Raw genomic sequence first — 72,089 nt, 5'->3', positions numbered from 1 at the left:
TAATGAAGATTTATAATAAAGGGAATCTTGTTCAGCTGACGAATGTTGCACCAGAATAAGCGCAGCTGTGCCGTGCAGTGTATTACACTGCAGATCAGCTCTCTGACCCAAACAGCTGATCTGCGGCATAATACAGTGTGCACAATATGTAGGAATAGGGAAGTTCTATGGTTAAGAAAATGTAGCACCAAAGGAAAGGGCTGTCTGATGGCAAGGTAAAGCAGTGAAAATATTCTAAATATAGCATACACTTAAAATGACATTGTTTTTTTTTTAGGTGGGCCTTTTTTAGGTTATGTTTTGCTGTTGCCCTCGTCCACAGCAGTACATTTCTTAGCTTCCGTGCCAGTACACTTGCCTGCTTTTCCAAACTGGGACTATGGATAAGTACCTCATACAACACCACTTCACAAAATCCGAACTAACCCTTTAACTTCCAAACGTGTTATGCTTCGTTCACGGTTGCGTATGTTGCTCAGTTATTTATGTGCCAACTTTGCAAGCTAGGTACAATATATGGTGTTTGGACAAATCCATATAGGCCAGTAAGACAGGCTTTTCTGGTCAGTTCACTGTGTGAACATTTGAACTCATCAACATTGGGCTTCAGTTTCTGGCCGAGGTTCTGTAGATGTGAGCAGTTCTTTCTGTCTCACTAAAAGGTGGTCTTTTGGCAGGATGCTCATGTGTGAATAGTGAGTGTAATTAACAGAGCAGAAAAAAACAGAGTGATGAAAATGGTGATGGAAGCGGTTTGGTGCGAGTGTTTGAGAGAGAGAGAGAGAGAGACCTATGACCTCCTGTGTGTGGGAAGGGGAGTATGTTACAGTCCTGCAGCAGTTAAGTAACATTCTGTGTTGCAGATGAGGCGTGACAGGACTGACAGCAGTGGGAGTCTTCGTTATTAACAGCAACCAATAAAATTTGAAAGTTTATTTTTTTCTGTTCTTACTCCTGCAGGCTTCACGTTCACACTGTTACATGCTCGAATATATCATACTCAATTACTTTTTGTCCATCAGTTCAAAAAATGTGTTACTATAATATATGTAAAGATGAGTGACAAATAAAAGTGGAAAATGATGTGAATCATATGCTATGGCCTTCACAGTCACACGATGTATAACACCTGTGGGAAATTTTGGATCCACATGTTAAGAGCGCTCTAAATACTATCAACAAAACATCAAATGAGATGATCTCTTTTGGATGAATATTCATCTAATAGAAATAAGTGGCCAGTATACTCCATTAAACGTGCTTGTCGGACAGCTGGGTAGCTCTGGAAACCCCCTCCCCAAACACCTTTATGACATTGCATTGGGGGGGCGGTGTAGGGCCATTTCTGTAACTTTCTAAAACCAATGATCTGACTTTCACTCTTTTTTCCATTCTTGACAAAACTGTTTCTGTCTGTGCTTTACAGAGCAAATTCCATCCTCTGATGAAGACCATGAGATGCTGGTGAAAGCTCCAAAAAAAAGGTAGAAAGAGCATCTTGAGGTAAGATTTTTTGTCGAACTGGAATAGGTTTGATAAGGCTTTGTGCAGAGGGAACCTTGCTCTTGAGTGCTGTGTTATTGATTTCAAATATGATGTTCATACAAGGTTTCAGTGCTGTTGTCACCAACCACAGTATCTGTATATATATGGCAGCACACGCACACGTCCACACACTCACACGAATGATATGTGTTATATTCAGTACATGTTGACTCCTACGGGAAAGGTGGTGATGGGGGGAAATGTGGGTGGGTGCTTTGAAGTGGGTGGCCCAGTGCTGGAGTCTTGTCAGAAATTTTGGGGGTGAGGGGGAGGCTGTCTGTCACACCGCCTGTCTGATTCAGGTTGTCAGGGTCATGTGACGTCTTGACCTGGCTGTTTGCCTTCACAGGGTTGACTGGGACTGGCGTCCGTCTCGCAGATTGAAATCGATCCACACCTCTGTAATCAGTGCCTGGCAAACAAGCAATGAACATCTCTTTTACACACACACACGATCGTGTTTCCATCACTTCAGAGGACATTACATCCACTTACATTCATTTCCTGGAGACTTACCCTAATCTCAACCATGACCACCACATGCCTAACCCTAACCTTTACCCTAACATTAACATAACCCTAAACTAACCTTAACTTTAAACCAAGTCCTCACCCTGAAAATATTGACTTTACATTGAGGGGACCTGCTTTTTGTCCCCATAAGGGAGGTGAGTCCTCACAACATGACTGTGTAAACAGATTTACGTCCCCACAATGTGAGGAATACTTGGACCACACACACACACACACACACACATATATTAGCACATTTGGCTCTAGTTCTCTCTCCTTCTTAATCTTCCCCCTTGCCACTCTTGATTTTAATTGTCTTTTCTCTTTTTCATCTTTTATCAGTTTTTTTTTTCAGATCTGGAAATTGATACACATTAAAATTGTTTCATCATTCATTTGAAATATCTTAGTTTACTGGTACAGTGATCAAATGCTAAGTTTTGTATCATATGTTAGATGCAAATACCGTTTAAGGAGGAAGTAAAATCTGACTGAAATTCAACTGATACTGTTTCGAGTTGCAAAGTTGAATGGGTTATTTTGGTCTCCGGCATGTTTTCCTAAGTGAAATGGGTCAAAATGAGTGGGTGAGGAAGCTTTGTGAAAGTAACTTTGCCTTATTGTCTTCAGCTCTTTTCTCATATTTGTTCCTGTGACTTCCCTCCCCTCTCTCTCTCTCTCTCAGTTTAAATCACAGACAGATGATGTCTCTCCCCTGTAGAGAGCTGTTTATGTTTACATATAGAGTAACAGCAGACACGCACATGTACACATGGACTCATATTCAGAGCCCATGGCTGAAAATTTGTCATCTTTTTTACCCCTCCTCTTCTTTAAAGCTTCCTTTTGAATACACAAAACATGAATTACAGGGAGCCCTCCTATCTTGAATGGTTGCCATAGTGTTTAGGAGGGGAAAAAAATCCATCAGGGAAAAACGCCCAGCCCTAAGAAGCCATAAAAAGACTTATGGATATGAACTTGAAGGAAATAGAAATATGAGTTTTAGATTATGGGGTATAAATTTAACAGGAATAGACTACAGACCCAGGAATTGTTTCGTCATCTTTGAATAAAACCTTCATTCAGATGAACAAATTATGACAAGAGCCAGGGATCACTGGGCAGGGCTGCTGTAAATCCCTCAGCGTTTACACCTTAGATTTACAGCAGGAACAGTCAGTGGAAAACTGCTTCAGTCCATCGATAAGACTGTTCAGCATGATCCCTCTTTTTCTTTTATTAATCCCAGAAGGTTTCCTGAACGTCTTATGTTTTAACCGCTTCCTTCACTTTTGCATGGCTCTCACACATGTTTGTTCTTCAATGATTTGTCCAAACCCCTAACTAAATAAAGAATAATAACACACACATACTGTGACACAGGAACTCTGGCTCCCAGTAAGTTCCACATGCATCATTTTAAGCCAATCATGGGTCTTCATCAGTCCTGCTGGCGTCCAGAAAAGCTTACTAGGAGTAAAATTTAATTTGTGGGTGTCCTCATTTCTCTGTTCAATACTGGACATATCCAGCACCGATTTTGGACAGGACTGTCTACATATCTGTGGTCTTTTCTGTTAGATAGTCCAGTTTTCCTATGTTCCATTTTGTCTGATTGTCTTCAGACGGCGACGCTGTGAGTTTAAAGTAAAGAGTTCAACATTTTGGAAAATACATTTATTTGCTTTCCTCCCAAGAGTTAGAGGAGAAGGTCAACGCCACTCTCGTGTCTGTGTTAACCGCACAGCTGAAGCCAGCAGAGGATCAGCTTAGCTTAGCATAAAGACTGGAAGCAGGGGAAAACAGCTAGCTTAAAGCTCCTTTCACCAAATTTGCAACATACAAGCTGCTACTCGCAACATGAGATACTGTAATTGTGTTAATTTTGACACCTTTAACTAATCAAAAGAAACACCATAATCGCAACCCACACATGAGCATGTGAGAGGACTCTCGGACTCGCAAATGTATCTGCAATTTGCGAGTAAGAAAATTATTTGTGAAACAGGACACTGACACCATTTGCGATCTGCTGTGTAAGCAAAAAAAAGCAAAAAAGTTGAAAATAGGCCTACAAGCACCTGTAAAGCTCACTACTTGACATGTTATATCTTTTTTGTTAAAATCACACAAACAAAAAATTCAAAAAAACAACAATTTGTGATTTTAGGGGGTTAAGTGCTGTAATCATCCTTAGTGAATAAATGCTAAGAGCAGTGACTTGCTGGAGTATTGAGTTATGTGCTAGCTATGCTTGGTTCGTCCAAATAAAAAATTCATAGTGTATTACTCCATTTTCTTTTTGTGTACAGACTAATCAAACTAGGTATGTGTTAATTAGTGGGCCTTAGATGTTTGGGTAGAAACTAGCTGCTTAAATCAGCAGTTTAAATCGTAGAGAGGCTACACTTCAGTGTGTAAAGGATTGGTAATCGGCAGCTATCTTCTGTGCTTAACTGTACTCAAAGTCTTCCAGTTGCTTAGGAGCTGATCCTGACCTTTGACCTCCCAGGATGAAGGAAAGAAAGTTGTGAATTGAAGCTTAATATTGTATATAATATATTTCCATGTGATTTTAGCTCCGTCAAAACGAAACCTGCTCTCAGATAGATTTTCTTTTATTCATTTTCAGGGCAAATTCCACTCACTTCAAATTTTACTGAGAGGAAATCAGTGGTTTTACTGTGATTCATGCGAGGTCACACAAACACAGCAACATACTAAAAACAAAAACAGCACATAGTCATTTTATTGGTCAGTTTCATGCAAAAGCAGTGACTACTTTTAATTTACAAGAAAAAGAAAGACATATGGTTCAAAGACAAAATGGTACAACTGAACTCTCCATTTAATATTTGTTTTAATCAGTTTTTGTCCCTGAAAATGGATGTACAAACTCTTCAACTGTAGTCTCTGATCACTTTTGGTCTTATGGCCTGGAGCAGAGGGGTGCTAGAGACTTTGGGTGAGCTTCATGCATCATATGTTAAGAATGCACCTTCCATCCATCTAAAACATATCTTACCTGTTCCAGCTTCCTGTATTTTCTCTTGGCAGAGCCTTCATTGCTGCAGCCTTCCCCCTGTGAACCCCCCCCCCCCCCCCCCCCCCCCTTTCATTAATTAAGACCTGCATCGACGTCTGACGCCCACAGAATGATGACTGATCCTCTCCTGGAGTGGGAAAGCTGGACTGATCTGACGAGCTCAGAGGAAAGACAGAGAGAGAGAGAGAGAGAGAGAGAGAGAGAGAGAGAGACGTATAATGTAATTTTCAAAAGGGAGTTTGATTTCATCCTGCAGGTATTTGGAAAGGAGAGGGAAAGGCAGGCTCCAGGGATAAGGCTCTCCTTTGTGTAAACTTTCCACTGTATGAAAAAAGATCAACAAGGAAAAAAGGGACTACTTTAATTTCTGTTTGAGAATACTGGAGGAGCTGCAGTGGAAAGTCGGGGGCAAGTGCTGGGCATGGTTTTGATTAAACTTTATGAGGTACTGCAGGGAGCATTGCCAGAGTGTTTGCACATTCTTAATTCCGGCCATCAGTCAGCACTCAATCTGCTCGTACTTTAGAAAGGGAAGGACGGAGACACTGAACGAGAAAAACAGATCAGCTACAGGAACACTACTCACATGGAGTATTAATCTCATTGGTGAATTTAAAGCAAGCTAATTGATGAGTTTGAATGGCAAAAAAGGGACTCTGGTGGAAATCTAAATACAAAAAAGTAGAGCTTTTGATTATATCACAAAATCTTCCTCCGCAGAGGAAGTTTGCCCATTTTCAGTGGAATTGTAGATGTTCAAATTTCCATTTTTGGAGCACTTTTAGCACTAACTTTAATCTGTCTGGTTGTTCAGAAACTGTAGATCCTGAAGGCTTCACTCTCATCGGCTCTCTGCAATGTCAATAACAAGTGAACCTCAGTACTTCAAAGTGGTATATGCATTGGTTTTAATCAGTTCAATCTGCTTTTTTTCTCTCCTGATAAAGGAAATACTATATTTTTTAAGGTTTTTGGGAGGATTTTGATCTCAGCTTTGTCACTTTGCACTAGTTTATACCTGGTATTTTCAGTGATCCGTATTGGGATATCTGTATGAGGAAAAACACATGCCAGTGCTTGCAGCTGTAAATTCACACAGACAGCAATTAAAATGCGAATTGGCCCAACCACATTTGTAGGTGGTCTGACACACATTATGATTGGAACTAACTCTGCCTCTTTCTGATATCTCTTGCGAGCCTGGCAAAAGGCTCCTTCCTCAGCAAAGTAAAAAACAAGTTAGAGGTCATACAGCTGCACTGCCTCCTTTGACTTTTGGTCCGGCTATGTTTATTGACCACCAGCTCTGCATAACAACAGAATGAAGATAACGAGAACACTTACAGCAAATTCACACTTTGCATTAACACATGACCTGTATTTGGTTAAGGAAGATACTCAGGTATAAATGCTTGCAGCCAGACCACATCTGGAGGTGATCTGGCTCGTATTGTGATCGGATCTTGGCTGGGTGTAAATAGAAGAATAGCATGCTAATACCAGATGTAAATGGGGTATATAGTTGAATCATTGTTCCACTGTTTAATGTGCTGTACAGTAGCCGTCAAAAGTTTAGACACGCCTTCTTGTTCACTTGAATGAGAAAATGTGTCCACATTTTCCAATGGTACAGCATGTGTGTGTGTTTCTGCTACCTAGTTTCAGAATAACACCACACCAAATCTACTGTCTGTGGTTAGTTGTTTTGAATTCCATACAAAGCCCTTTGCTGGTGAAAATCAACAGCTCTTACATGATAAGAACACCGTGAAGCACACTTGCTGATATGCTGATAGGGTGTGGATCAGTCTGTCAGCACCTTATTGGCTTGTGCTTCTTTCTTTACTGAGTTGCTGAGTCAGACATTCAATATAACAGTAAGCAGATATTACTACAAGTCATAGAAAAAAAGGGGGGAATAGAAGAGAGAGCAGTAAAACAAGAAAACATGCGAGTCAGTTCAGTTTTTATTTATTATATTCACTAAGATCTAACAGTCCTCTCCACCTAGGGAGATTGCATCATGGGAATCGCAGTTGCAGCAGTGGTTTTGATTAGCTTGACTTGTGTAACACTAGCTCATGTTCCTTTGTTTAAGCGCTAATCCATTTATTCAGAATGTAATTTCTAAACCTAATTAAAACATTTCATAACACACCTTCTAACCATTATACAACAGTACATGATTTGGAAATCTCGGCCAGCTGGCAACATTTGTTTTGTTTTGTTTTTTATCCCTGGAGAAAAATGGCAAAGTGAAACAAGAAACAACAATATTATATGACTTTTATAGAGTTCAGTACTATTAAGTTTTAAGATTCATAGCCAACAGGGCGTTGAGTCTTCAGAACAGATTGGTTGAGATTATTATGTCCATCATCATCTTTTGAAGAGCTCCAACATGACTCACCAGAACTTACTGTTATGAACAGGTTTTTGCATTATTCACTGTTTTACGCCTCACTTTAAGTTTTACCAGATTTAAAATTTCCTGTCAAACTCACAGTATTTTGACTGCTTTCTATGCATGAAATTCATCTAAGAACTACACTGAAAACTGTGCTACATTTGACAAACACCAGATTCATATTCTTCATATTATTCACATTATGAAACACAGGTTTGAAGATTTGAAAACAACATAATACTGAACAAATTTATTTTAACTTTAAACTTTAACAAAGCCTGGAGACTCTGTGGCACCAACATCATGGAAGGAGCTGTTTTCACTGATGCTATTTTGTATTGAAAGACGTGCGTTGCGTGTCTTCATGCTCACCGGATTGCTGGTGTTGAAATCACTGCCAAAAAGTTTGAATACCAAAGAAGAAGAGTCAGATTTCAACAAAGCTTTGCCATAGGCCTTAAGATTAGGTTGTCAACAAAGTTCTGGTTTTAACGTCTGTTTGTTGGAACACACTACTGTCTTTCCTGTTTGACTGCTTCGTTTTCTTTCATTGCCAGAGCTGAGTCACGCAACTTTGGCTAACTGAAAATGACACACTGGAGATCAGTAAAGGTTTTACTTTAAGACATTAAACTGTATTCATATGAGGCTGGCAGGATGCTGTAGTTTGAGCGAGGAAATGAAAGGTCATACAAACAGAAACATGTGACCTTAGAGTGTTTTCACCCAAATTTAACGAGGAAAATGTCTCATACAACAAATAACAGCATAAAAGGATACACTTTTCTAAGTAAATTCTACTTTTATGCATGCGTGCATCAATATCCACCCACAAACCCCCCTCTCCTCTTCTTTCAAACACACATCTGTTTCGTTGCTCCGTGCCCGGTTCAAACATTTTCTCACCGTTTTCTCCAGGACAACCTATCACCACACACACACAGATCTCACCATCACTTCACGGTGTCTGGTTGTTTCTCAGTACGACACCCTCTCATATCTCCAATCAGCGGGCTCCACACATCCACACAGCCTGCCGCTGAGTTTTAATACTCAATCTCCCACCTGCGAACTTTTCAGTATTCATACAGCCCACTGCTGATCCCACACAATCCTAATCTCCCTGTGTGTTAGAGGGAGGGAGTGTTGCAATGTGATTAGTTTGTCCAGGGAGGGCATATGTGTGTGTTTGTGTGTGTATGTGTGTGAGTGTGTTGTCTTTGGCACAGGGCACTCAGAGAGAAATTCAGGGGAGTTTGTTTGGAGTTTGTATCCATGACTATTTTATAACATTTTAAGCATCTTTGTGCTTGTTTTCACTCAATACAAAATATGTAATAAAAAGTGTCATAAAAGATATTTGTCATATAAATAATTATGTACTTGGTAGTATCGGCCCAGTGGATTGTCCATATTCCGGGATACTTTTTCTAGTTCTGCTCAAATACTTAACAGGATACCTTAAACTTCACATCAGTTGAAGCGTCCAGTAGCCAAGTGGTTATAAACATAACAAATAACCAGGCTTGGGACCTTTGTTGCATGTCATCCCTCTCTCTTTCTCTCCCACTCCCTGTCTGTGTTTCTACTGCCTATCAAACAAAGGCAAAAATGCCACAAAAAGAAATATTTTAAAAACTTAACAGCAACAATATGTCTCACATAACTCATCAGGTTTTGAGAGGCTCCATTTTTCTTGTGTGTGTGTGTGTGTGTGGACACTCAGTAGGCCTACATTCTAAACATGTTGGTGTTTATTTGCAGTTTATTACAACTTGGGTCTTATTTTCAAAGTTTTGGCAATCATTTCTATCTGTAATCATTTTTACAACTTGTAAAGTGTGTAAATACTGCTCGTGTTTCTTGCCTCGTCAGACTTCATTGTAGCGATGTTGCCATATTTCCATTTCCCAGATCTCAGGAATTAACGTAGTGATTATAATAGAAATGTTGCCAAAACTGCAAAAATAAGACTCGAGTTGTAATAAACTTATGTAATAAACTAGTTTCTATGAGCCCCGCAAATGGCTGTGTTTTTTCAGTGCTTCAATAGATTGCATGAATCCTGCTTGATGGTTATATATGTGAACATATAGTAACAGAGAAAGTAAAGTAGAGGATGAACATGTGTGTGTATGTGCTTTCATTCTGTATTTTCCGTGTGTGTTTCTCTCCCAATGGGTGCATAGCTGACCTTGTCTGTCTCGTCTCCGAGGTGAAATCACTGTGCCCTCGCCTGCACCTGCTAACCAAGTCTGTTCCTCACTGAGTCTCACAAAATTAAACATTTCATCACACTCAGTGAGTTCAATAGAGAGAGACACAATGTCTTTTGTTTGAGGAGGAAAAACTCATAACTAACAGTGGAGGTCACTTATTTATTTAGAGGCTCTTGGGGATTTATCTATGTGAAAGGAAATGAACTGGTGTTTGTCCTTCAACAAGCTCAAAGTAGCCAAACATGACAGAAGCGCAGATGTAAACTCTAAAAAAAAAAACATATATTAAAAGTGGATGGTATTATCATTATTGTGCAGCTCTCTTATTATCATTATGGTGCAGCTCTCTTAATGTTTTCACATTGCTCTTTGGATAGTTTAAACATCCTGAATTTATTTGGCTGCTTTTCAACATACAATGTAACATGAGAGGATTTAATGCAGGAGGGGTCATTTTTGCACAGGAGAGAAATTAAAAACTATTTTAAATTTAATGAGGAAGAGTAAAAGAAAATGCTTATAAATGTGCAGGGAACAATATGGGTTACATGAAATATTGCAGACAGGAGACATACTCCACCCAATATGAAATCTTACATTTCCTGCTCTTGCTAAAAGTTAAGTTAAAAAACGTCTGCTCACTGCCCTTTGAGGAATGATTCATAAACTAATTTTGTATTCCACTGGATTTTGCAAATTGTCATTCATTCAGTTTCCCTCTTCCTCCTCACCTCCACTAAACACCACTCACCAGGGCCATGAAAAAGCAGCCCAAACCATCTCCAGTAGGAAATGGTGACTCTGGAGAAGACAGACCCAGACTTTGGTTGCAGAAACCACATTGAAAATACATAGCTAATCCTCCCTGAGTTAAAAACAAATAAGGATTATGATGGCTGCCCCATCTCAGAAGCCCCTGGGAAGTCCAAAGCTTGTAAAACAGCCTGACAAGAGTTCATTGGAGTGAACAGAGTCTCTCCTCTTCTCTTCTCTTGGATAAACAAGAAGCCCAATCATTCAACCTGCCAATTGAATAAAAAAAAAAACTGCTACCAGCATATGTAAAGTTCACTTAATGACACGTTATACTTCAACAAGTCCTCCAAATGAAATGACAGAATAGGTCATTTGACCATGTGCGCTCCAGAATGACACATACTGTGGGAGCGTTAGGTGCCGCTATCAGCACCAGATGTCTGTGTTTTCTACAACTGTTACAAATCACTGTTAAAGAATAAGTTGTAAAAGTAAAAAAAATAAAAGTAAAAATGTTTTATGATGTGATAATGAATATGGTTAAGGTCTCATTAGGTTTAGGCACAAAAGCCACTTAGTTAGGTTTAGGGAAAGTTTTGAGTTGAGTTTTGGTTAAAATGATCACTTTGTTAAGGTTAAAGGAACGTGATGTGGGATAAAGTTACTTCCTTAAAGTCAGGTGACCTTCCATGTCATGGCTACAATAATAACCAGGGGGTTAAGTTTAGGGGACGATCGTAGTTACGTGTTTTTCTTTCTAAAAAAACTGTTCCAACTCACAGTTGGAAATGTGACACTTGTGGTTAGAAATGGGATCATCCCAACTGCAGCACTGCTCAGGGTCATAATTACTAAGGCCACTGGATGGTATCTGTCACTCAAGTGAAACTATATGTCACTGTCGGGTGACTGACATTATGACCTATTGTGTCATTTCTTATATTTCGTCTCTTATATTTCAATACAAAAACCGAAGTGTAAAAACAAGTTGTGGTTTTACATGTGATTGTCTATTTCTTGGCCAGGTACAGTGACTTCCTCTTACCTGAACAGAGCCAGACTAGCTGTTTCCCCCTACTCCCAGTCTTTGTGCCAAGCTAAGCTAACAGTCTCCTGACTGTTTCATACTTTTGATAGACAGATATTAGAGAAGTATCAACCTTCCCATCTGACTCCTGGCAAGAAAACGAAGTGTATTTTCTAAAATACCAAACTATTCATGTAAGTCATGTCAAAAATGCAAGTTCTTTGAAATGTACATATGTTTGAATTTTAAGGGGATATGTGGTCATGCTGAAATTTGGGAATTTAATGCAAATCCTCTACAAGTTGTTTACATTATGGTTGAATTAAGTTGAATGCAACAATTACAATAATAAGATTTTATTAAAATGTGGTAACCAAAACCAACATTAAAAGCTACTGTAATAGATTCTTACCAGATGCGAGATGATTTAACCATTAATTGAAATAATTCACATGAAAACCAATAGTGTTAGCAAGGAAATAAAAAATAGTGCCAGTCCTTTGATCCATAACTGAAAATGTGGACACTAATCTGACATAAGATTTGCCAGCAGCTGTTGTGAATCCCTGATTCATCTTCCTCTGTCACTTAATGACTTTTTTGGTTCAGTTTTGATTGACAGGAAAGCAAATGCCAAGAGGAAGATAAAAGGGTTGTATGTGGCTTCAACTGGCAGAAGATTTGAATGGATCAGCAGGAATGAAGGAGAAGAAATTGGAATCCAGACTCAAAGCCAAGAGGAGGCGTATGAAAATTAAAACATTCTTGAAAAATCAGCAGGGTTGTGTTTGTAATTTGTTTTTCCTCATCTCCCAACATTACTCCTTAAAAGCGCCTTATCTAAGTTTAGGAACAACAAATTGGAAAGGAATGATCTATTCCACTATAAACTTCATTCTTGTACGTGCACCCGATATTTTAAGTCCCAAAAAATGCAGCAAGAAGCTTAAATATATGGTCCTGAACTGGAATCTAAAAATCCTTTCGGTGGCAAGTTTGTAACAGAGTCAGTTCATTTTGACTAGCTGGTTTCCTTAGCTACGGTAAACCGCTTAAACCCAACAAACACAATGTCAAACCAGAAATCAACATGTCTGATGCTGTCAAAATACATGTACTCCTCCTCTTCCTCCTCCTCATCCTCCTGCCCCCTCCCCACCCCTTCTTTCCTGCCAGGTCATGTCAAAACCTGCTTCACATCTGGTCTGACAAACATCAATAAAGCAGGGCCCTTTGTTACGGGGGTGGCAGTTCAATAACTCAGTTGGTATCAATTTGATGAGGGGAGGGGAAAAGCCCAGAGGCTTACCAGACATTTCCTGAGAGCAGGGAGGAACAAACAGAAGGAGGGAGGGAGAAAATAAGAAGGAAGGAGAAATTAGGGAAGAATTAAAAACAAAAAAACTGGAAGGTAAAATAAAGACGCTAGAAATAAATTTTCATGTATAAGTGCGTCACAAGGTAGTTGAATGTAGAAGCCCAAGAATGAGCAAGATTTAAATAATGTCTCAAAGCCAAAACTTGCTGGCTGGATTGAGGAGTAGGAGGGAAAATTAAAAACAGCAGAGAGGGAGAAACAAGAAAAAAGAATGATCGAGAACAAAGTAATTAAAGCTGACAAGAGGATAGGATGAGTTATTGAAAATAGCAAAACACTCCAAACACACCCTTTTATTGTTGCTATAAGTGAGCATAAAAAAGGCAGGCGATGGCCAATTCCTGCCAAGGGTCAAAGGTCACTTGCTGAGTGGTGAAAGGTCAAGGGGAACAAGCCCCGCAGCAAGTGTTTAGAGAGGAGCTTTGTTAAATAAAGCTGAGAAGGACGGACTAAGAGAGCTCAAGGAACATCAAGAGAAATTTAAGCAGAACAGTTAGTCACTGAGTCACAAATAAATACTTACTGTAAATGAATAAGTAAATTCAAGAACAGTGTTGATTCTGTGGGTGCACCCTTGGGTAAATCTGGCAACATTGAGAGATATGACATAGCAGAGAATCAGCAAAGCAGAGTTTCAAATAAAGCTGAGTTCATTCTCATATTAAATTTTCTTGGTGTCGAGTGCTGTTGGTAACAACTCAGTTCTTTCTCACAGTGCATTGATATAAAAATTTGTCAGTTTGCATCACCTTGTGAAGCACTGACTTCATTGGCTCTAACACGCACACAATAACTTTCAAGCTTTCAAGGTCATTGCAGCCAATATAACACATCCAGTCCATTAACATTTTAGAAAACAAACATTTATTGTACTTATAAACTTATAGCGTTTATGAAGTAGAGTTCTCCTGTGGCACCAAAAACCTCCAGCACCATGACTGAGCATCTGCCTCCACAGTTGGCTGGAGATACCCCATCGGTCTTTGTCCCAGTAACCCTCAATATAGTTTTACTTAAATGTAATTATCACGGTCAGCGCAAGGTTTACAAATTATTTTGTATGTTACAGTGTCCCATGGAGCTTTATCTTGGCTTATATTGATCTGTAGTGCAAGGATTTTTTAATTCAGATAGACAAAATATCGGACTTTAAGATGTGAGAGAGAGTAGTCAACGTTAGATTATTGGGTGTCAGATTAGAGAACGGTTCTGTTCATGTGTCATTCAAACAACATATTCTGTCATTTAATTTGGAGAACTTGTTGCTTGTGAGTGTCAAATACTCACTTCCTTCAGGCTTGAATAGTGGCTCTTAAAAGTGATGTGTTTAAAAGTTGTTTTTTAGCCATGCTAGTGACGTGGGAATGGCAATGCTGCTTTGGTGGTCTGTCGGTCCACCACTTTGGTCCAGACTGATATATCTCTACAAGTGAAGGATGGGTTGCTTTAAAATTTGATATGGGCATTCATGTACCCTTTAGGATGAATTGTGATCACTTTGGTGACCCTATAACTTTCCATTTAGCGCCATGATCAGGTTGAAATTCTGTCCAATACTCAGGTTCATGAAAAATTTGTGACATTCCTATTAGCCTCAGCTGGACTTTTTGTTTAGTGTTAATTACTAAATGTACATGTTAAACTAAGATGCTGAACGTGGTAAACATTACACCTGCTTAGCATCAGCATGTTAGTGTTGTCATTGTGAGCATGCTAGCATGGCTGAAGTGTCTTAATCCTGTTATGACAAAGAGTTTGAGTTTGAATTTTCCAAATCCACTGAAGTCTTCTACATCAAAATCAAACAAAACTGGAATTGTGATTTTCACATGACAGAATAGATATGTTCATGGGTCAGAAATTTAATATGCTATATATTTACAAGCAATTTTCATGTTCAGATACGTTTGCACGCTTTAACGCACTTTCCCATGCTCATGCATGATTTATGCTCCTTGCACATTGAATGCATGTTTTTGAGCATATGGTTTACTGGCATGTATGCCTATCGCTGTGTAGTATTAGACTTGTCAGTTATGCTTTGCAGTGAGGGCCTGAAAAAGGTGCAGGTCTCGGGTAATCCCTGCTCTGTGCAGTCATGTCATCTCTTATCACAACATGACCCTGCCTGGCCCTGAGGGCCTATTGTTGTGCCACAAAAATACTGGAGTCTAATAAGCCCTCAGCTGCTGCTCTAAGAGCCAGCGTTCACTGCAGTGATACAACTCTTTCCATCATCTACCTGCAGGTTTCTTCTGATGACTTCCTTTTACTTCAGTTCTTCTTGTTCCTGCTCTCCACATCTACTTCTTTTTGTCTTCTGGTTCAAACTTTTCAAGACAGTCTGCCTGCAGGTCTCCTCTGTGGAGACACTTCCGGTGCAGGCTCCACTCTCAAGGCAGCTCCACTGTCAGGACAGGAAATGCCACCAAATTAAAATAAAATGCACAAGATGATACTTCCTCTGTCAGGAAAAAGACCACAGAGCTATCAGCTATCATGGAAAATACATGTTGCTGTTTAAAGTGATTTTGTCAATGATATACATTAAATAGTTCTGCAAACACAGTAACTTAAGTGATATGTATCTGTTAACATACCGTGTTCAAAGATTGACTCTACCGATATAACAAATAACAATACACATTGATTCAATATTATAGGCTATGCCGTAGCAGTATTAGCCAATGTAAATATTTAATGTATTGATTTATTCTGTCAATGTAGCACATAGTGATTAACTCTGTCAATTTAGTGATATTTATTGATTGATTCATAAACAAATACAGTCTATAGCTGTTGAACCCTCTCTTCCTTTCTCATAGAAACAAACACATGCACTGTTCTCCTTTTCTTCGCAATGTCTGCGTCATAATTTCTCTTTGCAGACAGACAACTTAATTGTGATCAGGTGAATTTACTCTAGCCTATATATATATCTATTGATATATGAGAAATCTACCAAAATGAACGTTATATTAATACAGCATATATGGAAAAGTTTGCTTGTGTGTATGAAATTGACTTAATTAGCAAACACTAGCCACTGCTGGCGTAATAACTGACTAGGTAACATTCAGTAATTACAGTGATTTAGTTTTATACAAACTGATAACATAAGGTAAGCTATTTTAACAGCACAACTTAGCAAAATATTCAACCTATTTTACATTTTGGATAATGTAAATTTCCCAGTCACTGTTGTGTAGAGGAAGCTTCAAATAATGACCAGAATGGGTGTTGTTCAAACTGAACATTTTACTCATCAATATGCTGCAGTTTTACAGAAAAGAAAGTAAACAGACTTTACACACAAATATCATAATTAAAGCTGGCAGCAAAGCCAAGGCAGGTTACTTCCTTGAACCTTAAAATAAAAGAATCTCTGTGTAACTCAAAACAATGTATTTTCAGTACCTTTTCCATAGTAATACTGAATAACTTAAACGTATACTAAATGCTAAGTCACGATGCTTTATTGGCACTACAGCCTACAGCTAACTCTGCTAACAATGATGCAGTTCAGTAACTCTGGGGGAATATGAGGACAAGGAAAACCTACACAAGCCGCAGAGTGCAACTCACATCAACACATTACACTAAGTTTTTTTTTTTTTTTTTTTTACATTTCTTTGATATAGCTACTATTAAAACAACTAAACATTAATTGCCATACTTTATTTAGTAACTATAAACCATAGAATGTAAAAAAAAAAAATGGACATAGTCAAGTGACGATACCCATTGGTTTGTGTACTGCCATTTTTAAGCATGGATGTATTATAAGAGCTGGATACAAGACCAAATATGGCGCCCATTCAGTCCATTTTTAAATCGCTTTTCTCAGCTTGAGGAAAGTCTTACAAACATATAACATCCATGGATCAAAAATTCATAATAGAAAGAGTCATACTTGATCTTGTTTGCAGTTTGAAGTGTCCTGTCAACAGTTTTACAGACATTTCTTTTACAATTGTGTTTTATGGGGAATATGCTTTCTGGGTTGCAGAGGTATTTTACGCTGCAATTACGTGAGTGGCCACTGGGAAAAACAGGCTGCATGGCCATGTTTTGAAGCCTTGAGTTTGGTGATTTGATTGGAATTTTGGGGCCAGAAGTGACCATATTTGGACAAGAAGGTGAAGTTTACCCTAGTGCTAGGTACTGACTGGGTTAGCATGGTTCATTTACAGTCTATGGTTAACTCTGATAATGCCAATGCTAATGTTAATTATCTCTAGTGAAAAACAGGCTTAAAACCATTAAAACAAAATGTACTTACCAGAAAAACTGACCAGCTGAATCCTTAGCAGGTCTTTTAGTACAACCAAACGCTGAACAAGACTCTTTTAGGCAACCAAAATGTTACAATTAACTTTCATGAACTGAAAACACACTGTGAAATAGCGATGGCTAAGGCTATGCTTATACTCTGTGAATCTGGGGTTACACCATGGTTACGTTATGTAATTAACATTGTCGCTGTGGGAGCGGCTTGTCAATCACAAGATAGCCACAGCCTAAAGCATACCCTGCTTTATCGTCTATTTTACTCTAAATGGGGCCATCATTTACAAAATTATTGCTGCTGTTTTGAAGAAGACTTGAAACTAGTGATTGAGACCATCAACTCATTAGGAAACTGTTTACTGAGGTAAGAAGTTGGGTCATTTTCTCATAGATTTACATACAATCAGACTTCTTTTTGGAGCCAGTGGAGTTGCCCCCTGCTGGCCATTAGAAAGAATGCAGGTGTAAGGCACCACCGCATTCACCTCACTTGTCAGATCGGGAGCTACCCATCACAGTCACATTGTCACAACTATGCACGACTCTTGAAAACAACTGTGGGCATGTCTTGCGTCTTCTGCTATGGTTTTTAATACATGGCAAAAAACCAACAACATGTTATTTCCTGTCCTGTCAGTGGAGCTGCCCTGAGAGCAGAGCCTGCACCGGAGCCATCCCCACAGAGGAAACCTGCAGGCAGACCCCTTTCAAACTTTTGGAAAATGATTTGCTGTAAAACAAACAACATCTAATAGTTTCATTTGACAAGAAAAGTAAACCACAGAATTATTCAAATTCCTTTCTCTGCCGTTCTCATTTCTGCTGTCTTCATTATTTCTATTTGTTAGAGAGCTCCAGTCCACATACTTTCGGAAATTGTTTTTAACAGTTCCAACAATCTGTGAAATCTCGGGTGGTCCTGTGTTGTGCAGTGTTAAAGACTTTTAACACTGCACAACACAGGACAGCACAGCACTTTCATTGAACTTAAAATTCTGCCTCAGAGAACATGGAAGTCATTAAGGGCCCTGGGTAAGAGGAGACCTTTGGGTTCCACCGGGCAAATGAATGGCAATTAAAGTTAATTCAATTAAACCTTGTATTGCATTTCAGAGAGGAAAAGAGCGGTCGACAGCTTTATCCACTGTGTTTTTCTCATGAGAATAAGGAACATGAGCTCTCAACTCAGTCAGTGTGGTAAGCCATTTTGGAGAGAACTACAAAGGGAGCCTGCGCTGTCTTGACTCGGAGCAGCTCTTTAAGTGATTAATATTGTTGAAAAGCAGCTATCTAAACAGTTACGTGACCATCAATGTTCAGTTTGTTCCGCTTTGCCGTGCTACCACCATATTTATATGGACACAGCAATCAGAATGTTTGGATTACATATTGCCAAAATTAACTGGGTTGTCTTAATTAATGAGCTCAATCAAATGAGGATATCTTTTGAAAATGGAATGGCAATAAATATGAATGAATGTTTGCTGTGGTAAACTTGGCCAGAATTACTGTCTAAGTATAGCTGATGGAGTGAAAGGATTGGGTCATTGGCTTCATTTCCCCACTTTGCCATCAGCATTGCCAATTCCCACTGTCTCCAAAATTTTTGTACACCTGAGTCAGAATTTCCATACAGGTGACCACATTCTTCAAAACCAAGAACTTTTCAGTGGGAAGTGGCGTATGTATCTTTCAAGCCCTGTTTTATATGTATGTAATGAGGCCTCTGGTCTCAAGAACAAGGACATCAAATTTTAGTGCCTGAAATTTACAGGTGTCACATTTGTGTTAACCACATGATTAATGCAGTTCAGGATTAAAGAAAGTTAATTCAATTGACTCATTTTGCTGCCTGAGATGACTGAATAGATTTTTTTAAATCATGAAAAAATGAATTAACTCTTCATCCTGGTTTTCAGATCCTATTAAACACAGGTTTAGTGATTCATTGCCATAACATGGATTGTGAAGACAGTTTAGTCAATGATAAACCAGCAAGAGAAAATGTAAAAAGTTGGTTAGGTACAGGAGGTATGTTTGCAGGTAGCTGCTAAATCAGGAAAACTGTGGCTGTCAGTAAACAGACATTTACTGGGTGTTGCCATAATCAGTAGATATATGGTCAACCATCCACTCAGATGACTTGTGTCTGAATTTCTTGCTATGAGGGAATTAGGTTGCTGTGAATCCATGCGTAACTCCAGTGTAAGTGGGTGTGATTAAGAATCACTGGGACTGGATCCAAGCTGGAACAAAAAACTTCAGTTTAGAATTCCTCTTTAGAGATTAGAAATGCATTCCAGAAAAGGACCGTAGATCTGTGTTATGAATTAGTGCCAAAAGGTTTAGTACATTCATAAATGATTTTAAACACTATGAAGTATGTGAATCCCTTTTAACTGAGACATCCAAGCTCTTTAGTGCCAGAACTTTCTCTTCAAAATGCATCAGTGTCCAAAAGACATAAACCATGCTTTTAGTGTGCTAGCAGCTGTAGTAAACATTGTTTCTCTGTCTCTCATTGGCCTTTACATATCACACAGGTATGCCAGCATTGCATTGATAGATATATTGCAGCACAAATGGGTTGCATATGGAATGCATGGTTGTAATATGGTAAGTTAGGTATATACACTGAAGTATGCACACACACACACTGAGCCAGAGGGTTAAGAGGCTTGTAGGGCCCGTTTAAACCATTATCAAGTCCAACAATCTGTCTGCAGTTGGATTTCGCCTCATTCACTCTTTCCTCCGAACTCTTTTCTCCGCTCACTTCATCCATCCACCCCCAGCAAGTCATGACTGTTTTCATTACAACCAGATTGTTCAAATGAAAATAAATCAAGCCTCTCCCTTCGCCTGCCTTCTTTTTCTCCCTCTCAGTCTCTTTCTTTTCTCTCAGCACCCTGCAGCAGCCCATGTAGAGGAAGGTCTCTAAACGAGAAGCACATTGTGGGGTTAACGAGGGTGATGGGCTGTGAAGTTGGGGTTTGCTTTAATTTAGGGGCTCATTGTGGTGTATGTAGTTTATGTATTGACTGCCTATATCGACAAGGTCTGTTGGTTCAATCCAGTCAAATCATACATATCAAGTAGGTGAAAGAGACCTTTGATCACATGTAGGAGCAGGCATGCTTTTAAATGGGTCTTGGGTTGTGAATATGTTGCATGTGTTTTTGTAATTAGGGAACCATGGCCTATACACTGCTGCACCTCTGTCTGAAACACCATTGTTAGTCTTTCAAAACTCCTGTTGCACAGAAAAAACAACTTAGTGAAAATAGTTGAAAAAAATGACATGTGTGGCCTAAATTGCACTAAACATACTGGTGCTTTTGTTAAATATACTGTAGTGCTTACGTAGTGAAATGTGAGGAAAATTTTGCAATTTGCACTTACTATTACCAATCAAAGATGGTGCAGGATTTCTTCTTCGTTCACTGACCAGAGAGGTGTGTGCTCAGAGGCACCACTGCTGTCTGGCAGCTTTAAAGCAACAATACTGATATAGGAGCATTATGCTGTAACATACAGTAGCTTCCAGCCACAAGCGGCAGTATTGAGCTCACTGCTGCTCTGCAACACTCCAGTCAGTGAGCAAAAAATCTGGTTTCATCTTCAATTAACATTGTACTGATTTAAATTGAAATCACTCCTTTGTATTTGACTGACATTAACTTAACGCTTACCTGACTTTGATTGATAACTCACTACTAAGATTACTGTCCCTGAGTTGCAAACTTCTTTCAGTTACGCATTTTATGAATACCTGGGTGACTAATGTTCAGGTTACCTTTGATAGGTCATCCAGGATTGTGATAAATTTCTGGATCAGGGCTACATAATCCTCCTGCTTACCTCTTTGTACAAGTGATGGGTCTTACCTTTAATGCCAGACATCATTTTTCACATCTATGTCTGCAGTGCAGTGCTAAAAAAAACTGTTGAAGCATAGACTTGCTAACTGCTGCTTAGCTACCACCTGATCTCATCTGTTAGATCTGTTACTGTAATCTAAACAGAGAGGACGTCTTATAAAAATGCTTTCCAAGACACATCCCTTGTGTTCTTTGACAGGTTCAGACAGCACAACACCGAATGCCATTCAGGAATTGCAACAATGTCTGTTATGTTTCTGGGGTAACACATTGTCACAAACACTCATCTGTCATGTACATGAGTTAATTTTTCCAGAGGTCCACCTCAAAATAAAAAATTGAAATTTTACAAACTTTCGGCTGACCTGTCTTTCATGCCTGGGCTACATTGTCTGGGAATTTACAGTATTAATCTGAGTGTTTAAATATATTATTCAAAGTTTTTGGTGTTTTTCTCAAGGTTGCTTAGGCAGTAATTCTCACTCATTTCTTTTACCTACGAAGCTGATCTGAAGAGTCAACCAAGAATGTTCTAGGCCGTCACAAATAGACTCAGTTTCAGTTACCTCTTACAGCACCCTGTACTATTATGACATTTTATTAGGTTTATATTGTCTTTTGTCTACACTGCCGATTGTTTTGCTGAATCCTAAAAAAGAAGCCTCTCCTTCCTTACTGCCACAGTTATAGTACGCCATCCGAGGCCACACCCTTCAAAAGTGGTTCTTGTTTTAGCAAACACACAAAACAACGAAACAAAAATGCTTACCTCCCAGTAATTTTCTGTGGAATCCAGAATGATAATCTTAAAAACCCGCCCTTGTGGCTTCTGTCAGTTTTCCATCTTTTTAAAGGAATCTCCTTCATTTTAATCTCATTTTCATTAGAAACTGAAAGGGTATAATCTCATCCATGAATGTATAATTAAGTATTTGTGTTTCTGTATTGACTTTCTTCTGGGGGTTTTTTTCTGGGTATTAAACATGTTCAACTGGCAAACTGTGACTAACCATAACTCTATGCAGATCTCAGCATAGAGTTATGGTTCATTTATGCCCTCTGTATGCATGTACTCTGTGTCTATCTTAATGCAGCCAGCTCCTCAGCTCATTAGTTAAAACTGGTTGTATCTGATTAGGATTTATAAAATGTGTCCAAATACCAAATACTTTATACACAGATGTTGACAGACAATATTTTTTCAGTTGGTGTACAAATAATTACTCTTACAATTTCATACAAATTATATAAATTGTGATCAAACTACAACTTTTGGAAAGCTACTAAAACACTTCACAAAGAGCAAGAAATAATGTTTGTTTTTTGTCAAGGATTTGACTTTTTTTTCTGAGCTGAGAGACAATAGTGTACTTCATTTTGTAATTTATCCAATGTGAACATACAACATTCTTAAAACATGGAAATTTGTAATTAGGACACAGGGATTGATTATACGGAATAGGAAACATTCCACCCACTGAGATTTGAACTTTGACATACTGTAGCAGGAAAAGCACAGGTGTAATTAACAACATAATGACAGCATTTCATTCAGGTGTGCCAATTCCAGGGCTTTGGCATTTTTACATACTGGCTCACAGTCATGGCTTACCAGGAAACTTAAGTGACATGCATAATTAAGATGACTAGTTACACCTGTGCTTTGACACATCACAATGTCAGCCATAAAAATGGCCCCATTAGATCAATTCTTTTTAAAGGCAGGTTTGTCTATCAGAAAGGTTGGTATAAAGACAGCTGAGGTCCATTACATGTGCAATTTGAATGGCAGGTCCAGTGTTTTTGTATTAAAGCAGACATACCTGAATAATGAGGTCACAGTCTCTGTTTGGTTGTCATGGATACTGAACCGTGACACAACTCTGAAGTCTTTATTTGCTTAAATCTGTCTATGAAGAATGGTAGTGAATTAATCGTGTAAACATTCACTTGGTGGAAAAAATTACATAATACTCACAAGAGAAATGCCTATTTTCTACTCTTAGAGGCTGCAACTTGCACTCTTCACTATATGTTTGGGTGTTTGGGTTTTTTTTTCTTATTGCACTGTTTTCATTCCAATTTACTGTGAGTAAGATGTAAAACATGTAAATACTGAGTTAACAAGAAAACAACCAATGGCAAACTGTAGCAGAGTAATGTAATCTACGTATGTGATTTGGAAACTATGTTATTTTGTAATATTTTCCACTGGCATCTGTTCTTGGCTATTAGAGGAAAATACAGAAAATGACCTCCATCCACAAACCAACATAACGTCATAAAGTAATCATGTTGTGGTTGAGGTTAGTGAATGTGTGTATATGAGTGTAATGAGGTATTGAGAGATACAGGCAGTGTGTAATCAGCTTCTGTTGTTACTGGAAATCCTTTCTCAGTTGTTGTGTTTAACATTGCTCTATGACAACACTGCTTTCCATTTGAAACTGACTTATAACCTCACATCCACAAGGAGGAGGAAAGCTGCTAAAGCCATCACTGTTGAGCACATTCCTGCGCCATTAAACAAGACCTAGGGTGTTTTCAAATGTACAGTTTGCTCTGGTCTGAATCAGTGGATGAGTTGGTAAATTTGCGCATTTTCCCATTGGTTTGGTTTCTTTACACACACAGAAATATCCAAGTAAACCAAAATGCATCACTACAAGCCATGTGGGAATGTTCACCCCACTCATTGGTCCAATGATTCTGGAGCAGGAGCAAGTATGTAAACACTGGGACAAGATCCTGAAGATGGTCATCTGGCTGGATTTTAAATATGCAATGTATGTATGTATGTATGCAAAGGGCACCTGGCTACAGGAGCTGTTTAGCTCAAACTTGAAGAGTATGCCTTGCGGTTGGGTTGGATCAAGGTTGGATCCCTTTCCTACTGCAAACAAACTGCTCCAGAGTTTGTTTGGGACTGGACCACATCCTCAAAGGGTCTCAGTTTGGTTGTTTTTGGGCATCACCTGGGTACCAAGGTGGAAAACAAACATATAAGGAAGTAAGATTCAAGCAGACTAAACAGTGGAGGTTTGATAACAGCCAGGGAGTCTACAGCCATGCTAGCGGCTCTGTTGAGCACACATGCTCACAATGACAATGCTAACACTCTGGTTTTAAGCATATATAATGTTTATTCCTTATTATCAGGCTCAATTCCTTATTATCAAGCTGTCCTAACAAGTCTCTAAAGACTCTCCAGCTGGTCCAGGATGCAGCTGCACGTGTACGTACAAAAACTAGGAGAAGAGATTATATTTCTCCCATTTTAGTGCCTCTGCACTGGCTTCCTGTAAAATCCAGAATGGAATTTAAAATCCTTCTCCTCACCTACAAAGCCCTTAATGGTCAGGCACCATCATATCTTAAAGAGCTCTATTACCCCACTAGAACACTGCCCTCCCAAAATGCAGGCTTACTACTTCTGTATGTGTAAGAGTAGGCGTAAAACCTTCCTCTCTGATAAAGCTTATAGTTAGGTCCAGCCAGGCTTGCCTTGGACCAGCCCTATAGTTATGCTGCTATAAGCCTAGACTGCCGGCGGACTTCTCATTATGCACTGAGCTCTCCTCCTCCCCCCCCTCCATCTGTATGTAATCATGCACAGGTTCCTTTGGATCAGGTTCATAGACCCCCTAGTTAGGGATTGTGGGCTCTTCTGGACAGTGGCTGTGGGGACGTTGTGCTTGCATGGTCCTGCTTGATGCCTATGCCTGCTATTATTATCATTAGTTATGTTTCTATTATTATTATTGTTCTTGTTGTTATTATTGTTATTATTATGCTACTGTGTGTCTCTCTCCCCCTCCCTCTTCCTCTCTCAACCCAGTCGGTCAAAGCAGATGGCCACCCACCCAGAGCCAGGTTCTGCTTGAGGTTTCTTTCCGTTAAAGGGGAGTTTTTCCTTGCCGCTGTCGCCAAGTGCTTAGTCAAGGAGGACTGTTGGGTCTCTGTAAAAGAGTCTAAAAAAGTCTATACCTGCTCTATGTGAAAAGTGCCCTGAGATAATTTCTGTTATGATTTGGTACTATATAAATAAAGTTGAACTGAATTGAAATTTATCATGTTCTCCATCTTAGTTTACCATGTTAGCATGCTAACATTAGCCAATTAGCACAAAACACAAGGTGCAGCTGAGGCTGATTGAAATGTCTTTAGTTGTGCATGTATATATTATGTATAAGTCATAGACCGAAGTATTGGACACATTTTATATATTGTATATATTATATATTGTTATGTTTATAACAATATATCCTGTAGGGGACATGAATATGTGTAACAAATTTCATGGCAATTCATAGAACAGTAGACATTTTACTGAAATCCATATGTCAACCTTGTGGTGGCGCTAGAGAAAAAGTGAGAAGATCACCAAAATAGTAGGATTCATCCTCTGGGAACTATGAATATCTGTATAAATTTTTATAGCGATCCACCCAGCAACTGTTGAGAAATTACAGTCTGGACCAAAGTGGTTGACATACTGACATACAAAATTTCCAATCCTTTGAGACATGCCACTAGAGTTATGCTGCTAACATGGCACAAAACCATATAAAACTTCAGCAGACACCATTCTTGATAAAACAAAAAACAAGGTTCTTTTAAAATTAGATCTTTTTAATACTGTTCTTTTTCTCAGCATTGCTTTTCTGACAAACACATACACAAAAACATATCGACTTTAAAACGAACAAAAAACAATATGGAAAAAAGACAAAAAGGTTTCCCTAAATAAACAGAGAAGGTACTGTAACAAGCATGTTGAAAATATTTCAAACATTTCCTGCCCCTCTCACTGTCCAAAGCAATACAAAAAGTCTTCCAGTTGATATATCAGGGGAGAGCAGATTGCCGATATATGAGCATCTGTGTCTGTGTTTATACTGGAATATTGACAGAGTGAAGCCAGAGAATGGTAAGTTGATTTTGGACAGTGCTGGAGTGTAGTGCATGGATTCAATTATAAAGCAGACAATGTATTGTAAATGTGAAGGCAAAAATATAGGCATACACACACATATACACACACACACACACACACACACACACCTGAACAAACTAACTGATAACACCCAGTCATCCAAGCTTTTCACTATTAGATAAGGCAGGAACTGAGAACTCCTTTTTCAAAATCTGACTAAATTGATTCTGCATTCAAAGTAAATTTCATTAGATTTCATGTTTCTTCATTATTAGTTTATGATGTAATATAATGCAATGTCTTGTTGCAGTGAAATAAAGGCCCTTTTGTTCTAGAAATACACATCAGCATGTAATATGACACAAGATGTCAGCAAGCCTTGATACCAATGTTCCTAAGGCACGTCTCCGTAAATACTTTGCTGTTTAAGATTCTTTCTCATGAACGGAAAAGATATAAAAAAGAAAAGTAGCACTAAAAGCTTGTGATATTCCCAGCTCCAGACAGGAAAAAGAGAATAAATACATCACAACGGTGCATTTAGTCTGTACATTTCATAGTCTGGTTGGCTGTAAACAAGCACAACAGTCTCCCAACACACAAGCCAATAATTGTTGTTGACCAAAAACACACTTGATGCATGAAGTGGGGGTGGGGTGGGGCAGAGAGGATAGGGTGTGAAAGAACTAAAAGCTACAGGGGGGCACTGTCTAGACCTTATATCAGAAAGGATATGGTCAGCAGTGCTGAGAAGAAACAAGTACCTAAAACTCACTGACACTCAGCAATATACCTCAAAGCACTTTGAAATTGCTTTTCTCGGGACGCGTGTGCAGCTTTATAAGAGTGGGCTCTGTGGCAAAAGTCCTTTGAACACAGATTTTGAAGCTTTGGCGGTCAAAAACAGTCTGAGGCTTGTCTTAACCATGTCTTTATGGAGCGTTGGCAGACTTGGCAGAGAGAATAAAGTATCTGACACTTTACAATTACATTCAGTTGGTGAGTTCCCCAGACCTATTTTGGGGAACCTCAACATGTTAAAATCACCTTGTTTTATTTAATATCTTAATTAAAACTTTTTAATGGATATTTCTTTACTGTTGGTTGCTTTTAGTTTAGATCTACTAAGAACATAAGCTAGTATTTACTTCAGCATTCACTGCAAGGAGCTCTGGAAAGTTTCAGCTACATGTAACATAAAATGCTAAAATTATGGAATCCATAATGAATTAAGCAGGATTTTTCAAGGGAGAACAATTAATAATGTTTCAACTCACAACAATAGCAATACTGAATGGACATCAACAGCAAAAAAACATGATAAAAAATACAAAAACACATGGCAAAAACAGAATATCGTAAAATCAGCTAAACATAACAGCCTTCCTGTCACGGCACAGAACAATGCAGGCAAAGTCTTTTCTCAATGGCTCTTCATTCAGTCCATTTATCTTTCACAGCAAATTTATCTCCCATGGAGCCAAAAGCTTTCGGATGTGTGGAGAGAATTATTGATAGATCTGTTGACAGAGAAGAATCCAAATCCGTATGTGTAGAAACCTGAAGTTTTGTTTCAGATTAGATAATGTCAACAACAAAATATGGAGTTTAGACAGCTTTTATGGTTATCAACCTATTAGCTTTTTCTTTTTCTACTAGTATTTTCAATTTTTTTTGTTATTGCATTTTCTCATGTGACCATCAGTCTTGTAGCAGTTCGTGACTGTGACACTGGAAAGGAAAAGGAATATCTCCCTTCAGTGCAAGTTCTTTTTATAATCCCCGTGGAGCAGCTGGAGTTGTTTGAAATCCAATTTTGTACCAGGACGTGTGGTCAAGACGAGTCTACATCTGCATCACTGTTTTCATTTATATCACTGTCATTTCCTCCAGTTCTGTAGACCAAACGCAGTATCTTCCAAATCCAGCAACAGGATTATAGCTCATTCAAATAGTTTCTTTTATATAAACAAAGAATCCTTTTAAAAATGAGCCATCAGTTACAGTTGTGTCAATGCAAAAAGGCACTTTCGTTATCAGTCTGCTACTAAGACCCTTCTAGTCGATTGCACTTAGTTTAATCACTTGGTTAGGTTTCACCACCATCAAACTCTGCTGGATGACTTTAAACCATATCCTGTTCACTGTCCCACAGTGGTAGCACATTTCCAATATGCTGTAATCTTAAATTCATCATTCAGTATCTCTAAAATAGATGATCCAGTCTGTAGTCATGTCATTTGGACAATAAAGGATAATAAGTGCCACTTTTCAAATTATGGATATCTGAAATTGGAATGAAAATTTGATTTTTAACCACCAAATGAGCCACAACAGGATCTCACAAGTCTCTATGGGCAAGCCCACTCGCTCCAAAATCTTTCCAAGTGTTTGTATTTTATTGCATCTTAGAAATAAGATGGCTTTAGGGATGCTAGATTATTATTTGATGGGCAATGTCCTTGCATCAAAGGTACTTCATAGTCCAAACCCCCATTTTGTTGCAAGGATGGAGGTGGCTGAGGAGTATGACAACGATCAATCTCAGGCTGTTTGTGGGGTAGCGTACCATTTCCCCCGTTCTCCAGGCAGGCCTTGACCCCCTCCAGTTCCATGGGATCAGGATCAGCAGGGCCCAGCTCCAGTTCCATTCCTGCCTTGGCCTGCCTCCTCTTACGCAAACAGATGATTGTACCAACCACCACAGCCAACCCCAGCACCAGTGCCAGGGCAGCCAGGGCGGGTATGAGAGTGTATGTGAGCTGGCTCTGTGTCTCCACCCTGGGCTCTGAGGATGTCAGTGGAACCCCTGCGGTGCGAGCCTCTGTACATGACCCAGTTTCTACAGAGCTGTTGACCCTTGAATTCATTCTCTCACCCAGGGGAGTGGCACAGACTGAATAGGTGCAGTTAGGTCTCAAACCACGCAAAGTATACTCAGGGTAGGATGCCGGCACACTCAGAATAATGGGACGGCGGTCAGGGCCTGAGAGGTTACGGTAGGTCAGCCTGATGCCACGGATGTGTGGCCGTGTCTCGATGAAGCGGTGCAAGTCAAGAAGGATAGATGTGGAGGTCACCTGGCGTGAGCTGATGGCATCAAGCTCAGCAGGTATCTCAGGGGCGACCACAGACACTTCTGTTGCTGAAGGTTTTGGTGGCTCAGGAACCTCATCCACATTTTCACAGTATAGGCCCGAGGTTCCTGAGGGACACAGGCAGCCCAGTTGCCCCAACGGGTCAAAATTACAAGTGCCCCCATTGAGACAGATGTTTGCTGGACAGATGTGCTGCTCATATTCCCCACTGGTAGAGCTAGGGGAAACTGGAGGTTCTGGTGGAAGGGGGTAGCTGTCTGTTTGTGAGGAGAGGGTTTCCTCACTGGGTGGAGGTGGAGGAGGAATGGCATTGGTATGTGTGGCTTCTGGAGATGTGGTTGGCATCTGGGGAACAGGAGTACTCCCAATGGGGGAGGCAATCATCAATGTTGTGGTAGGTGGACACCCAAAGTCTTTGTGCTCCAGTGCTGAAAGCTTCTTCCCAGCATTAACTAGGGGGAAGTGGCATCTAGTTTCCTCAGGTCTCCCAAGACTCACACTCCTCTCTTTTAGCCAGACAGGGAACCAGGCTAATGGACACAAGCAATTGAATGGGTTCTCAGCTGCTGTCAGAAGTGTCAATCTGGGGAAGGTCTGGAAGAAACCGTGAGGAAATCCCTGGAGATTAAGTCCACTGAGGTCCAGCTCTTGGAGCCCATTCAGTTTCTGGAAGTCCTCCTTCTTGAGCTCACCCAACGAGTTGGCAGCCAGGCTAAGCTTGATCAATCCCTTGAGGGAGTCCTGCTTTAGGGCCTGAGGCACCTCAGTTAACTGGTTGTTGGAGATGTCGAGGTCATGGAGGTTCCCTAGGGAGGCTATGAGATCCTCATTCACAGAGATAAGCCCCAAAGAGGCCACCTTAAGGGCTTCCAAGTGGGGAGTCTGGAGGTCTGATGGTCCCAGGGTTGGGATGTTATTGTTGCTGAGATCTAGAAGCAGAAGATTGGGGAAATTAAGAGATGGCAGTGAGGTGAGCTGGTTCCCTTGGAGCTTGAGTTCCAGTAGCATCTCTAAGCCATCAAAAGCTTCCATATGGATGCTCTGGATGTGATTTGCATGGAGATACAGCCTCTCCAGTTGGACCAATCCAGAAAAACTTTCTTTGGAAATATGGGTGATGTGGTTAGATGACAGGTCTAAGTTCTTCAGCTTTGACAGCATCTCAAACACACCATCTGGAACCTCTGCCAGCTCATTCTGGCTCAGATCTAACAACTCCAACTCCCCCAGACCTCTGAAGTCATCTTGGGCCAAAGTATCAATGCCATTTTGGAAGATGTAGAGATTTCGGGTGCTGGTGGGGACGCGGGGCACAGTGCTGGACCGTCGCTGAATACAGAATATTGAGTCCTGGGGTTGACAGGAACAGTCTGCTGGGCACTCAAAGGATGACACCAGACCAGATGAGGCAAAGAAGAGAAGGATATAAGTCAGCATGGTGATGTCGGGCCTGAAACTCTGAAAGACATAAGAGAGAGAGAAAATGGTCAGTGTTAATCACCATTTGCTTAATAAGCTAGCCATAGTTAAGAGTGAGACTTTACAGTAACAATTGAAGTGTAAAATAGACTCTTCAGTTACTGATGAATAAATAGAAGTTATGTAAGTCTTTTCACAATCTAATTCCTAAAGCCTAATTCTATTTGCTTGTAAATAAATGCCAGGGGAATTTTTCTCTATCCCTTTGTCTTGATCCACAAAGATACATGCACTGACATTAAATCATTCAAGCACAAAGACATAAAGTACAATACAATGGACACAAGAACACTTTAACTCAATCAACTAAACCCTGCTTCCCTGCACACACATGCACCCATACAAACAGAAACACTGACTGTTCCATTATAGTGAATTTGTTTTATGTCCTTAATTAGTAGACACCCAAGGGATCAGGACCCAGAGGCCAAGGCACAAGGTTAACACAGCCCACCCAGGGTGACCCCTCCTGGGGTAAGTGAGAAACCCATTCAGCCTCATCCCTGTGTTTATGACACAGTCCTTAGCCCGTGAAACTGAGTCTGTCGTAATGCAGCTGGACATCAGCAGCCACACTGCTACTACATACAAACATATGAAAGGCAAATATGCTGTGAGTGTGAATACACACACACACACACACACACACACACTCAATCACATCTTCTGACATATTTGCCAAATAGTGTTACCAAAAACATGGGTGCCACATACAGGACTGCAGGAAATTGGGGAGCAACAGCAACTGTTGACTTTGTATGTGTGTATTAGACAGAGATGATAAATGGAGTAGGGTGACCATGCAATGACAAACAATCCATCAACTTTAAAAATCAGACCTGTAAGTGAAACTCAAAATCTCACTCTTAGCTAGTCAGTGTTGAAACAATGACATCACGCACATATAAATTGCCACCATAAGATTTTGACAGAAGGCAAAGAGTCATGAATACAGCCCAAGGTTTGTCCAAAACCTTGTGAAACAGTCCAACTGCCCAAACAAAGCTGTACAAAGGAATAAGTTTGTGCTAAAGTGTGGATCAAACCTTAGACTTCTTCACTTCTTCTCTAATGGGGTTTGAAAGAAAGGTTTTTTGTATGCAGATGCCCAAAAGAAAAAAAATAGGGTTCAAGAGACTCGTGTTTAGATTCACTGCCTTGGGTTACAGCAGGAGTAGTGCCTCCTTAGTGTAGTAAATGTTTGAATCATTTCACTGTGCAAAAAGATGAACAATCCAACTCTCATATCCTTCCCTAATTCTGTATTGACTGTTCTCTCACTGTCATATAAGGTCCATATACAGTAGCCTTTGTGTATATGCAGATATACAATATTGTATAAGTAATGTACATTTGACTTGTGTTTCACTGGAGTCTGACTCAAGGACTCTATTTTAGATGTAGGCTGTGATTCAGCCTCAGCTAGAATGGGATTTTTTTGTCATTCAAATTCATTCAGTAGTGTGTCAGGATCAAGTCTGGAGACTGTGACCTTGGAACTTCAGACCAGTTGGAGCCAAGAAAGATTTTTTTCAAACTTGTTTGATTTGATCAGGCTCATTTTGGATGGGTTTGCATAGTGAGAAGCTGTCCAAGAGTCACAAAGACTGAAACTTGAGAGAAACCCTGGCAATAGTCAAAGGGAGGAAAGGGTAAAAGATAAAAAGGAAGAGGAAAATATAATTACAAATGGAACTGAAGGGATTTGGAAATTAAATTTTGCGGAATAAAATAAATGATATAAAATGGAAATATGCTGGAATCAATCCACATAAATATGGTACTATAAACAAAAGAGGGCTCATATATAATTTCTCATGAGCTTGCAAAATACATTTGAAAACTATAATATCTAGTATGTACCATGGAGTAAAAAATAGTCTACATGAATCTCTAATCTACACTGAACTGTTCAGAAGAAAGGGGTAATGTTAGAATGACCAAATAGTGTATTGGATCAAGACCACAAGTAAGGCAGCACATATCTCTCTATCACCCTTCTTCTTCCCTCTTTCTCTCCCTCCCTCTTCCTTCCTCTCCCCTGACCTTTTCTGAGTCAGTAAACTCTTGCACTCCTCTCTCCTCGCTGCCCTCTGCAAGACTCATGGGGTGGAAGTTGAGGAGAAACCTAAGATGTTTCATTTAAGTCAGGAGCGCACCTCTGGCTCCATGCCTCCGTTCCCCCCCTGCCCTCTGTCTCCTCCATTTATCCCCCTTTCCTTATAACATACGGTGAGTGAAGGCAAAGCCTGTCAGCATGGCAGGAATTTGTAATATTACCTTAAAATGCATGTATATCAAGCGCTGAGAGAAGAAAGGACAGGAGGCTGCAGAAGAAGGAGACACAGATAGGTTAAAGACCTGACTGTTTAGAGAAAGAGTGCTGATATTCTAGTGGTAAACACTAGATCTAACTTTTTTTTTAATTTGGCATTTGAAGAACCAAACTTGGGATTTCAACAGCAGCTAATATAAACCAGAAGCTGACACTATTGTGGTGGAGTTTCAGTGTCTTGCTCAAGGACACTTGAAAAAGTTCAAACCTGTATCCAGTTAGTCACATGACAGTCTAAACAATAGACCAAAGAGCCACACTTTAATTGGTTGGTCTGTGAATACCAGATCTCAGTTTCTAATGCTTTTCTTCAATTTATAGTCACCACAACATACTGACACTAACAAATGAGTGGCATAAGAATGAGTTGGGATACAATGGGTTCTGAGTGTGTAAAATGAATCTGTCCTGTCTTGTTGTAAACCACAGAGGGATGTCTGATCTTTGACAGGCTCTTAAGTTTTATAAATCCGTGTCCAATTACAACTTGGTTTCCGTTTGAATCCTGTTGGTGCAGCATCTCCCTCGCCAAAACGTGAAAATGGCGGGAAAATCTTTTAGGTGGAAATGGAAATAAGCTTCACTAGTAAATGCATCTTCATCCAGAAAATTTAGCTTTCAATTCCTAAAATGCATCACTTTTTTGGAGAAAGAGTGCTTTATAAAAGTGCCACATGGTGGCCCTATCCACACCATGTGTGTTCCTTTACTCATTGCATTGCTCACTGTCAACCAAATAATTTAAAGCAGTGAAATATTCTGGTACATAAAGAATACACTAACAGGACTGAAAAACAGCCTCTTTGGCAGAGGTAATTAATAAAAGATAAAAATAAAAAAATATTTAAAAATATATAACTGACAACTTTGCAATATAAGAATGCTAAATGCCATTTCTTACTCATTGACACAAAACAATGACATGGTCCTGTGTTAAAATGTATCACTATGAGTATGTGCTGTGTTATTACAGTATGTCTTGCAATACCGCAATAACAACCTGGCGCCAGGAGTCTGCAGAATTTAAAGATGCATCAACGTTGCTTTACTTGCCAAAATAATTAATAAACTTTTTAGAGTGAAACACTTCAACATTTGATGTGCAGCATCTGATACTCAGAAATAACTTTCCCAAATTAAATTAAAGGTTAATATGAACAAAACAGGTCAAATATTACTGTCTCAAGGTCTTGCCTCTTGGGTATAACAGCAACATATCACTTTTACTCCCTGCATGAATTAATGAGTGGAGACAGCAAAGCAGCTTAAGTGGAAAAATGTCTGGCACTAGGTCAGTGAAGTCACCAAACCACTCTGTCAGCCAGAAGAACAAGAAACGAGCTGTTATCATCAGCATTATTCTCACTAAAACACAGACAACAATGCCCACCTTGATGCACACGTACACACATATGAACACAATGAAACTGTCTGCAATCCCACAGCATGCTCCACTGATGACAAATTACTGCTATGACACGGTATATGACTGCTTTTGTTAGAGGTAAATGTCTAAGTTTAAAGACACTCTCTGCCCTGGAATCCAGATCTGTCTTTGTCTCTGTGGGCAGTCACGTACTGTTTATAGAACAGTAACATGGTTATAATAAGATCTGATTGTCATTCCTTTAAGGGTGTTGCTGTTGGCGCATTGGCCGAGTGGATAATCTGATGACAGAGGAGGGGAGGAATGAATGGAATATGAATGAATGAAAAGAAATTGAGGGAGAAAAGAGAAACTAATCATGCACATCTGAAGGCATTTGACAATTACTGCAAATAAAAATTAAAGTTCTGAGGCCTTTCCTTTACACCATTCAGGATATATTATAGTATGAAACGCTTGTCTGCCATTTCAAATCCCAAGCAAATTGTGTGTATGTGGTCTTGAAGCTTCTCTGTTCCAAAAGGCCTCTGTTAGGACATGCATAGTACTGTAGGTAAACTCTCCTGACAGGATTTGTCATTTGTATCCTCTCTACAAGCCTCATTCAGGGAGGCTTGCAGCTGGGTGGTAAGGCAGAAATGCCTTCAACCACAGAGGATAAGGATTCAGTCCTCCATGACAGCAAGCATCCGCCCTGTTAAAGCATCCCTGTGTAAGAAACTGAATCCCTTCACACTCCAGGGCTGCTGTTTCGTAGCTGAACCTGACCTCTGACCTGCCTGCGGATGGGGGTGAGACAAAAGACATTTTCTCTTTGAATGAAGAGAAGTGCAATACTTGAAATACAAAAATAAAATTAATGATTTTTAAAAATACTTAAAGGCATAAATCCACAAAAAATGAGTTTTGTACAATAACAAGAGTAAATGTAATTAGTTACTTACAATTTTGAAGATGAAGGGAAGAATGAAAATGTACTGCCCAATCTGTGCATGCCTATTTTAAGTACTTTTCTCCTTTTTTAACATCTTGGCCCTCTCCTGTTGTTTGCCCACATCACAAAGCCAAGAATCTGCCATCTACCATATTAACCATAGCAATCAAAACACAGGGAGCAGTTTCTTCCTGCATGCAAACTATACAATCACATAACTAAGTGTTGCAAAACCAGTTCTCGTTGCTCTTTCATGTATTCCTTATTAAACTTGACAGAGTATTCTGTTGTTAAAGACTCATGGCACGCAGTATATCCTCAGCTATTTGTATGAACGTAGATAAAGCTGCATGATGAAAGAGAAACATTGCTGTCAAAATGACATGAAACAGGTCAACACGCACCCAAGACCTGCATAGCGACACAACACACGCAGCCACGAACACACACACACACATAAACACTTCACATGTTGACACCAGTAGACGCACACACACACACACACACACACACACACAGACAGAGTCTACAACACAGCTGGATTCTGTTACCCACAATACACTGCAGCCATCTCTCACTGTGAGACAGAATGAAAGGCCCACATAAACCTTTGTCCTCCCCCATGATAAGAGAAAGGTAGAGCAATGAGTGAGAGAGGTAAACTGAGAGGGAAAAGGACACAAATGAAAGAGAGAGAGAGAGAAATGTGGTGTTTTAATAGCTGGTAGCTGATGACTGACTCCATTCATCCAAAATCTGCTGTAAACAAAGCCTGACTCCTCTAAACTTAAAGTGCATGACAGAAGCCAGATATAACAATGTTGTATGTTCTCTCAACGTGAAGTGCAGGGAATCATAGAAAGTCCTGTTCAAGTAGAACTCGACTTATACATATCACTCAAGAAGAATTAAAGGATAATTCTGGTTTATCAGAACTTAGATCTTATTTTCATAGGTTTAAACATTTTTCTTATGGGTAATACTCACCAAGTTAATTGCTGAGATCTGGGAATGGCTGGAAATATGTCAGATGGGGCAAGAAACATGAGTGATCACACAGGTTGTACACAAACCCCCAGGTTATCCAAACTTACTTATGTGAAATAAAGACCCATTGTCCATCACAGTTTACAGGCTGATCACCCGATTCAACTTTGACCTAACTTTTCGTTTTACCTCCAAAAATCATAGGTAAAAAAATCTGGCTAAACACGAATGTCTGACTTATGTTTCTTGCTCGATCAACTGTGATGTCGCTATATTCCCACATCTCAGCAATTATTTTGGTGAGTGGTGATTATAACTGTTGCAATCAACCCAAGATGTAATAAACCAGAATTATCCTTAAAAATGTTCAAAAACAGTAGGAGCGCTCCATGCACCATGTTCAAAAGAACGTGGTGCATGGAAAGAACGTCTTCCCCCGGTGCTGATGAAAGCATGAATCATATATGATGAAGTCAAAAGTGAACCATCATACAACAGGAGGCTAGTATAAGTATTGCTCAATAGTTTGCGTTTTTGTTTTTTTTTAAAGGTGCTCTGTGGAGTTTTCTATCTTTACATCCAGTGTTACTCACCAAAACGCACTGTGTGTTTCCTTGAGGTGTAACAAATGTGTTGAATGCATTTCCTTCATCATAAAACATTTGTAAACATTACCACCACCTGTAGATCAGTGAAATAGTGTGAAACTACTGGCAGGAATTTGTATCATGTCATCCGCTTGCTTGTGCATGTACATCCTTATGTGTATGCACCAAAACTAACAAAATATGGACCCACTCTTAAAAACATTGCTCCACAGCACTGTTAGTGGTCAGAAACTCTGCACCTACCTTTAAGTAACAAGTTCAACTGTGAAAACAACACACTTAGCCCTAGGCCTCTGGCAAAATGCATTCCTGCATAGTTGTACTTGTTATTTACTAAAGATGAACTATTAATATTTATATTAGTTTAGTGATGTACAATCACTTTAGAAGTTGTGAAGATCAGATAAGTCACAAAGTTAAACTGGAAATACTGATGATAAAAATGACCACAATGACTGCAATAAACACCAAAAAGGGTGCAGAGATTTGGGATCTGTTGGATCAGTTGTAACCATTTTTCAATGAATAGCACAACCTACAGAAAGTAAGACTTCATTAATAGAAAATTCAAGGAAAAGGATGCACTGGGACTGAAAACATGACAGTAGAAATTACAGATGAAGGCAAAATTAACTAGTTAAGATTTTGAGGATTACCACTTTAAGTAAAAAGTGTGAGGAAGGATTTAGAGGGACTTTAAGAGAGGTGAAGGGGGGAGGGAGGGAGGGGGAGGAACCGGAGAGTCAGGAATTAATGTACAAAGAAGCGGAGAGGGGATCGTAAATTGTATTAGGAAGTCGGTCTACAGGGAGATTACCTCATTTTCATGGAGAAAAAAAGGGGACGTGAGTTAGTGGTACAAACCTTACCTCAACTCCCACACCCCCGAAACTCCCCAAAGTGGAATATCCTGTTACCTCATGCCTGAAAAGCTTACCAGTAAAATCAGTTTAACGACTTCAATGTTTCTAAAACTCTTAACACGAAGTGTATGAATATCTGCAGCCCGAGTGTGTGTGTACATGCACAAATGAGCATGTGTAAGGGTATTATAACACGCATAAAACCCAAACACACACACACACACTTAATCTCAATGGTTGCTTTTACGTTTATTTTCATTTGGTGTAGATCAAACTTTTTCATCACTTAGTTCATTCCTACAGGTGTTAAACTAAATTATTGAACTGTGAAAAATACAATGTGGCAAATATGACTTTAACTTCTGCACACTTCAGCAAATCTCCATCATATGTAATCCTGGGCAGTGCAGCCTCAGCACACCACAATCTCCCCTTTATTCTAAATGAGAATAATAACAATACATACTACAATACAGTCCTTAAAAAAGGATAACAATTACATGTACTAGAATAAAGCTCAGGGAGTCTAAGACCACATTCAGAACAGAAACAGCACTGTATTAAAAAAAACTTAAAAAAAGAAAGCATAAGGGGCTGCATTGGAGTGAGCATGTTGTTTCAGGTACCACAGAGAAAAGGTAATACAATCCAGGAAGTTCAGTTTCAGTAATACATCCATGAGTCTGATGGCTTATCAGATGCCAAAACACTGCAAACCTATTTATAATACCACTAGTTGGGATTTTACAACTGTGGAAAGTTATTACAGTGAAAATCATTTTATTCTCTGGCACAGCTATTGTCAGTATTGCCAGCAATTACACTATACACATTGCAAAGTAATCTACTTAGAATGAGTTGTTGCACTTATGTAATTGGAAAACACAGTGACTAAGAGAGTAAATTTTTTCTTCTGGATGACCCTGAGATTTGTTGCCCGAGGTCTCCACATCAGCACTCGTGCTTTGCCAACACAGTGGTCTCATTGAAAAGAATTTTCAGTATTTTTATTTTTTTTGGATGATTTTGTGACGCGGTGCTGTTGTTGTGGGCGATAACTTGTTGATGATCAAGTCCTGTGGCTCAGTTTCAGTCGTTCAGCACACAGTGCATACCTACTAATGGACTAAAATAATGTGGAGCCAGACAATAACACAGACATTCAAAGTGGCAACTGTTGCCAAACAGTAGCCAATGACAACTGGAAGACATATAGTACATCAAGCAAAAGGGTAAGTGACCCTAATAGGAAACAATAAAGTTGAGGTTGTGCAGACATCGTTTCGCTAGTTTCCACTGCAGTCAGTGCACAAATGTTCTCAAAAGTCATTGCTGTTAGTCTTTGCTTCCAAGTCTCCATCCAAAAAAATGAGCTGTTTACTGTGAATATAGCCAAGTTTTATGATGTAAACTAAACAGAGACTGTGAGACATCCACAGCAACTTAGTCATCCTCTGTGTAGTTAACACCTTGGTGGTGACAACTGTTGTCTAGACTGGGAAGTGACAACTGTGATTTACTCTATATTAGGATGATGATGATTGATTTAGTTACATTTTGCAGGTCATCATGTTTATGGCTGCTGTGATCTTCACCCTGGATGACAGTGAACCAACTGTATGCCTGCAGTGAGGCGGAAAAAAGCCAAACTGCTTCTTGACTCACAATAGCGGCACATAGATATGTCACCAAACACAACAGAGTGTGTAAAAGAAAAAAAACACTCAAACACATACTGAGTATTTGCATAAACACTCAAGTACATACACAGAGCGTGATCCTCTCTTTCTCTCCCTCCAGCAGGATTAGAAGCTTGATCTCATCTATTCCTCTCTGTCATTCAGTCATCATACACACGACTGTGCACTCACACACACAAACACACAAAGGGAGCATGACTAGTCACCTCTGGGACAAATTAATAACATGGTCCATCTCCTTCTGTTATTTGAAACTAAAACCTCCCTCTTTAAGCTTTTATCAGCTGATCGATTCAAATCTGATTTGAGTCACATCTTTTCTTACCCGCTGGATTTTTCTTCTTCTTCACCAGTCCTCTTGTACCTTTTTCTTAACTTTCTCTACTGACTTCTGGTGCTCTGTCCCTCTCTCTGTCTCTGCTGCCTCTCCACTTTTGTTGCAGGAATAACCAGCAGCTTGTTGGAAAATGTATGAACTGACAACTTCTTTGTCATAAAGGCATCGGTGGCTTCACAAACAGCACAAAGCTTTTTTAGCCTCCATGTGGAAGTCAGAAGTCAGAGGTCGGGGTCAGTTAGGGATCCAGTGTCTGGCTCAAGAATGTTACAACAGGTGAGTCGTGTAATACAATAAAGCAAAAGCACCGACACCCTGGACAACCAGTTACCCACTATTCTTTGTTACTTGAACTGAATGAATAGAGCACAATGCTTAAATGTTGAAGTCGATTCCACTTTTTGTTGGAGCAGAAGTGCAATAAGCAGGCATAGATTTAAAGGGGGCATATCATGCACATTTCCAGGTCTATATTTTTATTCTGGGGCTCTACTGGAATATTTTTGTATGATTTACAGTTAAAAAAAACTCCTTATTTATCTTATCTGGTCCTTTATGCAGCCCCTTAGTTCAGCCCCTGTCTGAAACAGGACATTTTAGCTCCTGTCTCTTTAAGGCCCCTCTCCCAGTGAGCCCCCTCTGTTCTGATTGGTTAGCTCCTGGAAGCTGCCCCTCGGCAAAATTCTTCAGTTTCTGGAGGCCACTTAAATAAACAGTAGTTGTATGATTTCACCTGTTTTTCTTATTTTTTTTCTCTAAATGGAAACATCTCAAATACATCGGTACGTGTTCAAACAAACAACGAACAACCTTAGCAACAAAGGCTACCAACGGATGGCCGTTTGTGGGCATGCACGACAAGTTGACGTCGGGAAAGTAAAAAAAAACAAAAAACAGTGCAGACAAAGCGTTAAGAGAAGGCTGAAGCCTGGACTTTTGATGTGCAGGGAACATTTTTACATTCATTCACCTCAAGTTTTGGAACTTTGACCATAGACATCCGATATCTGAACAGTATAAAAATAACAGAACATCACAAAATATCTCCTAATTAAAAAAAAAAAAAAAGATGTCCATATCTGTTGTTACACAAGACCGGAAAGTTAGTGCGTGTGGGCATACTATCAGCACTTAGTAACTACTGTTTAACCTGGTTACTCCCAGTAGTTAAATCACTGGTGAGGAGATAATCATACGGTATAAAATGACATGATAGTACCAGCCAAACTGGATTTCTGTCTAATAATCACTGATCATTTGATAACAACCTTGGCCAGCTCAGTGGATGGTTTGGCCCACGGCGACGCCTGGGTGTTTCGGTGTCTGACTCAGGTATGGCACAGATGCCAGCTATGCCGCTGCTGCTATGATGACAATACAGAGTATTATTTAGGTGTGCTGCTGCTGCTGTTGTTTGTCAGACCTCGATTTTCCTCTGTGGGCTCAGGAAACATTGCTGTAAGGGGATTCAAGCTCTTTCACAGTAAAATACCAGATCAAGTGTGGGCAAAAGTCAACAGACAGATTTTTAAAACAGATTTAGATTTCCTGCTGAAGTATTTCTAAACGGAACTGCAGTGTGGTCCGATTTAAGTTGGTGTTAGAGGTAAAGGACAGGTTCACCATTTTTAATGTACGTCCTAAAACAATAGTCAGGTGCCCAAACGAACATTTCGAAAGTTTCTTGCTTGAATCATTCCTCCTGTTCATACTGGCTGTTAAGAAATCCACTTTCAATGTAAGTGAAAGTCCTCCTTCTGCACAAAAATGTAAAAAGGTTCATTTGAAACTAATATGAGGCCATCCAATTTAGTCAAAATAAGTCTATATCTTTCAAAGTAACTGTCTTCTTAGTGCCAAATTCCCTCCTTCTGTTACAATCCCTCCATCACAGCTGAACAGGAAGACATTGTGTGTCAAGACACAACTGTGGAAAATATCAACTTTATTTGACTAACTCAGACAGCTGAAGCCTCACATCATCTCCAGATAAACGTTTAAACACATTTTTCTTTAAACAAGGAGAGTGGACTTTGTCATTTACATTGAAAGCGCATTTGGAGTGGATCCTCTAATGGTCAGTGTGAAAAGGAGGAATGAGTACAGCATTTGGGGGGTAAATACCTTGATATTGGAGCAGTCTGTGCTGCATTTTACAATTCACTCCCTGTCATATCACCTTGCTGTCTCTCTCTGGTGCACTCTGTATCTCTCTCTCTCTCTCTTTCTCTCTCTGTATCATTGGCCTAAGTTGGCGGGATAAATGGATAGATTAGAGGTTAAGGTTGGGAAGTACTGAATTATGCCACTGAGGATCCTCACACGTTTAGAAGTACATACATATGTGTGTGCATGCATGCGTAAATATGCATCTGTGCCTTTAGGCCATGAACCCCGTGCATGCTGATGTGCATAGAAATGCAGCCGCCTACCTTAAACTATGGACACAAAAATGTAAGCATGAAGGTTAAAAAATATGTGTGTGTAGAGACAGCAGGAAGAGTAGAGAACGCACCAACTTATCTCTACTAGAAAGAGAAATTAGCCTAGTTTGATGTTTACCTGTGCTAAAGTTTGGCACACACCTTGATTTAGGAAGCCTTTAGGTGACACCGGTTTTTTCACTGGCGTGATAACAGGGCGTATGCCAGCAATGACATGCCGCAAGCACAATAACCGGAGGCATCCTGCAGTAGCAACCACAGAAGTCGTTCCAAAACAATAATAAATGTAGGAGGTTTTGTGTGTGTACTTCTGTGTGTGTGTGTGTGTGTGTGTGTGTGTGTGTGTGTGTGTGTGTGTGTCTTGCCTGCCTCCGAGCTTGTCCTGTCTGTCAACAGTTGAAAATAAGCATGTCACCTGTCCTCAGCTTCACAGGTGTGCCAGCGGGCAGACTGCAATAGAAATAAGCTTCTAAAACATGTCTACTCTTTTCTTGTCCTTCCCCTCTTACTGCTTGTACAAATTTGCTTAATCCTTAAGTCAAATCCTATAGTTACTAGTCTTTTTTTAAAGTCTAGACTACGGTCATTATAGTGAGTACATGACGTCTGACATTTATGGACAAAACCTAAGACAGCTTCACACAACAAGTTCTACGACTCATTTAAAGTACAGTTAATGACTATTTCGTGTTAGCTTAAGCTGATTTTTCTAGGATGAAAGTCTTACAGCTACAAACTAATAAGCAACCTTTTCACCTTGAAGCAGTCAAGTGTATTATTAGTCCCTCCCTCCTCCCTCATCCCCCTCAGATCTGTCAGGTCTTGCCCTGCCATCACTTGTCGCTCATTTTAATGAGCTGTTTACATCTGGAGACGGCATCTAGCCTGAAGCTGAGATAGCGACAGACACTTAAAGAAGCATTAAATGCTATTTAGAAAAGGCAAAAGTTCACTGAGGTTTTAATTGGCCTTGTTTTCCATCCAATAAACGTCCCTCTTCTCTCCATTTTCTTACTGCATCCTACCATCATTGCTGTTGTACTTGGTTGTCTGTCCCGGTGGTCACCTGGATCAGATGCACAGAGGGATTAAGGCATGAACACACCTGTTTTTAGTGTAAAAATAAGGATCCACAAGAAGTGGTATTCAGTGAAATACTCAGTCATTGCTCTTCATCCATCCATGCCTGTTTCCACCTCCAGGCCTGATTAGTGACTGATGATCACCTGTGGGACTCTTACCCAACAGGGGGCCCCTTCATGCCTGTTAAACCCAGCTGTCAGTTACCTAACTCTGGCCTCTGGCAGGCTACAGGATGGTCTGGACTGTCGGGTATGAGTGGGGGTGGTTGACACTTCCCCTCAACTTTATACAAGTCTAGACAGATACGGTAGCACCACAGCTTAAATGTAGTTCAACAGAAAAATTTGAATAAATAGACTTTATGCTACCTGCTCAGAAAGATAAAGTTAGCGACTAGCGGGTGGACATAGTGGAGCATTTAGCAGCTAAAGATTTCCCACAGGAGTTGCTAGTGACCAAAAAAGATCTGAAAGGAAAGTGAATATTGGACTTACATTCATCAGTTGGCCACAAATATGACATGAATGCCAATATTTCTTTGTGTCTGTCTGATGTTTAAATAGGCAACTGCTTGCTAACACTTTAGCCATGTAACCTTTATTAAGTGATAACATATTGTGTTTACAGCTTGTTGGGCTGTCCCCAAGTGGCCAAAAAAATCAATTAGTGCAGGTTTTAATAAGAATTAGCAACAGATAAACTATACTGTATACTGTGCTGTACAGATGGTAGACATTGCTGAAATTTAATCAGCCCAAGTGACACAATCTGCAACGTATCTTACATACAGCATCAAGCATGTTTAAAGTGGACAGAACTCACTCAAGTTATGATTGGAGCTCTTGGTCACAGCAGGGGCTTAACTGTTACAGAAAAGTGGGGGCAAGGGCCTAACAAATGTCCCACTTGAACTTGACTTAAATCAGTCCCGTTTGGTAATGGGCGTCTCTTTTTTAAAATTTATTTAACTGTCTTTGGAGAAGTCTTAAAGGTTCAATGTGTAAGAATTGGCCAGAATTTTAGGTTAAAAAAATCCCAAATTAACTAAAATAACAGTTTTGACGTTATGTAAAAGACCTGTATGTATTGTGTTGCAGAGATATCTACTGAAGTTAGCATGCTAACCAGCTAGCCCTGGTCCCGTCTGGCCCGTACTGTCTCTTATTGTCACTTTGTACCTCAGGGGTGATCGTAGCCATAGGTGGCCAATTTTTGCACAATGAACCTTTAATGTATGCATAAATGTTTTTTCTAATGTTTAGTTTTAAGACATAAATCTGACATTTTCTTTGTGACTATCCATGCAAGCGCATTACAAGTAAGGCTTATGTTGTGATGTTACAGGTCATTTGGTGGATGTTTTCAGCCATATTTTTGTTAGAATAGGACAATGTGGAGACTTTATTTTTTACTTGTCAAGCTCTGCCTGTTGATAAACAATTAAAATTTGGCCACCAATTACCTCAATACAAATGTGTAAGAATGCCATAAGTGTTGTATTTATATTATAGTTCACCACTTTCCTTTTGAGCAAAACAGTACTTTAAGTTTGTGCTAAACTGTACTCAGAACTTTCTTCAGACTTGACTACAGCCTTCTTTTCAGCAGGAAGCTATAAATTGCATGATGGAGCTCTGGCTCAGTATTATCATGGGACCTCTGTCTTCACCAAAGCCTACTAAGTAATTTGTGCCGGAAATTTACAGGCATGGCAGATTTGCACCAGAAAATCAGCAACAATCAGTGCTGCTATTTACAATCAGACAAATTCTCCAGGTCATATTCGTCCTATGCATATACAGCTTTTCCCCATCATGAACACTATGCACACACACCAACAGACACACACACATGACCTGAAACAGGCCGAAAGACCTGTACAAACCATCCCCTGCTGCTGGATCACCTCATTAACCCAGTGTTAGGTCAGGGAGTGTGGACGGATTTACTGCTGAGATAAACTTCTAGCGCACGCACACACACACACACACACACACACAGTAATAATTGGATTATAATTGGCAAATGAGTTCACCTCAAGAAAATTATGAACGCAGAACATTTTATTAATATGACGCACACATAGTTAATGTCTGTGTGTAGAAATGTTGCTTTGGCATGTGTGTGTGTGTGTGGGCGAGGGGAGAAGGCGGGGGAGGGGTTACTTTGTCACTTATCTATTTACTTAAACTCCTGACAGATCCTTTAAAGTAAACACACACACACACACACACACACACACACACACACACACACACAAATTCATTCTTGTGTCTGCTGGAAGGGGAATCAATTAGTGCAAACTGAACTGTGTGTGTGTTTGTTTGGCTCGGTTAAAGCCAGTGACCTCGGCTGGTTCGTGACCCAGAAAGAAAAGCTGCATTTTGCACAGCAACAGAAAATCTGATTTTTAACTCTTTGTGGTGCAGTTCAGAGCCACACCAGGCCGTCTGCTCCATCAAGTTTACAAGACCAGATCTGATCCCTGCCATTATTTTCACAGTATGAAAGCAGCTCCAGACACGTAAACTGTGTCCTGGGAGGGTAACTCTGCTGAGAACCACTTTTGTGTCTGCAAGAGAAGGAAAATATGGGACCAATTTTCATTTGGACAAAGTTCACCCTGTGTTATTTGAGCAACTTGTCATTTCCAGAAAACCCATTTTTCACAGTGGAATATTTTGATATTGGAGAGCATTTCCTAATTTTGTACACCAAAGGCAAAGCTTAACGCTTTCACAAAAGCAAAACATCACAGACAAAAAAAAAAACCCAACATCTTAAGACCACATCACATCAGAGAGCGGAACGGTCGAAATTGGAAATTGATCTGCATGTTTTCGCTAAATAAGTGGTTCTAGAAACTTGGTGACATTGTGACTACTTTTAGGGCTAAGTAGCAATTAACTTTAGCTGGCGAGCTAACCGCTAACACGCTACACAGCCAGGAACATGGAAGCGCTAGTCGGCCATGATAGTTCCCTGAGATTCTTCCTATTTTCTCTGTCCTGGCATTTTGTACTCTGGATTGTGCATCTTTCATTCAGTTAAGAGTAGAGGAAGGATAAAAAGCTCTCTAGCTTGGCTGCTAACGGGTCAATAAGTTCCCTGTTTATTCAAGACATTTATAGCGTTGACCCCTGCCTTATAACTGTCTATAAACCATCCCTCTTGTTGTGGATCAGTTCATACTCCAGAGGAGGAGGTTAAATAAAACTAAATGGTGCAAAAAAGCTAATAAGCTACAATATCTTCCTCCATTTGGACTCAATTCAGTACAATTCAAAATAATTTATTCATCCCTCATGGGTCAATTTGAGGCAAATTACACATAAACAATTCACTTACACACATACAAAACTATCTAAAAATGCAAATATCCAGCTGTCTGTTCCCCAAAGATCAGCACTGTCAATGCTATTGGTCAGTGGTGCCAATTTATGTGTAAAATTACACCAAAGTTGAACTTGAAGCAGAGAAAAAAATCTGGCAGATTTACTTTTTTGTTAACTGATTTTGTTGTTAAATTCTGTTTTTTAATGTTGGTGTGATTGGAGCCTCATGCTGAGACCACACATTTACCACAGCTGACAAAGCAGCTTGGTTTCAGGTCACTGATGGTATCACCCGCAAACACACTCCAACACACACGACATAACCTTCACTATCAGAGACAGAAATCAAACTTTTGAACATTCCCTTCAAATGAGAGACAACTTATTCAAACTCCTAAGTAAAGTGAGTGTGAGTCTAATGTACTGTGCTAGATGGAAAAGCTCTCAAGTTACCCTACCAGTGATTTAGATGAACAGGGTCAAAGGTCACGTTAACACTCTGTCTTGCTTCTCGTGTGTTTGTTTTCTTTTTAGGTGGGATGGTTTTTTCAGCCCCATAATTTTGAGATTATTTTTTCTTTCTTATTTTTTTTCTCTCTTACTTTACTGTTTCATGTTAGAAGGAATCAACTTGTGAGTTCATGGAAAAACCAGTAAGACACAATTTGACTGTACAGCGTAACCAATACAAGCCAAAAATATGAACACCACAACCAGTCACGTCACACCGTTTACCAGAAGTAGATGACAGTGTAGCTGCAGGGGGTTTGCGAACAAGGTGTGTGGCAATTTTTTACACTTCAAAAGGTTCAGTAAAGCAGATTGTGACAAAGTCCAATGCTATGCTTCATTTTAATCCTGCAATTTTGCTTGTTTGCAAGTACACAGCAAGCCTCACTGCAATGTGTGTGGCGTAACTGAGGAAGAGAAATGTGAGGGAGCGGCGACGACACGCTCCACTGCAGACCGGGTGCTGACACACGACTATGAAAAGAGCCCAGAGGCTTGTAGGGATGTTTTGAGAGGGATGGGGAGAAAAATGATGTTGTTGTGATTGTGTGGAAGGATGGAGTGTATACACACGCACACACACGCACACACAACACCAACACTCACACACAGACTCCCACAGAAGCCACAAGTGACCTTATTTGATTTTGCACCGATAGCATAAATAATGCTTGCCTTTTTAAAAAACTTTACTGTTCAGGGTAAAAGATGGCTTTTTATTTTTTGGCTGAACTGCAGCCTCGGGGCCAGCCCTATAAACGCGAATGTCTGTCACTGACTGAGCAATGAAGTAACATCATGGGTCAGCTGAAGACCGCCAAAGTATCCCAGAATGCATTTCGCACCAACCGGCAATGATGGCGGAAATTAAGCTGTTGTCATTTTCGCTGTAGAACTGTTAATATGTTAATGTGTCACTTTATTAAGTTTTAATATTTTTTAAGGTATGAACGTAGTTTCCCAATATGTGGTCAGTTTCTCCAAATAACGCCTATTTGGAAATTTACTCTGACGTTTTCCGAGATGTGAGGATCCACAGGCTGCATGAGACCAGCCGGCCATCTCAGCTGCTAGCAGCCCAATTCCTGAAATGATCAACGGTCAACGCCTGTCGTCATCCCAGGAAGAACTGATTTGTTCAGCTCTTTGGTAATTTACCGCTGGCTCTAATGTCTTTGTAGCATTTTGATATATGATATATTTCCTTTTGGTAGATAAATGTTGGTCTCACAGATGAAATCTAACAATTGAAGCTACTACATTAGTTTGAATGTGAAGTGAAGCCTCATGTTTTTACTGGACAGAACGACAACGCTGCCTCTGGGGCTCTATATGCACAGGTAACACCACATTTCCATGAATAAAAATGTACTAAAACAGATCAGTCTATATTAGATTTTGTTTTATTTTATTAAGCGTCATAACAGTTTGGATTTTTATTATAGCTACATTACAGACTGAGTAACATAATTTACTGCATCTCTCTGTAAATGAGGTTATTATATTGTGTGAGAAAAAAAGTGCTAGTGGAGCTTTGAGTTGAGATTATTTTGTTACAGTACAGTAAGGTAGTTGTGTTGAAGCTGAGCTGCTGCTGCCAGAGAGTACGCTGCCGTTCCAATCGCAGAGTGATCGTACTGCGTCCTCCTGTCCTCGGTGGTTTGTACTCCTGAGTCGAACTTGTCAAATCCAAACTAGCAAGCACTTGGTATTGATAAAGGCTCTGTGTCAAATTGGCTTCAGTCAAAGCCTGGCGCACTTCCTGGGGACTTGGTCGCAACATGTTGTCTCTTCCTGTAGCCGTCATTTATGATTAAAAGCCCTCTAGTGTTTCATCCACGGTCATATACTAGGCTACTAGCCATATACCAGGTTTTGACCTAGTCTTGTTTTAATATATTTTGGGTTATTTTGTTTTACAATGTTCATTGAAGTACTCAAGAGTTACAGGAGAGAGGGTCAGAGTGACAGGAACATGAAAAACCTATTATAGCCACCAGAATGTTGCCAATTTATTTTTTGTTTTTTGTATTTTTTACCCCATAAAAAGGCAGTCGGGTACAACTTCAATGTTTTTTAAGTATTTCCTTAACTTTAAACAGTTTCAAAGCAGTTGAAACGGGTCAGTGAAAGTGTTGCCATGCTTCTTTCAGATTCCTTTTAAAGATAATATCAGGTTATTTCAATTTCATGGGAAGATATGTGACTTTTAACTAGTTGAAGAACATACTGAGGCTCAGCTGAACAACAAACAGGACAACCATACACGGGTATGTGTATTTCAGCCATGTTAATCACAAGTGTGAATCTGGTAAGAGATAGAACTCGAGATAAGTGAGAACCGATTTTCTCACATTAGCTTTGACCGCAGCTAATGGGGAGTAAACACACAGGTATGCATACACAGAAGTGCAGCTGTATCCACATTACCCACAAATTAGTCACATCACTGAAAAGCAAAAAGGTTGCACTCCTCAATATCCAACTGAGTTATTTCTCCTAATAAATTCACTAATACTGTCATTTTAATACTTTCATTTAATTTCTAATTCTTAAGCCTGATTCATCTTTATACTGTGTTGCTCTTTATTCTATTTCACTGTGTACAAATTGAGAAAATATGCAGTTGATATAAAGTTCCTTTTAGCGCTGGAGTCCACATAACATACATAATATGGAGGGGAGTTCATATCATCTATGCATCATTAAAAAGTGAATCCCAAAGTGGGTCTGATCGAGTTCTTGTAGCCTGAGTCCATGTGGTTTCCACTCCATTTAAACTCTGTGCATAATGGTGTTGCCTCTCTGAGGGTTTGGTAAGAACATTCTGTACATTTACTAAAAACGCATTGTGCAAGAGCGTGGTGAGCCACAGAGATGGTTAAAACAAAGACCTAACACAGTTTTTACTCCATGTCCACTGCAGTTTGCTGACTAAGCTGTCTTGTGTGCCAATCCTGACGTGTTGTTCAGCTGACAGAATACACTCCATCTAAAAAGTTTTCTCTGCTCTTGCCAGGTTGTGACACACGCTAAGGAGGCAGAGAAAATTATATGAAGAAAACCGTAGAAAACAACAGGTAAAGTTATTTATGTGTTTGGTCATTTTCACTTTATCATTTGGCAAATTGTACAAATTGCAACAAACTTGGTTGTTTCCCTCCCTTAAACCTTTAGCACTCACACACACACAAACGTACACACACGAACTCCATCCCTTTGAATAATGGCAGCAGTCAAAATTTAATGAGCGGGGAGTTTAGTGAAAGCCAGAAGTCTCTGAACTGACCAACAACCCAATCAAACCCAACACAGATATATTAGGTTCATTTTCTGCTATAAGGCTGTGAAATTGCCTCATCAATCTTTGCTACCTCAATTTGTCTAATGCGTCCCATCTGTTCCAGTGCACGACTAACTCTAAACAGTCTGGAGAGTTTTGGCTTCAGATAAACAGAGCAACGTCTCTCCAGCTGACTGACCTGCTGACTGCTTGTCTTGGACTTGTATTGGGCTGTCTGTGTTTATGGAGTGTCTTGTTTTAGCTAGCGGCCATCGCTAATGTAGTGATACATTACACGTGACACACTGAAAAAAACTGTCTCTCCTCTACAGAACTATAAAACAGAGCCTGGCAGGTATCAGAGTATAGTTTTTACTAGTGTACCCTCTAATTAACAAATTGTACCCACAAATTACTTGGTTTGTTCTCTAAAATTGATTATTCAAGCACACAAGTTAACAGAGCAGGAACAATTACCTTTATGTTTAAGGAATGTCACAGATAAAACAAACTTTGTTTGACTCACAATAACTGAAGCATGTATCTCAATCCAAACTCACAATAAAACTGTAGGCCTTATTAAGCCCAAGCGGTCCATTTGATTGGTTGTGACCTGACAAGTTGCAACTGCATTTATACAGCAGCTATTAGCAAAGAGTAGGCAAAGTATGCTGAAACAATGAAAAACAGTTGCTAGCTTGTTGCTAACTCCTTGGTAACTGACCACACTAGCAACAACTATGTATAGCTTTACTATGAAAGCATAAAATTATAAAAGAAGTCACCCTCCCTATGCACTTACTTGTCTGTTCCATTTCCGGGTTTTGTCTCTTACCTTCCGATCACTATTGCGAACTATAGTAAATACAAGTAAAGTCACAGTCCTGATCCTAACTCAACTTGTTCTTGTGTTGCTGTAGCTGTTTCTGTGGTAAAGAACTTCAAGAGCTGTGATGCTAACGTATCATATATGATCTAATATTATATATATTCTATTATATGATTTTAGGTTATTACCATTCTTTGCATTCTTCACAAACTAATCACTAAATCAGATGGTTTTAGAGCATTTTATTGATAATATAAGTCGGAATTATTAGTTACACAATAAAAAGCCGATGCTGTGGTGTAACTAACCAAATGAGACTCCACTTTGCACTGTGTGTTTTTGGATAAAGAAATATCGATTAACACGGCCACACTTATGATCACAATCAAACACAAATACTAACACATGCTGACCAGTCACCATGACTGTTGTAATGGTAACATGAGTGGCTGATCCAGGTGCTGTGTGGAAGAAATGTGCCAACAATGTTGACGCAAGGTGATCACAAGCAGCAGATGTCAATTTCCACAAGGTGACATATCCTCACTTCTAGTGTTGACAAGAAGTTAAAAGACAGAATCACGGCGTTGGAGCACTTCCTTTTTGCTGAAACGCACCTGTCAGTAGTTTAACTCTGTTTACTTTGGTTTTTTAATTATCTTGTGTGCCTGCTGTCTTTGTTTTCTGTCTTTATTTGATACACACACACACTCATACTCATGCACAAGCAACACACACCTCCACTATTCATTACTCTCCCCGCCAGTGTGCATTAAAAGCTGCCGCAGCATAACTTTTGATCCGCTTGCCATCTCTTTGAAGTGGCTTTCGGTTCTCATCTGTGAACAAGATGTCCAAATTAAAAATACCACTGGCTCGCCCACAGCCAGTTTGCTATGCTGGGTTTAGTGGACAGAGGATGTGTAAAGTGCAGAGTCAAGTGCAAAGTAATTTAGGCTGATGCTTCATCTGGGGCTGCAATCATTCAAAAAGAGGCTTGGTTATGAATTGTACTAGCCATATTTTTCCCAGAAAAACCTGATTTTCCCATCTTTTTCAGTTTTTACCCTAAATGTTACACTCTTCTAAGAACATGACCAAACTAAGAGCTGTTTCTCTTATTCTTAAAAAGCTCAGATTATGCAGAAGAGCTCTTTACCCTGCAAAAGTGCAATGAATGATGAGAAAATAATGTGAGCTTTGACAGCCCAAAACAACAACTTTAAAGTTTTCATACTAAACATACACAAATGTTTGAAGTTGACAGTTTTTTGTGGATGTTGTTTGCTCTGTTCTCAGCTTTCTGCACATTTTAATATTTGTGTTCCTGATTTACAGCAACCCAAACATTGCAAAGTCACCCACAAACAGTAAAATACATAACTCTGCCCTGCCTTTGCCTTTTTAAACAGCAGCCAGACACAAATCTGTTTAATATACAGAAACACTCTCACTTCCACAGTAGTTTTATTTGGATACTTTAAATTATGGGGATCATTTAGCCTGTCCCTTTGATTTTTTTTTTCTTTTTTTCCCCTCTATGGTTTATTGTAGATTGTTTTTAGATTTCAGCAGTTGGCTCATAATTGTGACAGTTCAGACAGATGTTGTGAGGCTCCAGAAAAATATTAAAATGTACAGTATTGTGTGTTAAGAAATTTGCCAACTAGAGTTTAGACACGATGACAAGTTGTTCTTATGACATGAACCAAATACATCCAAAACCATCTGACAAAGCAAAAAAAAAGGACCACGAGCCTTTCAAGATCTCTGACATTTAGAGGCAAAACAACTGTTGAAATCTGCTCCCATTTTGATAAACAAGTGAGTAACACTTGAAAATCTTGCACAAGCCTCAACGTGCTAGTTTGATCTGTTTGTCCTTCTGTGGTGGTCCGAGCATCATCATATGGTCGGCTTCGAGCCAAGTGGAAACATAATGAACCACAAAACGCACTCCGCTGTGAGGTACTCGCTCAGTGGGGTAGATTTCTTCTTATTTGGATTATCTGGAGGAGTTTGAGTCTGATTCAGCACTCTCTCTCTCTCTCTCTCTCTGTGTGTATCTCTCTCAGTCTTTCTTTCTTCTGCTTCGTCAGTTTCTTGTTGCAGTCTCTGGGTTGACTGGTCCCCCCTTTGACTTCTGACCTCTTAATCCCCTGCCAGCTGCAGCAAGGCCTCCAAGAAGGACTCTGTGATTGTGTGTGCATGTATGTGTGAATGTGTATGTGACAGTGAGAGCAGAAACTGTGCTAGAATTAATGTGTGCAAATGTACAGTACTGTACCTGTATGCTTTGTTAAAATCATTCTCTCACTGTTTGCTTTTTTTACACAAACACACACATCTATATATATGTATTTTACATATATTAACAGGAATATGTGTCTTTCTCTGCACTTATGTCAACCAGCGAGTGTCTTTGATCTCGAGACTTCACGTTATTGGTTATTACAACACAACTGAGTATGGCAAGACTGGGCGTACACACTGCAGCACCCAAGTATGCTGTAAATTGACTTCAGGCTGTTATTTACAGATACAGGAGTGATATTTCCTGTTTTGCACAAATACTGAGCGTCTGACTCAGGGCCAAATCAACCTTCAACCCAAATTTTTCTAGATGAATTTGTTGAGCATAGGGCCACTCCTGCAGCACTAATCACATGAGAGTCAAGGTCGTGATTTCCCACTGCAGCTGACTTAAAGTTTTGTTGATATATTTGTACTGTAACACAACTCCCTTTAGTCTAACATGCAATTGTTTTCATTACCAATTAGTCTTCAAATGATTTTCTCCATCGTTTTGTTTATAAAATGTCCTAAAATATCAGCCGTCAAAAACCCAAAGATATTCCATTTACTAACACATATGACACATAAAAGCTTCATATCTTCACATTTGAGAAGCTGCAATCAGCAACTGCAGTTTCTAAAAAGAGAAGATATCAAGTTTTATTGTGTCATGCAGTACATGATCGTAAACTGAATATCTTTTTATGGACTTCTTTCTGGATTTTCGACTGTTGATAAAATAAAAGAAGACACTGAAAATGTTACTATGAGCTCTAAGAAATTATAGCGGCGTTTTCCACTGTTTTCTGACATAACTCGAATATCTTTGGGTTGTGGACTGGTGGTTGGAACAACAGAAGACATTTGACATTGCACCAAGGGCTTTGGCAAACAGTGTTCATAATTTTATGACATTTTATAAACGTTTCATCTTTTAATCGAGAAAACAATCAGCACATTAATCTATAATGAAAATAATCATTAACTGCAGGCCTACAAATGACTAAAACTATCATTCAATTATCAGAATGGTTAACCACTAATTTTCTGCCAACTGACTAATCAATTAATCAACTACTCATTGCGGCGCAAATATCTACTAATAAATTTAAGACTCTACAATCAATGATCCAGTTTAATTTCATCCTCTGACAATCGAAAGAGAAAAGTCCTAAAATTAAACACTCAAAACCCTATAATGGTTGTTTTATTTGCTTTTGGTGATGCTTTCTCAGCAGTCGCAGCTTCCTGTGAAAGAAATTCTTTCATTTCAGTAATCTCATCCATCTTTATGACCTTCCATTGCTACTTGTCCAAATATTAGACTATAAATCAAACATGAATTTACAACTCTGACATTTTTCAATAAATTGCCAGAAGCCCAAAATCAATCTGACAAAAGCTATAAAAACCAAAGACATAACTGGAGCTTGGGGTTGGGCCAATATAAAAATTTTCAAACTGGTTTGATATTTAGCCAAATACCAGATCGGACCGGTAATACCGAATTTAACCACTAGGTGTCGAACGTGACTCAACAGCTCTGGAGCGGAACATAATGAAAGCCCATGAATGAGAGTGTAGCAGCACCACAATCAGGACAACTGAGTGACGCAACGTGTTTTTATTTCTCACAATAACCATTCAACTTAACTTTTCTTCTTGTGCTAGAGTGCTGTGTGTAGTCACGGTGTTAACAGCACCACAGCTACACACAGAACGGCACAGCTATGCTATGCTAATAATGCTAGCCATGGTAACTAGCTGCTAGCCGCCATGCAGGCTGGTAAAACGATCTGTCACATCCCTTTATATCCAAAGGTTGTTTTCAAAACACAAACTACTCTCAGTCTGCTGGAAGCTGTAAGCAGACTTATAAGCAGGTTTATCCAGGTTATCAGTGAGATATACGCCGTTAGCCTGAGTCAGCCTGGCTCCTCCAGCTCGTCTTTGGCGTCCAGCTGTGTGGACAGCAGCAGCCGGCCCTGTCAGTGTCGGAGCCTCTGTGTGAGACGCTTGGACGTCTCATAATGACAAATGCCAGTTCGCATAAAATCAAACCGGTTTAAGCTCTTACACTGGACTGGACCAGCAAACCAACCAAGCAAGCAGTCCACAGTCCAGTAGCATAGTTCATCAATCAGGACAAACACATTACAAGTAAGCCAACATGAGATAAAATGTTATCTTTACATTTAGCATTATTGAGGTATAATGTGACAATTTATCATGATGTTGTTTGACATGCTGAGAGAGTCTCCTGCCAGTACTCCATAACATGTCTTTGTGTAAAATGTTCAAACAAGTCGCAGATCAAAATCTGCAGTTTGTGCGAGAAACAAATGAAGTTGTTGAACCAGGAACGCTCCTCACACACACCTAATACTTCTCCTCAGCTTTAGTTTATTCTACATTCATCTGTTCTCAGTCTGGTACATTTCCCTCGTTTGCTAAAGTTACTCCCACAACTTTTATCCTTTCAGTGCAAGTCCCCCTTCTCCTACAGCTACTCCCAAATCTTTCATTTTGTTTCAGTCTTTTCTCAAGGCCCATGCCAAGAAATCACACACCCCCTCTAAAATACACATGCATTCCCATCCTATTATTGTTGAGTTTGTGAATGAATTCATGTCAATAAATCATTTGCAGGTCAAAAGATGTCTAGACGTCTAGGTTGAAACCAGGCTAATTTAGATGAAAAGTAAAGTGTCCATATTACAAATTGTTTCAACAGCATTTTAGGTTCTAACTGCATGTTGAAATAGAGACATTTAATGCAGTCGAATGAACAGTTATATGTAACCTAGAAGTGTAAAAACATTTGAACCTTTTTAATCTAGATGTCTTTTGATTGATTTTTCCTTATTAATGTCTTGTTGTCACTTTAGGTTTACTCACATTAACATCACTGGAAAATAGTTTTAAAGAGTAAAAACGAATGAAAAAGGCAAAAACTTATGAATGGCACAAACAGGCAAACACAGACTTGTTGTTGCACAAAAGCCGGGTTTGCATGTCAACTGTACGACAAAAGGAGTGTAAATGATACATGATACTACATGTGCACCTAAATGCAGACGTACATAAGCAGACACATTCCCCAAAATTTTACACCTGAGGCGACTCTGCTTTAATAATCTTTCACACGTCCTGACAAAGACGATCCATTACACACGAGCGTGGACTTCAGCACACGCGTTCATGGTAACCAACACTACCGGTTACCTTCTGTTTGTCAAAGAGCTTCTCTCCTCACCTGTTGTGCCTTCAAGTTGCTCAGAACATCACAGGTCCAGACCTCAGCCCTTTGAAGTGCTTAGTGAGGCCCTGCAGCCCCCAGGCCACTGTCTACCTCCAACTTGATTGTATGTGTGTGTGTGTGTGTGAGTGTGTGTGCGTGTAGAGGAATGAGGGCTGTTGAATGGGGATGAAAGGATGTCTGTGTGTGTGTGTGTGTGTGTGTGTGTGTGTACAGCCAGACTATGTGCCCTCAGAAAAAAGAGAGGGGCTCAGAAAAAGGGAGCTGGAAGGTGGGGTTCCCCTGATCTACCACACACAGAAAACACACACACATGCACACACACACACTGCCCCTCACCCTCAGGTAGTGGTATGGCTGTTGTCGCTGGATGGAGGGGGAGGGATGTGTTATCTTAAAGGCTTCAGACAGATTAGGTGTCAAGTCAGAATATAAAAGCTTTCTGTATATACAGTACGGTCTTTGCTTCTCTGGGTTCTCACGCAGTAAAGAAAAATGTATTTAATACTGTGTTTCAAAATTTGTTAAATTCAATCATTTTCATGTTATAGATTCTCTACAAACAGTTTTCTGTTTAAAAAGAAACAAAAAACGAGTAAATTATGTTGGATTTGGAGATCTGAGGCACAAAAAGGCAGATGTTCCCAAAAGAATGAAATGAAACACGAGGTTGATAAATTCAACATGTCGGACAAAATGCAAAAGCATTTCTGCGGCGCCCTTGTGACCTAGAGGTTTAAGGCATTCACTATGAATCACAATGTCCCAGTTCGAGTTTGGCTAAGTACCTTTGTTGCATGTCTTTCCCCATTTCTTTCTCCTCTCTTTTCCTGTCATCTTTCTGTACTGTTGACTCTATAATAAAGGCAGAAAATGCCCAAAAAATACTTTAACAAGACAAAGAGTCTATATAGCCATGCTTGCGGCTCTGTGAGGTTGGTCTTAAGCACAGCTGTGCTTTTAGCTAAATGGTGAAGTAAGAGAAAGTACAACTGAGGCTCATGGGTGTCATTAGTTTTGCAAGTATTTAGTCATAAACCAAAGAATTGGAAAAACTTCATTTTTGACCGGATGAGGGCACTAAATGATAAGTTACCAAAGTAGAGCTGAAACTAACAATTATTTTCATTACCAATTACTCTGTCAATCATTTTTTTGATTAGTTGTTTGGTCTATAAAATGTCAGAAAATTGTGAAAAATGTTGGTCACTGTTTCTCAAAGCCTGAGATGATGTCCTAAAATGTCTTTTATCGGGGCCAACCCAAACATATTTAGTTAACTATCATACAAGACTAAACAAATATTCACATTTACGAAGCTTGGCCTTTTTTTCATTGTAGCTCTACACCAAAGTTATTACAATTCATCCTGAGATTTACATGAAAGTGTGTATTTCATGGCAATCTCTACAATAGCTGTTTCACTCAAAACCACCTCATGGTGGCGCTACAGGAAAAGTCAGATCACCAAAGTCATTTGGTTTCATCCTCTGGGGACCATGAATGTCTGTACAAAATTTAATGGCAATCCACTGGGTAGTTGTCGAGATATTTCAGTCTGGACCAAAGCGATCACCCGACATTGCCGTCCCTGGAACAATGCAGCTAGCAAGGCTAAGACAGTATTCTCAATGCAAACTAAGTCTTCTTCTGTCTTCTTTAAAGAAACTTTGTTGAAACATGGGCTCTTACTCTGCATTTAAAGTGCATTTTGCATCAAGACTACAAGCATGCAACCACTTTTCTTTATACATACTGCCTGCCCTGCGGTCAGTATCTCCTCAAAACCGATGCTCACTCCATATCACATGTTTTACGATGAATCCAAAAAAGCCATGGCTTCAGCCTGCTCTCAATGCTTTGTTTGCAAGGTTATTGCTAAGGTTTATCCATGTGCTGTTTGCATTGTCTACTCTCATATTTCGGATCAGATTTTGGCTCGAACATGTATGGATGTATTTGAGAGGTTGACATTCCGGGTAAAGAATGAGAAAAAGTTGTGCAATCCTACTACTATAGTTTGTTTCATTGTTTTGTTGATGTAGCCTCTGCATCTGGCGGAAGTCTGTTGAAGGGGCCGCTTCCAAGAGCTGGCCAATCAGAGCAGAGTGGGCTCCTCAGGAGGAGGGCCTTACAGAGACATGAGCTAAAACAGCCTGTTTCAGACAGAGGTTGAACTGAGGGGCTGCATAAAGGGCCAGTATAAGATAAATAAGGAGTTTTTTAAACTGAAAATCATGCAAAGATATTCTAGTAGAGCCCCAGATAAAAAAAATATAGACCTGTAAATGTGCATGGTATGTCCCCTTTAAATAATCTGACCACAGATCTGCTGTTAGGGGCATCCTTCTCTCCTGGTGCCTCCTGGTACCAACAGAGGAATGTTACAAGGAGTCTATATGTGTCACGCTCTTTACCTTCTTACTGAACCACTGTGTTTATACAACACAGTGTGAGGATGAGGGGGGAAGGTACTTAGGGACACGCTTCACAGGTTAGTAAAGGAGTAGCAACCCCTAAACCCTCCAGGGGGTGGAGGGTCGAGTTCTAGGAAAGTAGAGGTTCCCCTCTGGTGAGCATGTTAAGTCTCAGCCTGTTGTAGGTTTGAGTCAAGAATTCCTCTGGTGTCAGAAAGCTTGTAAAGACGTAATGTGAGCCTTTTTATGTCACTGAAAACAGAAACCAAATTTAGCAAACTGCCATCATTTAAATAATAGTACATTCAGAAATCTTAAAGTTGCATTTGGCAAGATTTTAATGTATGAGCACAGAAGCTTATCAGAAAGCGGGGCCACAGTAGAAAAGAGCGTCCAAGACCAATAACTCAAACTGTTTTGGGTTGGACTAAAATTTAAAGGCAATGTAGGCCTACAGTAAGTTGCCAACTGGCAATATTTTGTACAGATATGCAATATCTTTAATTTCAACAATTTAAAGATAATCAATTGAGCATAAGTGACACTTGTTGTGTTAAAAGGACTATTTCCTGAATTTTGATAATCAATAAATTAGTCATTTATGTTATTTATCAAGCAAAAATGCATCCTCTGGTGACAGCTTCTCTAGCATAAGGGTTAGGGTTAGCATTTACTGCTTTTCTCAATTTTATATTATTGTTAATTGTATGTCTGTGGGTTTTTGACTGTTGGACGGACAAAACAAGCAAATCAACGATGTCTCCGGTTAACTGTCAATTTTTCGCTCATCAAGAGACTAAGCAATGATAAATCAATAATTAATTACACACCTACAGGGTTAGTTGTTTTATATTTATAGTACTGGATAATTTGGCGAAATGCATCTGCCAAATAGTTACACAAAAGTGGAGCAAACCAGTTGAAACAACATCAACATACATCATCAAGATAGCTTGTTACTGTGAATGGTTTCAGTATGGCTGCCAAGCTCCAGGTCGGGTTGTTCATGAGAGGGAAATTAGCCCTGAGCAGTGTAATTACTGTACTGAGCAGAATCATTTATCAGCAATCACAGGCTTGATGCTGGACGTCCGCTCCATCTGCATGGCCCCTGCTCCCTTAAACGTTTCAAAATGAGCAGACAAGCTGCTCGGCCCACCCCACCTATACATCTGCAGAACGGCAAGAGGAGGGAGATTCAAGATTTTCTTTTTTAACTGTATGTGCATTTTGATTTTGTGCTTGAAAAACTGATCACGATTCTGAAAAGATAAGGTTGAAAAGTTGGTATATTGATGAGAGACAAGAAACACGGAGCAGTGATAGAAACTTACTGTGTTCTACGTGATCATAACATCATTCAAATTACCGATTAGTGCATTTCTGTCTTCAACGGTGTCATTCGTGTTACTACCACTAGATATCATCAAAGTACGAAACTTTGTAATCTTGCACACAGTGGCTTTAAATAATGTTGCCAATAAATCTGCTTCTGCATGTTGTTCTTTTATTATTGCACGCTCTTTAAAATATTTACTTAACCAGTTAATGGAAACATTGAGATTTGCTTTTTCTTTAGCCTAAATTTTCACAACTCGCTAAAAATTTGTGCGACATTTGGAAGGAAACACATCTAGAAATACAGGGAGAAAAAAAACAGCTCAATGAGAAAACCCACAGCCCAGTATTCCTAAGAATTAAGCTCATATTAGATGACACTGCAACACGCGATTTACATCCAGTGCTAACATTTAGCGTCAATGCAGGAAGTAGTGTGCCCTCTATTGAAGCAGAAAGTAAGGGAGTGGAGTTCGACGTGGTTGATGGGTGTATAGCATGTCTAACTTTCATGCAGCAGAGACAAAGACATCAGACCCTTTAAGAAGAAGCACAACCTTTCCCTAACCTTAACCTAAAGCATTTTAATTGCCTAACATTACCTTTACTGCAGCTGTTATGTTAAATATGTTAAAACTTTGGCATTGGACATTGAAAAACGTAAGTATGTAATGAGGGGTTTTGCAGGATTGTCTGATATCAACGATCTGTCTATAGCGTTAGGGTCGGGTATTGAAAAAAACTGAGCTAAAGTCAGTGTGACACTCTGTTCCACATAAAAGAGAAATCCAGAAAAAATATTAGACCAAGAGCAGAAACCCAAGATGGAAAACAGATCGAACACACACCAGAACAAGAGAGCAGAAGGGTGAGGCTTAGAAACAAGCCTCTCCGCTGTGGTAAAAATGTCACATCTGCACATGTCAAACACAGTGGATGCGGAGAACAGGAACAGAATGGCAAAAACGGCCAAGACAGCAACAGCAGGAAGACTGTTTATGTCCCCGACAAGCTAAGAAAAAACTTTGCAGGCAATGCATCGGTGCTTTAAATGTAATTAAAGTTTAAAAATAGCAACGTGTTTCAGGAGGTGGGACTTCATAACAGCCAGTTGTGTCATTTATTTTATTTGCCTATAAAAATCGACGCAGCCAGTGGTACAGTGACCGACATCTGACCTGAAGGGAGGGTGTGTGTGTGTGTGTGTGTGTTAACATCAGAGCACCACAGGGCACACTTAAATCCCACTAAGAGGAGGGGCTTTTAGTTAGTGTGGCTGATAACAACCGAAATCTCATCTACACACACACACACACACACATACACACACACTACCCAATCCACGACTCAATCCCCTTCACCTTGTACCTCTTAACTTCCTTCATGGGGTTATTAACTCCCTGATTGGGGAGCTTTCCTCCGGGTTCCCCTCTATTTAGTTGTCATGGTGGCATGACCCGAACACTTATTAGCTGACCCTTGGGATTAGTCCAAGCTGGAAACTGGGGGGGAGGTCGGAGTTAAGGGGTTAAGCCTTCACCTCGAGGTGCTTGCTGCAGCATCTCACAAAAACCTTAATTAAATTGCTGAGACACCGAGTCAGGAATGTTTGCTTTGCTCTCCCTCTCTCCTGTACGTACCTCCGTCCATCCCTCTGTCTCCACCTTTCTTTGCTTTTCCCATACCCATACTCCACACTGTGTTCCTTCCAGCTAGCCAACCTATATTGATGTGGAAAGCCTGTATTGTGCTCCGACTCCTCGTAGAGCCCACAGACAGTGAAGTCAGCAAGTTGCTATGTAAGGTAAAGACAGCAGGTCACGGTCAGCATATCGCTGTCTAGATTTATTTCATGATTTCTTTGAACATCCATGCATTACAAACTCTCCCTAACATGTTGCTCATGCATTACCCGTGTATGACCGTGACGTGCAGGTTTATATGAAGTTTAGACATGGATTAAGATTATAAAGATCTTCTTATTTTTTTTTACATGTTTTATGATGTGAAAACAAGGATGAGCAAGGATTGCGCATGAGCATGCAAAGATCACATAGAGCTGCAACTATGATTGTTTTAATTAACGATCTCTTGATTATTATTCTGGAAATGCCCATCACAGTTTCTCAGAGCTCAAAGTGACATCTTCAAATTCCTCGTTTTGTCCAACCAGCTCTCGAAAACTCTAAATTCTTTAATTTACAATGATATAAAACACATAAAAGCAAGAACTCCTCATATTTGAGAAGCTGGAAGCAGTAAATGTTTGGCATTCATTCTCGTTAAATTGTCGAGTGGTTATCAAATTTGGTGTCAACTATAATTTTCTGTGTACCGACGTTGTACAATCGGCTTACTGTTGCAGTTCCACTCTGAACAACTCGAGAAGCATGAGCAAAACACTTTGCCTAACATGTTGCTCATGCATTTCCAATGAATCACCATGACGTGCAGGTCTATTTAAAGTCTGGACATGGATACTGATCAAATGTGTGTTTAAAAATGTGATGTGATCTTAAAGACGATTTTATTTTCTCTTTATATCCATAATTGGAAAAAAAAGAATCTACTGTATCTCTTCATTAATCTCTCCATTATTGTTCAGATTTATACTTTAAAATACCAAAAAATAGTGAAAAATGCCAAAGCAACACCCCCACATTGCCTATTTTGTCAGACTATCAGTCCAAAACCCAAGAGTATTTCATTTACAATGATACAAAACAAAGGAAAGCAACAATTTCTTACATTTTAAAAGATGAATGTTGGCATTTTTCTTTGACAAATGACTGAATCGATGATAAAAGTAGTTGTCAATTAATCTTCTGATAGACTAACCGATTAATTGACTAATCCTTTCAGCATCAATCACAAGCAGATTAACAGCAGGCAACTCTTGCAATATTATAGACTATTTGGGTTCAAATATAGCAAGAATAGAACATAATACACAATATATACAATCTATTCCATAAATAACACCTGTATGCACACGTAAATGCTGCCTATATAAGCGCACTTGGGCAGGTAACACTATATGCATATACAATAATTTAACCACTACAAGCCTGTTTGTCCCAGTGGGAATATCTTGATTTGTCACTGAGGATCAGCAGCCAATCATAAAGATTAGAGTATCCTCTCTGAAGTGAAAACAAACAGCAAAAAGTGAGATAAACCATGGAGGCGCAGATAACGACCTCTAATCTGATACATTCGACACAAACACGGTCTGAAGCAGCTACAACGATAAGGCGCTAATCCTGTTTCCACATATCTCTGCTGGAAAACACTCCTCTCTGTGTCTCTCCTCTCCGTGCGTCCCTCTGAGCGCGTCTGGCCGGCAGATCCTGACCCGAGATAGTGACCCTTGCGCCGGGAGAGGAATGCAAGGATACACTGACAAAGTCACCGACCGCGAGGGAATCTTTAACGTGTGAAGCCGGCAGAGTAAAAGCAGTAAAGCAGTGAGAGGCTGGATCAATTATCGGAGCCTCTTAGAGCGTCAAAGTTTACAGGATAACTGATTAACTTCGTGCTTCTAATCGATATCACACAGCATCTTATGGTTTCTGTAATATAAGAAGCAATAAAATCGCATTAGTCTCAATTTGGGAGTCGAAAGAGATTTCATCTATTAAATCATCCCCATTGTGCAGAAAATGCACCTTCTCACAGTTAAAGTCAGTAGGAAAGAAGCGCAGGAGAAGCTTACCTTGGTAAAGTAATCCAAAGTCCGCGGGAATGCGCTCGAGCAGCTTTTGCTCAAATGTTTTATCCACTTTTGTCGGCGTGTCTCAATGCAAACTCCACTCAAAAACTGTTCTAAAAGTTTGCAGCAGAGTTAGCGTCCACAAGGAGTTTAAACCAAAAGGTGTATCGCCGCAGCGCACTGGCTCCGCTCCGTCTGTCAGAATTGGAGACCCGGCTCCGGCAACGTTCAGGGGCGCACAGTCTGTTCAACAATAGCGCTCATTGAAGCGGAGGAGGCCAGCACTTAAACAAGCTGGAGAAGTGGGAGGTACCGTGCAAAGCCTGAACGCGCAGCCGTGCGCGTCCCCGAGGCTGACTGCACCTGCAAACTATATCCTCGGCAGCAGGGACGGTTTATCCTACACTTCAGTGATGTGAGTATATGATTTATATAGATCTTCACTTCATCACATCACCTCAGATATGTGAAAGATAAATGTCTGCAGATTAAACACATTTTTGGATAAATGCAATTTACCATCCTATTTTTATTAATTTAAATGAGAGTATCTATCAGTTTTGAAATATTTCTATCATTCTAAATGGGTTGGATAATTTATTTGTCTTATTACAAATTGTGTGGCAGTCTGTATTGCTGAGACGGATTTGATTGGAATTGTTAAGGACACTTAAGAAGTTTTCACACCTGCATGTTTGGAGCAGTTTAATAAAGCTAATCTTTTCTTTTCTGACCACTCAGAGGTATATTATCACCTGAGAAACTTAATATGCAAACAGCTATTTACACATTGAACAGACAGAGAGTATTTATTTTGAGATGTGTCTCAGACCACCTGATGAATATAAGACAGTAATATTAATCTTTCTAGATCTGGCCAGGTCTCCACCAAACTCTGAGGGAAATATTCAGCCCTTTAGTTGTTTAGTTTATGTTCATGATAACTTTGTGTGTCTGCTGTTTGGTGTTTAGTCAGGTAGTGTAAAGTGGGTTTATCAGTGTGATTTTGTTGAAAATTGCTGAAAACGATGCTCATGAGAGCGGTGAGAGTGAACCAAAACAGTACAGCGGTGGGCTGTAAAACCAAAACAATGAGCTGAAAGATACCAAAATGCTCCATAGAGCTGAGGGGAACTGCAGTCAGGTGAAAAGTGACACTTTTCACATAGTCTTTTGATCCATTGTTAATATTAAAATATTGATTAGAGCAGCTTTAAAGGACCAGTGTGGAAGATTTAGGAGGATCTATTGGCAGAAATGGATATAATATTCATAAGTATGTTTTAATTAGTGTATAATTCCTTGAAAATAAGAATCATTACATTTTTGTTACGTTAGAATGAGCCCTTTATATCTATAGAGGGAGCGGGTCCTCTTCAAGGGGGCCCGCCATGTTGCACCGTCATGTTTCTACAGTAGCCCAGAACAGACAAACCAAACACTGGCTCTAGAGAGGACCTAAATGCAATCTGCAACCTCACCACTAGATGTCACTAAATCTTACACACTGGTCCTTATGTTTGTTAAATTGGTTTATAACCCTGCCATTCAAACTCAAGTGGTGCCGGATAAATTATACTTGAAAATGCAATTTTCTGTTTCCCTACAAGCTTACTGTGGAGAGATGCATTAGTGACTGTTTGTGAGTGAGAATTAAATCCCTAATAAACTACAGGAAATGACCTTATAACATAAGGGTTTATAAGTAGATGGATGTTGACGTCTGGAAGCCAGCAGTTCCATTACACTTGGAAACCTGAGCAGAGCAAAAAATTAAGCTTCATTTTTCTTCCTTCTTAACCAGCATAACTGCAAAGAGGGCCAATTACAACAAATAGCACGAATATGCTTTGTGCTCTTTCCACTGCTGCCATGGCCAGAACTTCCAAACAGACAAAATAAACTACTTCTCAATACTCGAGATTTATTTACACGTTTTTTCATAGCAATTTGGTAGATTGAACCTAAATGAACCAATTAGAAGGTGTTGAGCTTGAAGGTTTATTCATGACTTTGGAAACAGAAGCTTGACAAAAAAGGTAATGATCCAGTTACTTGGTGTTTCCAAAGCTTTCAACCACATCGTGTGGCCTTCCTCAGCAGATGAAGCTACTTAGTTGTAATGGAGATAGTTTAGTTATTATCACATGACCTAAAATGTAGGTGCATGGCTGGAGCAGGACCATCCTTTAACAGAGACAGGGGTTATGACCTCCTGTTTTCAAAATTACTTACTTAGGTCACATTATAACAACTACACCTTCTCTGTGACAAGTGAGCAACTTCATCCACCGAGGAAAGCCATGAGATGTGGTTTAAAGCTTCGGAAACACAAAGCAAGTGGATTTTGTTACAAAATGCAATGAAACAAACTTTTTGCAATAGTTCAAACTAAGGAGAAGGAATTGTGGTGTAGATGAGATCCTAACCAAACATTTTTGGGATTAATCCAACTCTGCTCTTACTGTAGCAACATAGAAATGAAACAGTTGGCAAGACAACAATCAGGCCTGTAATAACAATCTCTTTTTTATTTCTCATTATTTTAGAATTATAGTTATTACTTTAAAAAAGCCACAAGTTCAATCCCCATAACGAGTGTTTCCTGTTGAAGTGACATTGAACCTGATCACTCTGTGTTAGTGGCCATAAAATTACTCAAATTTGTGTTTCTGTTTTACAATTTTAACTGACTATCCGTGCAAAATGAAATTTATTTATGATGAGGCTTGAAGAGCAACATGCCATCCGAATCCTTTTTGCTTTTCACATGCTTTGCCTTTATGAAAACGTCTATACTCACCCGCATTTCTTTTTATTTACAATTCAGTTGCATTTCCATTTTAAGCCTGTGTATTTATACAGTCTTGGGAAAGTGACCGTAGGTGGACCACTAACCAAATACTTCCGCCCGACACCTAAGCTGTAAATGAGCTGTGGACGGAGACACTAAATTCAACTGCATGGCTGCGCTGCGTGTTCAGGAACACACTGAAACCTGAAACTGTCATCGTTCAGGGCTCACTAACCCTCAGCCTGCAAAATGGGTTTAACAGCATCACTGACAGCGAAGGCTTATAAACTGGTGTCACGCACACACATACTGCACACATTCGTAATCCATACATACAGAAAAAAACATGGCACACAAACATATTGTACAAATGTTAATGAAACATGCAAATATACAGTATTTAAGTACATGCTGCTACATCACCCAATACACCATCGCCCACATACACTTGTATAAACACACGCCGTGAGACATCTGAGAGTCTAAAGTGAGACGGTCAGTCAGACAAGCCAGGACATGCATGAGCGCTGTCCAGATGAAATCCTGCTTCCATCTACATGACTCACACACAATGAAAACACAAAGGCATGTGTTCACAGTTAGCCAAAGGTGATGTGTCTGATTTAGTACAAAAAAAGGTTTTTATTACTTTGTCTACCAGAACTATTTTGACAAAACATGAAGCCAGAAGTATCAAGAGCGAAGCCAATTTCCTTTTTTTCTACATGTTGTCTGTATTGAAGCATGAGGAATCAAATCAGCAAATAAAGTCAGTTATAACCATATTATCACATTATTTGGTACATTTACAGTTTAAGCCTGGTTTGCCTTGCAGTGTGAGAGTTTGATTTACTGTGTGTTTTTAAGTGTTTCATGATCAGAGTTGTTGCACAATCACATTATTTTTTTTAAAAATAATAAAAGATGTAAGTGGCAATTTGATTGGTCCAACATGCATTCCAAACCCATTAATAATTTCCATTAAAGTTGACCTTTAATGATTACTTCTGGGACAAGTTCCCAAATTTTTCCCCTTTAGGAGCCAAAAAAAATCCTTTCAAGGGTTTAAATTTTCTTGCTTGTCAAAAGTTTGTCCATCTTGTACTTCACATGGCGTTTTGCTTTCTCAATAAATCTTGCTAGCATGAATCATGATAGCCTTGTTAGTAACAGAGCTCTGCTGCTTCTCTGTCATTTTCAGATTAATCAGATTCATACATCTTTTTCATTTTGAAAACTAACAGGAAAAGTACATAAAAACTATTAACAATAACAATTGAAATGCAATGCAGCAATCAATAATGATATTAGCAACACATGCTTTTCCCACAGTTTGGGAAAAACTAGCTTGTGGCAGTGGTGGAAGAAGTATTCAGATCCTTTACTTAAGTAAAAATACCAATACAGCAATGAAAAAACACTTCATTACAAGTACAAGTTCTGTTACTGTTGTAGCTGCTGGAGGTGGAGCTAGTTTGAACTACTTTATATACAGTTAGATAGTTTAGTCCAGTGGTTCCCAGCCTAGGGGTCGGGCCCCTCCAAAGGGTCACCAGATAAATCTGAGGGGTCGTGAGATGATTAATGGGAGAGGAAAGAAGAAAAAACAAAGTTATGATACAAAAATCTGTTTTCAGTTTGTGGACTTTTTCTCTTATCTTTGACTTTTGGTAAAATATTTGATCATTTGAACACTTATGAAAATGAAAGCATGTGAGAAGTTTAGAGGGAAAAATCACTATTTGGTGGAGCTGTTAACAACTCAGACATCTGAAATGTGACCCTGACTACACCCTGCTTTTTGTAAGACATCAACAGCCAAAAAGATTGGAAACCACCGATTTCATCTTTACCCCAAAATTATACTTGAGTACACTACTTTTCACCACTGGCTTGTGGTAAGCAGGAAACTTGGTGGTGTTAGTGTTTGTTGTTTTCTTCTTTTACTCTTCTGTGTGTTCATTAGTATGTAAGAAAAATATATATACACTGGCAAAAAAAATGTTGTAATCTTTATGTTATAGGTGTGTTATAGGTGTAAGTGGCAATTTGATTGGTCCAACATGCATTCCAAACCCATTAATAATTTCCATTAAAGTTGACCTTTAATGATTACTTCTGGGACAAGTTCCCAAATTTTTCCCCTTTAGGAGCCAAAAAAAATCTCTTTAAGGGTTTAAATTTTCTTGCTTGTCAAAAGTTTGTCCATCTTGTACTTCACATGGCGTTTTGAATTTCAATAAATCTTGCTAGCATGAATCATGATAGCCTTGTTAGTAACAGAGCTCTGCTGCTTCTCTGTCATTTTCAGATTAATCAGATTCATACACCTTTTTCATTTTGAAAACTAACAGGAAAAGTACATAAAAACTATTAACAATAACAATTGAAATGCAATGCAGCAATCAATAATGATATTAGCAACACATGCTTTTCCCGCAGTTTGGGAAAAACTAGCTTGTGGCAGTGGTGGAAGAAGTATTCAGATCCTTTACTTAAGTAAAAATACCAATACAGCAATGAAAAAACACTTCATTACAAGTACAAGTTCTGTTACTGTTGTAGCTGCTGGAGGTGGAGCTAGTTTGAACTACTTTATATACAGTTAGATAGTTTAGTCCAGTGGTTCCCAGCCTAGGGGTCGGGCCCCTCTAAAGGGTCACCAGATAAATCTGAGGGGTCGTGAGATGATTAATGGGAGAGGAAAGAAGAAAAAACAAAGTTATGATACAAAAATCTGTTTTCAGTTTGTGGACTTTTTCTCTTATCTTTGACTTTTGGTAAAATATTTGATCATTTGAACACTTATGAAAATGAAAGCATGTGAGAAGTTTAGAGGGAAAAATCACTATTTGGTGGAGCTGTTAACAACTCAGACATCTGAAATGTGACCCTGACTACACCCTGCTTTTTGTAAGACATCAACAGCCAAAAAGATTGGAAACCACCGATTTCATCTTTACCCCAAAATTATACTTGAGTACACTACTTTTCACCACTGGCTTGTGGTAAGCAGGAAACTTGGTGGTGTTAGTGTTTGTTGTTTTCTTCTTTTACTCTTCTGTGTGTTCATTAGTATGTAAGAAAAATATATATACACTGGCAAAAAAAATGTTGTAATCTTTATGTTATAGGTGTGTTGGTGTTGTCTGTCCCCGTATACCCAGCCACGTCACAATCATATCCTTTACAGAAAAGGACAAATAAGGTTGTATTTGCCTTACAAAATTACCTTAATAACCAAAACCCAAAAGACCCCAAAACATCTCCTATGAGCATTTTCTGATCTCACACCTTGATGGTTTAGGTCTTCAGGCAACTAAAACGTGTCTCTTCATGGTTAAAAGAAACCCACGTTGACAGTTTGTTGGAGATGTAAGATGATCCACGGACTCCAGCAGTGTCAAAATCACACGCTTTGTATGACCACCCTGACCTCTCGTCTAAAATCCTCCGCAGCGCTGACATCACTCTACTCCTATCTTTACTACTGAGAAATGACCGTTAATATTTGCACAAACACAAGAGGTCACTTATTTCAGGAATACATAAACATTTTCATTTTAAGCATTTAAAAAAACAACCCATTCAGATATTATTGCTTGAAAATTGATGTACTGATTACATATATTATAATGCAGCTACAAGTGTTTTGTAATGTTGACATTAAATCTTAAGACCCAGCCTGTCTGCTTACACACAGTGAAGTGTGTGTGTGTGAAATTTAGTCGACATGTCCTCTGACCTGACAGGAACTTTGGGAGGATATAAATAGACAGAGGCTCCTCAAACCAGTTTGAGATTATTTTGTTTATTATTATTTTGGAATTTACAGAAAGAGAAAAATGTCCTCACCTTTCGTGTTCAGATGAGGAGATGACCAGTGTGACCAAATCCTAAACTGCTTAAATTTTCAAACTTATCACAGACTTTGATTCCAAAACATAAATACAGAGTTACAAGAAAAGTGGGGATTAGAGGGCATATTAGATGTTATAACAAAATCATGGAATGTACCTTTAAGGGAATCAGGTATGTTAATATTTGCCTATGTGACCTCTGCTGTTAACTCCGTCTTTCATCTACTGTATGTGATATAATACAGTGCTACTATCACTGGTTTCAGGTCCCAGAACAAGGTCAGCTGTGGGAACAGTCACACTGCAGTGCTGATGTGTGTTTGTGTGTCTGCATGTGTGTGTGTTTGTGTCAGTGTACCTGCAAGGTTGAAAACGAGGAACAGATTTTAACAGGAGCGCGAGAAAACAAACACATCGACCCTGATCCTCCACAGGCATGTTTGATCTGCTGCTCGGCAATGAAACGCTACAGTGGGATGATTTTCTCATGGGAAGCAATCAATACACCAAACTGACGGGTTGGCTGCTCATTTCTGACACATGAAAAAGAGAGATTAACAGTTTCAGTGTGTTTATGTGATCATCTATTTATTCTATTGTCAGAGTACAAAACCCACCACAAAAATGCAATTAAATATAATCAAAAAAACAAACAAAAAGAAGAAAAAATAAAAGGGTGGTTAATGATTTTTTTATTTGAAGCTCACAAGAGCTTTATTGAATCAATATTTAGAGAGACATCTTCAGAAAATATTAGTGTATTTTATTAAATTGAATTATTTAGGAATAGATCATCACCAAATTTGTCTACACATCCAGGGCTGTGGCTTCTGAGGACACCAAGGTCACGTTCTAGGGTAGTTTTTCTATGACTTTGGGGGTCTAATGACTTGAGGAGGAGTTTATATTCCAGGATCATACACATATTTCACATTATAGACTTTTAGATTTTAGATGTTAAGATTTTTTAGGCAAATTTTTTAAAAATTTCACCTTTGAAGAAAAATACAGTATCCTCTACTGATGCCTAAAATTGAAGCAGAACTGGAAAGTTCAATTAAAGGGATACTCCACAATTGTCAGTTATTTTGAATACCACTGAGCCTGTAAAAACAGCTGTGTACAACAGCCCGCTCTGCGGGAGCTCTCTTCAGCCTAAATATTCTGAGATTTTTGGTGGCTAGTCAAAAAGTTTGCAGGT

At 39.4% G+C, this 72,089-nt stretch overlaps 1 protein-coding gene across 2 annotated transcripts; it reads right to left on the bottom strand.

Moving 5' to 3' along the window:
• Nucleotides 1-26,339: 26,339 nt before the first annotated feature.
• Nucleotides 26,340-64,604, bottom strand: LOC122979857 (vasorin-like). 2 transcript variants are annotated; one of them, XM_044347632.1, is made up of 3 exons: nt 64,238-64,604; nt 32,859-32,905; nt 26,340-30,557 (listed from the first exon to the last, which is right to left on the bottom strand). In XM_044347632.1, the coding sequence occupies exons 2-3, from the start codon at nt 32,868-32,870 to the stop codon at nt 28,410-28,412; spliced, it is 2,160 nt and encodes a 719-aa protein (XP_044203567.1). In that variant the 5' UTR covers nt 32,871-32,905; nt 64,238-64,604; the 3' UTR covers nt 26,340-28,409. The 2 variants fall into 2 exon arrangements, with proteins under 2 accessions (XP_044203567.1, XP_044203568.1); XM_044347633.1 differs by lacking the exon at nt 32,859-32,905 and having other exon boundaries at nt 64,238-64,598.
• Between the last annotated feature and the right edge of the window lie 7,485 nt (nt 64,605-72,089).

Source organism: Thunnus albacares, chromosome 3 (genome assembly GCF_914725855.1).
Source record: "Thunnus albacares chromosome 3, fThuAlb1.1, whole genome shotgun sequence".
Classification (NCBI taxonomy): domain Eukaryota; kingdom Metazoa; phylum Chordata; class Actinopteri; order Scombriformes; family Scombridae; genus Thunnus; species Thunnus albacares.
The sequence above is the reverse complement of the archived record's forward strand: the minus strand, read 5'-3'. Positions and strand labels throughout refer to the sequence as shown.